At 47.0% G+C, this 70,883-nt stretch overlaps 2 protein-coding genes, 2 non-coding genes and 1 pseudogene across 5 annotated transcripts in view; 3 read left to right on the top strand and 2 right to left on the bottom strand.

Annotated features, from left to right (window-relative positions):
* The window catches only part of GPX6 (glutathione peroxidase 6), an 11,298-nt gene extending 649 nt beyond the window's left edge, over window positions 1-10,649 (bottom strand). Inside the window, exons 1-5 of the mRNA XM_047735203.1 lie at window positions 10,437-10,649; window positions 6,333-6,486; window positions 2,095-2,212; window positions 1,508-1,607; window positions 1-266 (exon numbers count right to left, since the gene is read on the bottom strand). The exon at window positions 1-266 is cut by the window's left edge and continues 649 nt beyond it. Coding sequence (XP_047591159.1) covers window positions 60-266; window positions 1,508-1,607; window positions 2,095-2,212; window positions 6,333-6,486; window positions 10,437-10,514 — 657 coding nt within the window. The 5' untranslated portion in view covers window positions 10,515-10,649 and the 3' untranslated portion in view covers window positions 1-59. The remainder of the gene's footprint in view (window positions 267-1,507; window positions 1,608-2,094; window positions 2,213-6,332; window positions 6,487-10,436) is intronic.
* Window positions 10,650-30,618: 19,969 nt separating this feature from the next.
* GPX5 (glutathione peroxidase 5) lies at window positions 30,619-39,167 on the top strand. 2 transcript variants are annotated; one of them, XM_047735201.1, is made up of 5 exons: window positions 30,619-30,743; window positions 33,568-33,721; window positions 36,286-36,403; window positions 36,842-36,941; window positions 38,222-39,167. In XM_047735201.1, exons 1-5 carry the CDS (start codon window positions 30,657-30,659, stop codon window positions 38,426-38,428), a joined length of 666 nt encoding a protein of 221 aa, XP_047591157.1. In that variant the 5' UTR covers window positions 30,619-30,656; the 3' UTR covers window positions 38,429-39,167. The 2 variants fall into 2 exon arrangements, with proteins under 2 accessions (XP_047591157.1, XP_047591158.1); XM_047735202.1 differs by lacking the exons at window positions 36,286-36,403; window positions 38,222-39,167 and having other exon boundaries at window positions 36,842-36,903.
* A 2,797-nt stretch (window positions 39,168-41,964) lies between these two features.
* Window positions 41,965-42,455, top strand: LOC125103267 (oligosaccharyltransferase complex subunit OSTC-like; annotated as a pseudogene).
* A 1,448-nt stretch (window positions 42,456-43,903) lies between these two features.
* On the top strand, window positions 43,904-43,996 carry TRNAI-UAU (transfer RNA isoleucine (anticodon UAU)). Its single transcript is given in 2 exon segments — window positions 43,904-43,941; window positions 43,961-43,996. It is a non-coding gene; the product is annotated as a tRNA-Ile (tRNA).
* Window positions 43,997-54,668: 10,672 nt separating this feature from the next.
* Window positions 54,669-54,741, bottom strand: TRNAR-UCG (transfer RNA arginine (anticodon UCG)). Its single transcript has one exon. It is a non-coding gene; the product is annotated as a tRNA-Arg (tRNA).
* Between the last annotated feature and the right edge of the window lie 16,142 nt (window positions 54,742-70,883).

The following is a 70,883-nucleotide window of genomic DNA, read 5'->3' as shown; positions in this document are numbered from 1 at the left end:
GTTGAGCACATCCTTCGGGTGGGAGGCAGGCGGCCTCTTCGGACGGTCTCTGGCCCTTTCTACTCGCTTTGGAACTGTTTCAGGTACTCCAGGATGTCTGCCTTGACCCTGCTGATGGGAGCCTTGTGGAACCAGCGCATGACAGGGACCCCGTCAGGCCCCACCAGGAACTTCTCAAAGTTCCAGCGGATGTCGTGGACCTTCATGGGCTCCCAGAAGAGCTGGTTTGATGAACCCAGAAGATCAGAGGTTGGAGGGCAGGAGTTCTGGAGCAGAGATAGGAAAAATAGAAGGGTTTTCCCCCTGCTTCTGTGTGGCCCAGGTTTATCCCCAACCCTGGAGAGTCTACTCACCATCCTGCATCTCCATATATTAACTACCTGACGTGCTCCCAGGAAGCACAGACACTTAGTGCAACATCGCCCACCCAGCAACCAGCAACCAGCCGCGCGGGCTAGAGAGTGTGACAGTAAACAGAAAATACTCCTCCTTTCCCTGTCCGCCCCTCCCAGGATTACATCATGGTGCTGCAGAAAAATACTATTTCCTGTCTTCTTTGATAAGTCATATCATTTCTAGAGCTTCAGTTTTCTTAGCTGGAAAAAAATGCTTTGGTTTAGAGTAGTGGTTTTCAGAGCTGGGGCTTCACAGTCTGGTAAAAGTTCAATAACTATTTCTTGGAGATTAGTATAGAATAACAAACATTTTATTAACATTTAGTTATATAGAATAACTAAATGGAATATTTAGAATAGAATAGAATAACTATATAGAATAACTAAACATCAAAAGTCAACTATAACTAAATTTTAAAATTAACAGATTTTTAAGTATTAGGCTGAAGAAAATAAAATCAGTCATATCACCATTTTTGGGCAACACAAATGGTAATTTGTATGATTTAACTCAACATTAATTTAGTATCAGAATAAATGATGGCCTTTTATATTCAATAAATTAGGCTTTGTGGAAAACTCCCCACACTGTGTTTTTTTTCCAGGTTGCCATGAATGGGTTAGAATTTTAACAGACCTGTCTGGCAGGCCAGCAGAGGGAACCAGTGGCCTAAGAGAACATCAGATGGTTCTGTGGTCTTCGTGGTTCTAACACTCAGCGGCTCCCCGGTCAGTTAGCACATGGGACCCTCCATTCTGTGCTCCATGTCTGTCTCCCCGACTGCACAGGGGTCTTCCAGGGAGGGGCTGGGCCCTGTTAGTAGGTTCGGGCTCCCTGTGTGGCATAGCTGCTCACACCTGGGACGGATGCCCTGACTGTCGGTCACATGAGCAAATCATTGCCGTTTGGGAGGGGGCGTCGGCCACATCAGAGCTGCCTTGTTCCGTTTCCTGTACTTGAGCTCAGGGCTCACAACAGATCTGGCCATGACTCCTGAACTTATCTGAGCATTTCTTTCCAAGGAGTCCAACCTCAACCCTAGAAATGAGCCCCATGCTTTCGGGGTATCTCTGCCTACCTGACCAGTTCACGCAGGTGGGTGGCCACTCACCTTCAGGAAGGTAAAGACCTTCTGCTCTTTTTCTCCATTCACATCCCCTTTCTCAAAGAGCTGAAAATTGGGAACAAAACCACCACCGGGACGCACATACCTGCAAGGAAGCAGAGTGTTCCCAAGAGGGTCCAAGTTAGGATAAGGAGGGGCGGTAATGGCCACAAGTCCATGAAAGGAAGTCAGAGATAAAGAGGAAGAGACGGTGGACAGGGAAGGTAAGGAAAGAGAGATGTCTGGGGGTCAGGACTTCACGCTTTATGGAGCCAGTAGACAATTCTAAGGAAACTGGAAGGGAGTGTTTGAAGGTCAGGATTCCTGACTTATTTCTATTTCCCACATTCCCTCCTCTGCCCTGAGCTGCTTTTCCCATAGATATTCCCCTAGTGTCCACGTCAAGAGCCCGAGGCGAGTGAAAGGTTGGGCGTTGCCAGCCACGCAAGCTTGCGCACAGAGCTTCACAATGACGTTCCTGAACCCCGTGATCCACCACCTGCCCCGGAAGCTTCCAGAGGAGGAGGCCTCCAGGCAGCATGAGGAAGGGAAAGGCTGACAGGGCCTAGGCAGGGACCCGAGCCGACACTCACTTGAGCCCAGAAAGGATCTCTGAGTTCTTTCCTGGTTCTTGTTTTCCAAACTGGTTGCAGGGAAAGCCCAGCACGATGACACCAAAAGGCTTCAGCTCCTCCTGTAGTGCATTCAGTTCTGCGGGGAGACAATGAGCAGCATGGGCAGCCCGGCAGGGAGCCCTGGAAGACGCTGGGATGTGTCCAAGTACAGTGACAAGTGTAGGGGGAAGGTTCGAGATTACAGAGACTGGGGAGGCAGGGCACACAGCTAGAACACAGGTTGACAGAAACACACCCAGACAGCCGCCATCTTTCTTGTGTTGGTTCCCTATGCGGCTGCACGGCACCCTCCAATGGGGGGGCCCCCAGAGAACACAGATGGGTTAGCCTGTGGGGTGGCGGGGGCACCTGCTGGATGCTGAAGGGAATTAAAATTTAAATGCCACGGCCAGCTTCCATAGTGGCAGATTGACTGACTGACCAAACATTTTGAAGGAAAAGGCAAACAAAATGGACCTGCTCCCTCTGCCCCCATCATGCCCCACAGGGACACACCTGACACCCCAGTCGTGCTCCCAAGAGCCCCCTTTGGCACTCTCACTGGGGAGCTGTGGAGGGAACCCAAATCTGAGCCCAGCTCCAGAACATGCTCTACCCTCTTGTCAACTCTAATGACCTAATGGGTGTCACTGCCCTGGGACATTCACTGGGATTCCAGGCTACAAACTCCAAACCACTCTTCAAGACTGCTGGGAGGGCTTCCAACATGTCTGTGTAGACCCGTACCAGTCCTTCTGCCTTCAGCCACTCTCGTCCCCACTGAGTCAGTCCCAGTGTCGCCCCACCCGACTCAGCTCCACGTGCTGCTGTCTCCCCGAAAACCCTGGGCTTCAATGGCAGTGCCTTCCTGTCCTTGTAGGTTTCTTCATAACAATCCCTACTCGCCGCCTTTCACCATCAATAATACATCCTTCCTATGGCAGAAACTGCAGCAGACCCTGCTGCTAGGCCTCGGGCAAAGGCCTTCAACTCTCGCCATTTCCCTGTCTGGAGTAAAATCTGAATGAGACAGTTTTTTAAAATCTCAGGTATTTAGTAAAATTCTCATGGTTAGTAAGTCATGTCATGGCAACAGAGTGGAAAACTGTGGCTTCAAATACATGAGGAAGCTCATTGCGTGTTGATACAGAAGAACATCTGTATCATGTGAAAAAACAAGGTGTGGAATCAGTTGTGTGTGTCTGCGTATATGAGAGAGATTTGCTTGTCTATACACTAAACATTTGTGACAATATACACCATAAACTGATAACCTTGCTTACTCAAAAAGACAAATGGTGGATATTCTCACTCTTTTCCCCCCCCAACATGGAGCCGGACACAGGGCTTGAACTCACAACCCTGAGATCGAGACTTCAGTTGAAAGGAAGAATCAGACACTCAGCCAACCGAGCCACCCACCCAGGGGCCCCCTAGAAGCTTTCTCTCCTAAACCCTTTTGCATCTTTTAAATTTTCAATGTGAATATATTCCCTATTCAACACAAATTTAAATTAAAACTAAATTGAAACAGATTTAAAAGCAGATTCACATTCCATGGAACTGCTATTTATATATCATGACTTTTTAAACTTACTATATATTTTTTCTCAAGTTTAACTTTTTGAAGGGAGGAAAACCCCTATTTGCTAAATGATACTAAACTGTTGCTAAATGATACTCGCCTTAGATTCTGAGGTTTTACACAAATTAAAGATTTAGTCTGTAGCTTTTCAAGTTCTCCCTAGGGTTGATTATACATAAAAATAACTATAAAGTGAGCCCAAAATTCTTTCAAATGTCAAATCTTCCTGTAATCTGCACTTTTGAAAGTATCTTTTTATGCACAATTTCATCATTAAAAAGTCTTTAGGTTCTCTTGGTGAATGTGAACCATTTGGTTTTTGTTGTTCTTTGAAGGAGGGGCTATTTCAATACAATTTTTGCCTAAGTCAAGCAGCTCCTTCTGTATTAGTCCTTTTAGGATGCTTTACCAAATACCATAGACCAGGGGGCTTGTGAACAATAAGAACTTATTTCTCAGAGTTCTGGAAGTCCAAAGTCATGGTGCTAATGTGGTGGGGTTCTAGCAAAGGCCCTCTACCAGGTTGCAGACTGCAGGCTTCTCACTGTGTCCTCCCATGGTACAAGGGCTCGGGGTGTGGGAGTTCTATGCTGTTTCTTCTTATAAAAGCACTAATCCCATTCATGGAGGTTCACCGTCATGACCTCAACATCTCCTGAAGGCCCTGTTGCCATCGTATTGGGGACTGGGATTTCAACATATAAATTTCAGGGGGGACACCTGCTGACTATTCAGACCATAGCACCTGCTGACTGTTCTTCTTTTTCTTTTTCTTCCTTTTAGAGAAACAGTGTGAGCAGGGTGGGGAAGGGCAGAGGGAGGGAGAGAGAGAATCTTAAGCAGGCTCCGTGCTGGCTTAGTCTCACGACTCTGAGATCACAGACTGAGACAAAATCAGGAGTCAGACGCTTAACCAACTAAGCCAGCCAAGTGCCTCTGAATTTTAATTTTAAAATATCAAAATTTAGTGAGCTGTGTATCTTAAAGGTGAAATTACAATACACTTAAATTTAAGTGGTGTTAAAAAAGAGAAAATTCGGGGCGCCTGGGTGGCTCAGTGGGTTAAGCCGCTGCCTTCGGCTCAGGTCATGATCTCGGGGTCCTGGGATCGAGCCCCGCATCGGGCTCTCTGCTTGGCAGGGAGCCTGCTTCCTCCTCTCTCTCTGCCTGCCTCTCTGCCTGCTTGTGATCTCTGTCAAATAAATAAATAAAATCTTTAAAAAAAAAAAAAGAGAAAATTCTTCAATATATTGTTATTGAAGTCCCATTAAGACAAATTGATGGGAAAAAAAAAAAGGAGAGAAAGAAAAGACAAATTGATGGGACTTTATATTTTTGATCATTTGAATAGATACCATAGTGTCAACATGTGGAAAATTTTTCTTAGAAACTGTTCACATATTATTTTTGCATATATGCATATGCATATGTTCACATATTAATTATTGCAAATAATCTTTAAAAAATTTTTTTTGAAAAGCAGAAAAACCAAGTTATGGCATGTCAGAAACTGCATTTATCTCTATTACAATCCATCTGAAACTTCAAATAACCTTTTCTGGATCAACAGGGAAATCAAACTCTTCCCCATGAGCACAAAGAAAATCCATCTCAGTCACCGTAGGAGGTCGGGCCAGGTTTGGAGAGATGGAGCGTCTTTCCAAAGAGCTGTCGCACCAAAGATTACCTGCAAGAAAGCTATATTTCCCTCTTGGAGCTGATGAAGAACCCAAGAGCACTTTCCAGAAGATCCTCTCTGCTGTCGTTCCCAGAAGTCACCAATAAGGATAAAAGTGGCCCCTTGAAAGCTAAACTCTGGCCTGGGGTCGTAGCTAGGGTTTCCTATTCTCCTGTTAAACAATTTCACAGGGGCGCCCTGGTGGCTCAGTGTTAAGCCTCTGCCTTCAGCTCAGGTCATGATCCCAGGGTCCTGGATTGAGCCTCTGCTCAGAAGGAAGCCTGCTTCCGCCTCCCCCTCTGCCGGCCTCTCTGCCTACCTGTGATCTCTCTCTCTCTCTGTCAAATAAATAAATAAAGTCTTTAAAACAACAACAATTTCACAGAACATCAATATCACACAACATCATGGTCACAGTGGTCACGATAAATCAAGACCTTGGCCTTGCTTTATTCCCCTGACCCCGTAGATAAGATTTATTAAGACATATCTGAGTCACAGTCACAGAATTCTCCCCACTCCCTCATTTCCTGACAGCATCCAATTTAGAGCAAAGCTTCAATTCCTTGAATCTTTCCCCAAAGCACCGAATACAAGCCCAGATTCTCAAATAAGTTCTTTCCAGCACTTTCTTATTGAGAAGCCCCATGGTTCCCTACAATATATGTTCTCCCTCACGGCATCAAGCAGCAAACCCCACTTGTTCAGTGATAGGTACGTTCCTGGTGGTTTTTGATGAAAACTTCAGGAGAATCTCATTCCTCCAATCTGGAGATAATTCTCCTGGCCTCCTAAGGAGTAGAGCAATGGCAGGATTTAGAGGGACGGACTCCCCTGATCACCTATTCCTTCCTCACCCCACTCCTCCCAACAACAAATTAGGAAAACCTCTGGAATTAGAATATGGGCATCTGACCAAGCTCATTCCGGAGGAATCGAAACCGGAGCTCTCACCAGGATACTGAGCCGTCAGGCCTCAGTAAGTGGCCACGTTGACAAAGAGGACATGCTTGCCCACGTAGCGCTGGAACTGCACGTACTCCTCGTCATTGAGGGTGAGGGCTCCGTACTCGTAGATGGTGCCCGTCACCCCCTTGTAGCAATCCAGCTGGAATGGAACAAAAACCACCATGCTATGACAATAAGGCAAATAATAACCCCTAACAGCTGTGGACTTCTGCAGAGCGCTCAGAGCTCTTTCGTGGAACACCTCGAGATTCTAAGAACCGAAGAGACCTCTGTCTGGTAGTATTCTTAGTTATGGCGAGACCACCACCAGAATGTGTGTCTTGTAAGTTAAAATCCTTTCTGTGTGGGAGTTGCCTGGCTGGCTCAGTCAGTGGAGCATGTGACTCTTGATCTTGGGGTTGTGAGTTCGAGCCCTAGGTTGGGTATAGAGATTACTCAAAAAATACTATCTTGGGGCGCCTGGGTGGCTCAGTGGGTTAAGCCTCTGCCTTCAGCTCGGGTCATGATCCCAGAGTCCTGGGATCGAGCCCCACATCGGGCTCTCTGCTCCACAGGGAGCCTGCTTCCCCTCCTCTCTCTGCCTGCCTCTCTGCCTCCTTGTGACCTCTGTCTGCCAAATAAATAAAAAAAAAATTTTTTTTAAATCTTAAAAAAAAAAAAAAAGCCTGTGTCTGTGTCTGTGTGTGTGGCATGGGGACAAGCACTTTGTGATGCTCCCAGCTTCTGTCTCTTACATAGGTATCGTCCTATGAGCTGGGATGTAGAATCCCAAGAAAACCGTGGACTGGAAGGGCTGAAACTTTCCAACTCTGACGTTAGTTCTGCTCCAGTCTGAAGGGACCTGATACTCAAAAATGCAGCCTTTTATTCACAAGATGGCTTTCTACAGCTGGAATTGCGCCCCAAGCAGGCAGTGGTGGCTGACGTAGGCCCGGATGCCCCCTCATAGGTTGCCTTTTTTAAATTTCAGAGAGGGGAGATGGTCTTACGAATGCTGGTCTTTGAGCATCTTATGTACATCATCTTACATGTCACAGGGACCCGATAACAGAGCACTCAGAGTGGTTTGAGGACCTGAACAAGACTGGGACATATTAGAAATGCAAGTGCCTGAGACACCTCTCCAAAGAAGACATCCAGATGGCCAACAGACACGTGACAAGATGCTCCACATCACTCGGCATCAGGGAAATACAAATCAAAACCACAGTGAGATCCCACCTCACACCAGTCAGAGTGGCTAAAATTAACAAGTCAGGAAATGACAGATGCTGGTGAGGATGTGGAGAAAGGGGAACCCTCCTACGCTGTTGGTGGGAATGCAAGCTGGTGCAACCACTCTGGAAAACAGTGTGGTTCCTCAAGATGTTAAAAATAGAGCTACCCTATGACCCAGCGATTGTATTACTGGGTATTTACCCCACAAATATACAGATTCAGAGGGGTACATGCATCCCAATGTTTATAGCAGCATTATCAACAATAGTCCAACTATGAGGAGAGCCCAGATATCCATCGACAGATGAGTGGATAAAGAAGATGTGGTATAGGGGCACCTGGGTGGCTCATCATTAAGGATTTGCCTTAGGCTCAGGTCTTGATCCCAGGGTGCTGGGATTGAGCCCCGCATTGCACTCCCTGCTAGGCAGGAAGCCTGCTTCTCCCTCTCTCACTCTCCCTGCTTGTGTCCCTGCTCTTACTCTGTCTCTGTGTCAAACAAATAAATAAAATCTTAAAAAAAGAAGAAGAAGAAAACATGGTATATATATATATATATATATATATATATATATATATACACACACAATGGAATATCACTCAGCCGTCAGAAAGAATGAAGTCTTGCCATTTGCAACAATGTGGATAGAACTAGAGATTATGCTAAGCAAAATAAGTCAGTCAAAGAAAGATAAAAATGTGATTTCACTCATGTGTGGAATTTAAGAAACAAAACAGATGAACATAGAGGAAGGGAAGGAAAAGATAAGATAAAAACAGAGAGGAGGGAAACAGGAAGACTCTATAGTTAAGTGAACAAATTGCAGATTGCTGGAGGGGCAGCGGGTGGGGCATGGGCTAGATGGGGGACGGGCACTAAGGAGGGCACCTGCTGTGATGAGCACTGGGTGTTCTGTGTAGGTGATGAATCACTAAATTTCACTCCTGAAACCAATACTTCACAATATGTTAACAAACTTGAGTTTAAAAGAAAAGAAAAGAAAAGAAATGCAAGTTCCTGGTTCTCCTGAGGCCTGCTGAATCAGAAACTTTGGGGTGGCGGTTGGAGAAAAGGAGCGAAGGCCGGACTTTGCTTCAGATCAGCTGGTAGTCTCCAGGCAGGGTTCCTGAGGCACACAGACCGTAACACCTGTACGGCTCCCTCAAGGATTTCCTTAACATTTTACCACTATAGCTTTGCTCTGGTTAATGCCACTTCACTTTGGTAACCATAAAACCAGCCATCCTCCAAGCACATGGCCCACCGATAGCCATCTTAAGGGTCTCATGACTAATGTTTCATTAGGCAGTAGTCAATAACTTTATCCTAACAGCAGCTAGCCCCTCAAGGTCCTGGAAGTCTTGCTTCCAAATTCCTTAGACATTTATGCTATCCCTAATCCCTACTAACTAGAAAGCTTAAAACCAGTCACTCCTCACAACCTCCGTGCAGCTCTTTCGGCCCACGGGTCCTGTTCCTGTGCTATAATAAAGCACTTTCCTGCACTGAAAATGTCTCAAGAATGCTTTCTTGACTCTTTGCTCAGCCGCCCACATCAGGTGGGACCCAGCACCTTGTGCTTTGACAAGTCAATGAATCTTGTCTGGGGATCACTGCCCTCAATCACAGGTATTCTCTTTCTTCTGGGGATGGGGGAGCCAGTAAGAGAAATGTAATTGGTTTTGGGGTTCCTGGGTGGCTCAGTGGGTTAAAACCTCTGCCTTCGGCTCAGGTCATGATCCCAGGGTTCTGGGGGATTGGGCTCTCTGCTCAGCAGGGAGCCTGCTTCCCCCTCTCTGCCTGCCTCTCTGCCTACTTGTGATCTCTGTTGAGTAAATGAATAGAATCTTCAAAAAAGAGAGAGAGAGAAATGTAATTGGTTTAAATCCACAAGTGAGACTGAGTTACTGAATTAATTCATCTGGTTTTAAAGTTAAAACCTGGGCACCTGTGTGGCTCAATGGGTCGGTCCTCTGCCTTTGGCTTGGGTCATGGTCTGGGGTTCTGGGATCGTGGTCCTGGAATAGAGCTTCACATTGGGATCTCTGCTCAGCGGGGTGGCCGTTTCCCCCCTCTCTCTCTGCCTGCTGTTCTGCCTACTTGTGATCTCTCTCTCTCTCTGTGTCAAATAAATAAAATCTCAAAAAAAAAAAAAAAAACCAACCTGCAGGTACCACGTCACCCACTTGAATCCCGACCCCGGCCTGAGGCATATCACACACCTCTGACAGGGTGGCTACTGACTGACCTCCAGTGCAGAGATTTTTTTTGCAAGGGCATCAGGAGATCAGGGCTCCACCAAGACCCAAGAGCAAATCCTCTTACTCTGGTCCACACTTTGTCCTCCCCCACTAGCTGCCGCTCACCACCCCACCTCCTCTAACATTAAAATTGGCCAACAGCTACCCTGGCCTTCTGTGTTTTATTGTCACCAGGAGAAAAGCTACTCTTCGCTGACCCTGACACCCCCAGAGCACACTCCGGCATCAGCCAGCGGCTCTTCCCCTGCCCGGGTCTGAGCTGCTCTGGGGAACGCGGGCAGCCACCCTCCCTCCCACCCCGTGCTCCTACGTGTCCCGTTTCCCGGACCCACAAGGCTACCCGGAGGTCAGAGCAGGGGCGGCGGCGGAGGGGCAGGCAGGACAGCAGCCTTGGCCCTCCGTCCACCTGCTCCACGAGCGCCCGGTGACCAACACGGTCCGCGGAGGGAGTCGGCTTGGCGGAGCCCCAGCCTCGGAGAGCGGCTGCCGGGGTCGGCCGAGCTCGGGAAGCGGGTCCCAGCCTCGGACGAGGGAGGACTCCTCGCATCCCTGGACACCAGGCCAGTCGACAGGGGCTGCAGTCTGCTGGGTCCCCAACGGGACACTCACCTTCATCTTCTGGGTCGGCTGGGCGAGGCCCACCAGGAATAGCGGGAAAAGCCCCGCAGCCCAGAGCTGAGGGAGCATGGCTCGCGCGCGCGCAGGGCCAGGCGGTCTGCGGTCCCCGGGCCACCTCGGTCCCTTTTGAGCCCCGGTGGGGTTCGGAGCCAAGACGCTCCCTCCAATCGCAGAGCAGCACACACACACACACACACACACACACACACACACACACACACACACACACAGACACGCGCGCAGGTCCCTGCCCTCCCCCCACTGTCCCTCCCCTCGATTCCGTCCTGCCCACCTCCCCCGCCCTCGAGGCCCCTCTGCCAGCCCCGCCGCACCCCTGCGCCTGTTGTGGCGGCGCACGTGTCCGGCAGGGCCGGAGGAGGCCTCTGTCCTTGGAACCGGGAGTGCTGTGTCCGCCCTCCCCGAGGGCCGAGGGCCTCCTGGGGTCGCTGTCCGCGGAATCAGAATCTGCTTTTTAAAAACGAGACCGTCACGTGATGCACATGCACAGTAAAGTTTGAGACTCGTGGTCGCGGGTGACAGTCATCCTCCGGCCTGTCGCAGCACACTGTCCTAGCGATGAAGCCGGGCCGCGGGGCCGCACGGTGTCAGACGCCCGCCGGGCCGCCCCTCCCCTGGCCAGCGGCTTGTTGCGCAGGCGGCCCCGTCGCGGGCACCGGCGCCCTGGGCAGCGGCGGGGCCAGAGCCCTGACCTGCGAGTCCGGACCGTCCCGGGCTGCCTCCGCGGCATCTTCTCCGTCCCCCACCCCCTCCCCGCAGTGGTGAGGCCCTCCTGCGAGCGGGCGGAAAGCTGTCGCAGGGGGAAGCGGCCGAGACGCGCAGAGCTGCTTCCCCCGCCCCCTCTGCCCGCAGCTCCCACGGTTCTCACGGCCGCTCCGCTGTGCCAAAGTCTCCTGTGACCCGGGGGAACAACCCCTTCCTTCCTCCTCAGCGCTAAGCCCTTCCCAGCCTGGCCGGGCCAGGGTCACACCCACCGCCCGCTCCGCTCCCGGAACTGAAGGCGCCTCGGGCTCAACTCCTGGGAACGCCTGGGAAGACGAGCTTTGTGCTGGCTCAGATTTCCGAGCTCTTCTCAAAGGCGTGCGAACCGGCCTGGTCGCTGGCGCCGATCCAGCCTCGCGGGTCCCCAGGGCGCCCTGCTCGGCACCACCTGGGCGCGCTGCGGGCCTCTTCAGCCTCTCCCCAGTGTCCGTTCACAGAAAGGGCTGAAGCTCACACTGTGAGGCGACAGAGAGGGTGCGCCGCGGACTGGCTCCTGGTCTCAGCAGGACTTCCCAGCTCTGGGCCCCACTGTTCCCATCTGCACCGTCAGGGGAGTCCTACAGTGGACCTGCTGGGGCTGCTGAGCCCTGATCATGACTCTGAAGGACTCAGCCCAGCACAGGGCACAGGTCAGCAACCACTCCCACCGTTGGCTTTGAACCCGGACAAATGAAAGCCAGCCCTGGATTCCCCACCACCACCCCTTGCTCTTCTCAGGTTGGGTCAAGTCTGCACAGATACGTGCAAGTTTGCTCATCTTGTAGTCACTGGGGCACGCCTCAGGACAGAGCTCATCACTAGGTCCGATGGCTGAAACTCCAACTCTCCAGTCCTGCTCCAACATTCCTGACAAACTTCTGGGCACCGTGGGTGCTGGCCTCCAGAGGCGAGAAGGGAAGGCGTGGAGTCTGCTCCAGGCAGCAGGAACGTGTCTCTGGTTAGCTGGAGGCTATCTCTGCGCTGCTGTCCCCTTCTGTCCTCCAGAGCCCACTTCCCTGACTTGCTCCCAGGAATCTTGCTTTAGGCCCTTTCGCTTGTCTCCTTCCTTCCCCACAGTCTGCCTCTGTTGCATGACTTGTTTTAAAGATTTCATTTATTTATTAGGGAGAGAGAGAGAGCACGAGGGAAGCACAGACGAGGAGGGAGAAGCAGACTCCCCGCTGAGCAGGGAGCCACAGGCCTGGGGCTCAATCCCACGACCTGAGCAGGATGCAGCCACTTCCCTGACTGAGCCCCTATGTTGTATGGTTTTCTAAAGATCAACTTCGTTGATGGCCCTCATGTTAAAAATGCTTTGGTTCCTCCCTAATTCTTACACCATTCATTTGAAATCCTCCCAGGGAGCACTCTGGATGTGACACTGTGTCCCCTCCCTCCATGAAAATGTCATGTTTCCGGCGGACGAACTGGCTCCATCACCCCACCTCCACCCACTGAGCTGTCAATTCTAGACATTTTAGGAAAAATCTGAGCCAATACTTTGGGAGACTTCCTGAAAGATTTCTTGACATATTAATGACCTATTATTCAAAATTCAAAATGATGGAACACAGTTTTATCAAACGAGACTTCCGAGGTGACTGCTGAGGCCTGAGTCACAGATCAGATCCTAAACAGCCTGACCAGGACTTGAATCGGACCCAAGCTCAGGCCGGCTGCCTTTCTTGAGGAGCCTAGGGCAGAAGAGGGTGAGACTCAGATCAGTTTGTCTCAGTCACCGTTTCTGTGGCCCAGTCAGGATGAAGCAGTTTTTAAAAGGGTGTAGGCAGGAGTCCAAAGGGAAGCATTGATCCGCACCAGGTTGTAGGATGGTACGGGCTGAATTATGTTCCCCCCACGAGGTGTACTGAAGTCCTAACTAACCCTCTGTACCTTGGAACGTGACCTTATTTGAAAAGAGTCTTGCTGCCACTGTGAGTAGTTAAGATGAGGTCATCCTACAGTAGCCTCTTTGTAAGAAGGGTGTCGAGTGAGGCTGTCCCGTGAAGATGGGGACAGAGACTGAAGTTACGCTGCCACGAGCTAAAGATGGTCTGGGGCCACCAGACATGGGGAGAGGCAGGAAAGTGTCCTTCCGTCCAGGTTGCAGAGGGAGCAGGGCCAAGGTGACAGCTTGGTCTCAGACTTCTAGCTGCCAGGACTCTGAGACAATACGCTGCCCCGTTCTCAGCCACTCAGTTGGTGGCTCTCTGCAGGGCCGCTCTTGGAAACACACAGTAAGCTTCATTCAGAGACAAGGACTCTGTTCTCTCCGGCTGCTTTCCGGTTTCTTCCGAACCCTTCTGTCTGTCCCCATGCTCCCCAAAGCGTTCCTTCATTCTCAATTTCCTTGATCAAAAAGGAAACAAATCTCCGTATGGCTTCCATAAGTGCCTTCATCCTGGTTCCAGAGCAAAACTACTTCCCTGTTTACCTGAATGCCGACTTAGAGATTCAGGCCTCTGCTTAATGCTACCTGGAAGATTGTTCGGGTTCAGTCCATCTTCCCAGGTGCACAGGGGCGCCCTCGCAGGACACAGGGATCTTCTCTGCCCCGCCAGGCAGAGACGCAGACGGCTGTTGCGGAGCCGCGTGTCCGGAGTGCCGTCCTGCTGTATTGCAAACCGCGTCTTTTCATTCACCGTCTTGTGTCGTCCTCCCCACCGGAGGACAGATGCGGTGGGAGAAGCAGCTCTCCTTCAGTGTACATACATGAGAGTACAATGTACAAATATGAAGTTATTTGACTTCAAATGTAACTTTTTGTCTGTTTTTTTAGTCTCCTTTGACTTCTTTAAATCCGTTAACCACATGTACTAGGAATTTGAGGAGAGTGATGATTTTGCCGTATTTTGTTGTTGTTGTTGCTGTCACATTTTTCAAAAAAAAGGTTAATTTACTTTAAAGAGACAGAGGGCACGGGTGGGAGGAGGGGCAGAGGGAGAGACTCTCGGGCAGACTTTCCGCGGAGCGGGGAGCCTGCTGCGGGGCTCAGTCTCATGAGAGATCATGACCTGAGCCAAAATCGAATCAAACGCTCAACCTGCTGAGCGCCCAGGCCCCCCTGCTGCTACAATTCTGTCCACGTCTCTGTGTACTATTGCCTTATCCTTGAGGACCCCTCAGACCTAGGCTGGCTGTGGCCCTAATCCAGAGCCTTTGCAAAGGCAGCGGGTCCTGAAACGACATCCCCCTAGAGGCCTTGCCCCCGCTGCCCACATTCCCACCCTAGTCTGCTGCACCCAGTAGCTCTAGTGTTTGGTGAGGCAAAGGGGACAGCATGTGCAGAAGACTGTGCTCTCCCCAGGGGGCGCCAGTGCCCCATCACCCCCACCTTTGTGCTCCAGAGAGGCGTCCTGGGTCCACACACAGCCGTGGGTGTCTGGGATGCCATCGGCACCCACAAGAGCTAAGCAACTTCTCTGCCATGGGACCAGCTGTCCCAGAGCTTCTGTGACCTGGGCCTTTCTCCTCCCGGGAGGAAGGAATCCGTCAGCTCATCAACACCGCAAGCCAAAAATCCATCTACTACCTGTGGCCCGCCTGGACTACAAGTGACCACCTTCTCTGCCCTTGACACTTCACAGCTCTTCCTACTTCCGTTTCTTTTAAGAGGTGCCGATCTCCTGGTGATTTAATCTGACCAACTTCCACCCTGAGAAGACTGGGAAGAGAAAGTGTTGACTGGGGAAAACTCCACAGTTTTAATGCCCGAATGTTTTCATTTCTTCAGTTCACATGTGGCCTTTCAGAGGCCCGGAAAGGGCAGTAAGGGGCCCGTCTGAACTCGGGTGGCCTTACCTAAAACACACGCGCTGCCCTCTGTCCCGCAGCCATCCAGTCGCGCCAGGGGCAACGACGTGCAGCCTGGAAGCGTCCCTTCCTCGTGTGGATTCTCACCCAGCGGCTCACACCGAGAGCTCCAGCCGGGAGGTCCCTGCCGCTCTCAGCCTGTCTTGGGGCAACCCGCCTGCCTCTCCCTGGAGCAGACCCGCAGGAGCAGAATCAGGAGGAACATGGGATACTGGAGGGACTGGGCACCCGAGCGAGATGGGGGGAGTTAGAGGAGAAATGGGAGTGATGAAAGGAGAGGGGAGATGAGGGAAGAAGGAGGGGAGGAAAGAACAAAGTACAAAGGACTAAAAGGGAGGAGAATCAGTCTGTATCAACTCCGGTTTAGTAATTCCTAAATTTAGGAATATTTAGATCGATTTTCTGAGTCCAGCATCACCAAAATAAGCATTAGGTTAATATTTTTCTCCATTTTATAAGTAAGGACGTAAAGACAGAGTAAAAACAAGTAGCTTCTCAGGTTATAGCATAATATGTCAGGCTGGGACTCACAAGCAAGTGTGTTCTGATCCCAAATCCAGACCCCTTGGTAGCCTGAATGCTAGCCCCGAAGGTATCAGGCGTTAATCCCTGGAACCCAGAGGTTATCATGTGTATGGCAAAGATTTTGCAGATGTGATTAAGTTGTGGATCTTGGGATAAAGGGATTATCCCGGATTATCTGGGTTGGCACTAAACACAATCACACTTATTATTCAGGGACCAGCCAGGGGAGATTTCACTAAGAAGACAGGAGGGACATGAGAGGGACAGCGGAAGCCGGCAGTTGGAGTGGTGCCAGAAAGGGTCAGGAGTCCTTCTTTCAGTTTTCCACATGTTCCTCCTTTCCTTCCCAGCCCTTCCCAGAAGCATCCTTTAATACCCATATTTCTGCAACAGTTAGCTCAAGGCATTCTAGTCTTTTTTTATCATGCACCTCAAGATTCTTCAAGTCTCTACACATTACCCATTTTCAAATCCACTTTGAGATATATATGAAACAGCTAGACATATAGCTATCTGTATCTATTTATTTATATCTGTATTTATCTCCTGATAAGGATACAGATAACTATATCAATATATCTGTATTTATGTGTATATACAGAGAGAGACAGAAACAGACACAGACACAGACACAGAGAGGTGTATTAGAAGGAATTGGCTCACCAGATTACGGAGGCTGAGAAGTTCCAAGATCTGCTACCAGCAAGCTGGGAACCCGGGACAGCTGATGTACTTCCTGTCTGAGTCCGAAGGCTTGAGAACCTGGGGAGCTGATGTTGTAAGTTCCACTCTGAGTCTGAAGGCAAAGGACTAATATTCCAGCTCAAAGACACAATTCTTTCTCTTTATATATTTAGGTAGGTAATATGCATCTCTGTTTGATTGCACCAGTAATACACCATATAATTATACAATTCAAGAGCATGGCTTTCGTGTCATAAAATTCTAACTTCTTAATATCGCCTAGAAAGAGGGGGAAAAGAGGCAAAATAGCTATTTATGACTAGAATCTGATATAACCCTTGTGCATTTTGTAATCTCAAAGAATGATCAAAGTATATATAACCACCAACCTTATGGGAGTGGGGGAGGGGGAGTAAACATATACCAAACTGTTCAAGAGAAAACAAGAAAGAAGGATATAGAACAGAAGGGACAAAATACACACCTAACACAGAGACATATATAATGCTTGAAAGTAAAAAGATGGGAGTTACTAAGCATAAATAAACCAAAATAAAATTAGCCATGTTGTTTTGAGACAAGGTAGATTTTAAGACAAAATGGATAACCAAGGATTTACAGAAAGTTTTTGTAATGATTAAGCATACAATTCACCAGGAAGATAACAGGTACTCTAAATTTGTAAGCACCTAATAACATAACTGATAAAAAAAATATATAAGTTAAAAATTGACAGAAATCTACAGAGAAATATGTTAAATCTGCACATCACAGTAGCAGACTTTGACATACGTCTTTTAGTAATCGATAGAAAAAGCAGGAGTGAGTAGCGATGGGTGAGATTTAATCGGCATGTCTACCAAATTAGACCTAGCAGACAGTTATAGAACATCCAACAACTGCAGGATGCAGAATATTTTAACGCAAACACAGAATGTTTATAAAAACCCACCATGTGCTGGGCTATCAGCCAACTACCTGCACATTTCAAGGTCTGAAATGATACAGACCATATTCTCTGACCACATGCAATTAAGCCATTATTCACCTAACGAATGACTAGACTATTCCTACATACTTGGAAACTGAAGACTATTATACCATAAAATAATGTATGTTTATAAGATGACATCAGAATGGAAATTACAAAATAATTTTTCCTGGGAAAAAAGTTTTATGTTTTGAAAATACATTTCACATTGGTTGGGCCATTCACTCTCTGCTTCAGAGTAAAGACCTCCAATGCTAATAGCTTTCCAACATGTCCTTGATTTCCTTCAAATAATGTATTTTTCTTCCTCTCCCACGTTCTTATGTCCTCCGTGGCCTGCTTCTGGACTCTAGGAAGTATTCTGAACTGAATGATAATAAAATTATGACGGCAAACATTCTGGGCTGCACGCATGGGAGGCATGGAGGAAATTAAAGAAAAGGGAAGGAAGGAACTGTAAGGGTAGAAGCGAGAACTAATGAGACAGAAATAAGAAATAAAAAGAGGCTGACTTAACCAAAAACGTTAAAAAGATTACTGTTACTGACAACTCTGTGGCAAAAGTGATCAAGAAAAATGGAGAGAAAGCACGAATAGCTCATATTAGAAGTGGAAAAGGAGAGGGCTTGCCTGGCTCAATTGGTAGAACATGAACTCTTGATCTTGAGGTTGTAAGTTCCAGCCCCACGTTGGGGGTAAAGTTTCCTTAATAATGATAAAAAAGAAATGGACAAGGAGACATCACTTGATATCCTACAGGGTTTAAGAACACATATATCATGAACAACTTAATGCTGATGAATATACGAGCCTAAGTGAAATAGGCAAATAAGAGGATATAACTATATCCTTTCTATATTTATTTCTGTAATAAGTACAACATATGAACAATAATTCAGTGCTTAAAGATACTTGATCTATTTTTAAAAATCTTTCACAAATAATTTTCCAAGTATAGATGACTCTACTAGTAAATTCTACCAAACATTTAAAGAAGAACTGATCATGAGCTCACAGAAAATCTTCCGGAGGATAGCAAAAGAAGAATCCTGAATCATGTTATGAGGATAGTGTAGCCATACTTCCAAAATGTGACAAGGACAAAAAAAATATGACAAGGAACACCTGGGTGGTCTGCCTGCAGCTCAGCTCATGATCCCAGGGTCCTGGGATCAAGTCCCACATCAGGCTCCCTGCTCAGTCAGGAGCCTGCTTCTCCCTCTGCCTGCTCTGCCTGCTGCTCCCCCTGCTTGTGCTCTCTCTCTCTGAGAAATAAATAAATAAAATATTTTAAAAAATATATGACAAGGACATTATGAGAAAGAAAAGCCATAGGCACAATCTTTTTCATGAACATAGTTGTAAAAATCCTATACAAAATCTTAGTAAACCAAATTAAGCAATATAAAGTTGGATTTCCACCCCCAGGAAAGCAAAAATGGTTTAACATTCAAAGTCAAGCAATGAATACACCAATTTAACAAAATAATGTCACAGGGTCATCTCAATATGTGCTTCAAGAAGCATGTGATAAAATTCGGCATTGAGGGGCACCTGGGTGGCCCAGTGGGTTAGGCCTCTGCCTTCGGCTCAGGTCATGATCTCTGGGTCCTGGGATCAAGCCCCGCATTGGGCTCTCTGCTCAGCAGGGAGACTGCTTCCCCCTTCTCTCTGCCTGCCTCTCTGCCTACGTGGGATCTCTCTCTCTGTCAAATAGATAAATAAAATCTTTAAAAAAAATCGGCATTGATTCATATTTTAAACTTACAGCAAGCTGAGGGAAAAAGAGACCTTTCCTACCTGATAGAGTATCTAACACATGTCTGCCACAAGTGTCACATTTCTTGGTGAAGTATTCCCTCTGAAATAATATTCAAGGAAAGGATGTCTCTGTTACTACCTCAATTCAGTATTGTGTTGGCAGAATTAGACAGTGAATTTAAGGCAAAAGGGAAATTTAAAAATTAGAAACAAATGAAACTGTCATTAGTATACCCTGTAAACATATAATTTAAAAAGAAACTAGCAATAAATTATTATAATTTTGTGACCTTAGCAAAGTTGTTAGATACAAATTAATACGAAATTCACTATATTTCTATATAGTTTTCATAAACTACAAATTTAAGCTTAATTTTTTAAAATAACATAACCAAATACTCAGCAGTGAAGTTAGCAAAAGACATCCTACATTGCTTTGATGAGAAATGTTAGTCTTAACTGGTACATGTTTGAAGAGTCCTAAATTAATCTTTAGTATACATGTTAATGAGTTAGAAAAGTCAATGATGTAAGAATGTCATTTCTTTTTTTTAATAATTAAAATAAGAAATATTTTAATACAATAGCTTCTCAAAGTCAAAATTAATGCAAAAAAATCCATGATGAACATTATTAAAGTTTTAAATAAGTACCAGTGTTCAGCTGAGCCATATTGGAACCTAAGGTAAAAAGAAAAATGTGGAGCGGTTCAGAAGGGGCCTCCGGGAACAGGCGGAGCTGCGTGGCAAAGAGGTGTTTGCAATGGCTGCTACTGTGAGCTTGGAACTTGATCCCATTTTTTTTTAAAGCACTAGGCTTCATACATTCAAAGAGTAAGGATTCTGCAGAAAAGCTAAAGGCACTACTTGAATCTTTGGCTCGGGGCATTGATTCAAGTTACCGTCCATCTCAGAAGCATGTAGAGCCACCCAAAATTTCAAGCACAAAACCTATTTCTGTTAAACAAGAGCCCAAAACATCATCCAGTCTTCTTTCCGGCAATAGTAATGGCAAGGCCCTCATAACTGAAAAAGTAAAGAAGCTGAAAAGAGACCAGCTGATAAAATGAAATCAGATGTCACAGAAGGAGGTGATATTCCAAAGAAACCTAGATTGGAGGGGCGCCTGGGTGGCTCAGTGGGTTAAGCCACTGCCTTCGGCTCAGGTCATGATTCCCAGGTCCTGGGTTCAAGCTCAGGTCATGATTCCCAGGTCCTGGGTTCAAGCCCCGCATCGGGCTCTCTGCTCAGCTGGGAGCTTGCTTCCCCCTCTCTCTCTGCCTGCCCCTCTGTCTGCTTGTGATCTCTCTCTCTGTCAAATGAATAAATAAAATCTTAAAAAAAAATCTTAAAAAAAAAAAAAGAAGATGTGGTGTCTCTCACTCTCTACACACACACACACACACACACACACACACACACACAGGAATATTACTCAGCCATTAAAAAGAATGCAGTCTTGCCATTTGGAACACCATGGATGGAGCTAGAGAGTATTATGCTAAGTGAAAAAGTCAGTCAGAGAAAGGTAAATACCATATTATCTCATTCATATGCAGAATTTAAGAAACAAAACAAATAAAGGAGAAAAAAAGAGACACATCAAGAAACAGACCCTTAACAAACCGATGGTCACCAGAGGGGAGGTTGGTGGGGGTTGGGGGAAATAGGTCATGGGGATTAAAGGACACTTACCACGACGAACACGGGGTAAGGTACAGAATTGCTGATTCACTATATTGTTCTCCTGAGACTAATATAACACTATGTTCACGATACTGGAATTAAAACTTAAAAACTTAAATATAAAAAAACCTGGAAAAAATTTATATATAAGTGCAAATGGTCAAAAATCGTCAAGACTTTTGAGGGATATAGGAGAACTTGCTTATAAAATATAATTGCTCATTAAAAGCTACATTAAACATTGCTATCTTAAGGATGAACAGAGGAATGGAAAGAAATAGAAACAGACATGTGCATATCACAACACTTGATTTACGACAAAGAACACTGCAAATAGAAAAAGAAAGGATTTTAAAAAAATAAATAGTGACGATTCAATTGGATATCCATCAGGAAAAAAATTAAAATGTTACCTCCACCTTATGTCATATACAAAATATGTCATATACAAGATCTCTGTCCATTCAAGTCTTCGGCCTCACTTCCACCAAAGCAAGAAATACTGAGGGAGAGAACCAGATGAATATCACTGACTGAGGAACCAATGAGGCAAACAGGACAACTGGACTTGTGTCTTCAAAGATGCCCTTAAAAAGCACTTTAGTGGGATTGTTCCAGATGTAAAGTAAAAGATGTGAAAAATACATTAGCAATCAATAACAAAACGTGAACCATGGGAGGCGCCTGGGTGGTTCAGTCAGTTGTACCTGCCTTCGGCTCAGGTCATGATCTCAGGGTCTTGGGATCGAGTCCCACATCGGTCTCTCTGCTTGGCGGGGAGTCTGCTGCTCTTGTGCACGCTCCCTCTCTCCCACTTGCCCCTCTACCCACTCATGCTCTCTCTTATTCTCTCTCAAATTAATAAATAAAATATTAAAAAAAGAACCTTGAGGGGCGCCTGGGTGGCTCAGTGGGTTAAAGCCTCTGCCTTTGGCTCAGGTCATGATCCCAGTGTCCTGGGATCGAGCCCCGCATGGGGCTCTCTGCTCAGTGGGGAGCCTGCTTTCTCCTCTCTCTCTGCCTGACTCTCTGCCTGCTTGTGATCTCTGTCTGTCACAGAAATAAATAAAACTTAAAAAAAAAAAAAGAACCTTGAATGAATCCCAGTTTGAACAAAAATTATAGTCAGTTTAGGAACTGTTGGATGATTTTGATTATGGAATGAATGTTAGAATTGTTGGAGTTTTTAATTGGTATCTGAGGAAGAATCAGATATCTTTAGGTAGAATACGTTGTTCTTAGGATCTAAGTTACTGATGTATCATGGTAACGTATCTGTATGTCTACAACATACTTTCAAATGATCCAACAAAACAAACAAGCAAACACACATAAGTGCACGTAAGTTAACAACATCAATACTGCTGAAAGCACAAGGTGGCTAATCCAGGGATCACGTTTCTTTTTTTAAAGCAGGCTCCATGCCCAGCGGCTGGGCTTGAACTCATGACCTGAGGTTGAGAGCCGCATGCTCCCACGACTCAGCCAGCCAGGGAGCCCCCCCACACTTGTATTTTTCCAGTGATCATGTTTCTGTTTTATAAGTGTATATTTTTTCATTTCCAGAATAAAAGCCTGTGAATAAATGAAATCTAGGAGTATTATAGATAAAAATGTGAAAGGCTAAACAATGAAGTTTGTAGATGATAAATATCTCTGTGACCTGGGGATTAAGAAAAATGTCTTGGATAATACACAAGAAATACTGATTATAAAGGGAATTTTTTTTTAAATGACTGAAGAAACATGTGAAATTCTGCTTACCCAGTACATCAGAGTGCAGGTGCCTTCAGTACGCTCACAGTATTTTGTTCGACTATCTAGCGACCGTGCAGAGAGGTTTTTCAAGATCATGAGTACGTAGATGTGTCAAAGGAGGAGGTAACACATTTAAAATGTGTGTATACTCTTCATGTAGTGAGAGAAAACAATTCAGCTGATTTTTTTTCCTTTCCTTCTTTTCGGGGAAGAGTGAGCTTTCCCATTAAGCTGGAGCACAATTTAGCCAAGACAAGAGGAACGGGATCAGCAGAGAAGCCGCCTGTGCTTTCCACTGACAGACCCCGCAGTTGCTCGAGTTTGCGGGGAAGGTGATTGAACTCCCGGGATCTGGAGCGAGGACACGCCGGGCACTTCGGCAAGTGCTGTCTGTCTGCTTCGGCATGCCGAGCCTTGTTCGGCTGGGTCGAGGAAGCCGGAGCGCGTGCCGAGATGAGCTTATGTGTTATACTCGTGTTGCCTGTACAAGGTCGTCGATCACAGAACCGTTCCGCCGCCACGCTTCAATGCACAGGCACAGAGTAGCACGGAGTGTTATTTAAGTGCTCTGATCCCGAGTTCAGGGGACGGATGTGGGTGCTGCCCCTTCAGCAGTACACACGGGGCCTGGACCCGCACAGCAGCAGTCCTACTCAAGGGCTGGGGTTTCTCAGAGCCCAAACCAGGAAAACCAATAGCCAGTGACGAGAGAGAAACTCGGAGCTCCCGGATATCTGTCTGTTTCAAAGGCTCTGAATACCTCTGAATACAAGGCTCCGGGGAAAGAAGCAAAGTCAATGTGAAGTAACATTGCTTCCTTGTCGTCAACGATTAACCTAGCATTTTCTTCAAGTTCTGCATTTATTTCTTCCTTGTTCCCTTTCTGCTATAATTTAGCGTGCAAACACACCCACACACACTCACAAGAAGTTAGTGGCAGAGCCAGTCACGAATGTACAGCAGGTCCTGAGTGCAGGTAGCAGGGGACAGGGACTGCAGAATTTGTGTTCCCTCCACAACAAGGTCCGCACACGGCACCCCAGGTTTAAATCATTCCTCACAAGAGTCAAGGCTGAGCAGGGCCACCCCCTTGTCGCCTGGAGATCTGGGAGTGGCTCTGGAAGGCCACCTCATCAACCCAGTCCCTGATGCGGAATGCACTGATCCCCATTCCTTCTCCTATTTTTCCCCCCATTTCTACACTTTATGCACTTCAGCAATTGTGTCTACAATTGCTCTCTCTTTTCCTCCCTCTCTGTTGTACACAGGGTAAAAAGTTTGGATTTAGGATTTAAACAGACCTGGCTTTGAGTTCTTTCTAGCTATACAATTTTGAGCAAGTTATGTAATTTTTTAAAAAAGATTTTATTTATTTATTTGACAGAGAGGGAGAGAGAGATCACAAGTAGGCAGAGAGGCAGGCAGAGGGGGAGGGGGAAGCAGGCTCCCTGCTGAGCAGAGAGCCCAATGCAGGGCTCCATCCCAGGACCCTGAGATCACGATAGAGCTGAAGGCAGAGGCTTAACCCCCTGAGCCACCCAGGTGCCCCAAGTTATGTAATTTTTATGTATTAGCTTTTTCTTTGTAAAAGAACACAATGATACTGACTTTTAAAATAAAGTTTAAGAAATTATACCTGAAAATGTCTGGCACGGAGTAAGGACTTAGTGAATGCTCACAGAAGTCCCACTGTTTCTTTGTCTTCTTCCTTCTGATGAGGGAGCAGAAGGCAAGCTGAGGGAAAAGCAGAAGCTGACACTCCACACCCCATGGATGTGTGTCGGAGACAGTCCTCGGGCACTTGGGCAGCCCTAAAGGAAGAACAAATAGTTAACTTGTAGAGATCACGATCCTGCAAGACTGGAGTCTCCCTCCGCTTACAAAAGCACTAGTGATTTACAAGGAAGGGGCTTTCTTACCAATAGCCTAACTTCCAGAGACCCAGAACTCCGTTCCTGAAGCCCGAACATCACTCTCCCCTCCATACAACTGAGGGAGGCTGAGGCAGAGGGAAATGTAAATAAAACTGAATTTCTTTTAAACCCGCAGCCCGTTGACAAGGACGTGGGATGGGAGGAATATAACGTTCCTCCCAACTGTTTTCTTCTTTTTTTTTTTTTTTCCAACTCTTTTCCTGTTAGTGCCTCATTAGAGGGAAAACGGCCTGGGCTTGTGGACAGCCAGGCCTCCAGTTTCCTGAGCATCCTCATCAGCATTCGGAACCTCCCTTTCCTCACCTCCCCAACCCCCTAGTATATAACCACCACTCACAACCCTGGGGCAGCCGCTCTTTCTGCCCACAGGTCCTATCTCCGCGCTTTAATAAAATCACAGGTTTGGGACGCCTGGGTGGCTCAGTTGGTTAAGCAGCTGCCTTCGGCTCAGGTCATGATCCCAGCATCCTGGGATCGAGTCCCACATCGGGCTCCTTGCTTGGTGGGGAGCCTGCTTCTCCCTCTGCCTCTGTCTGCCATTCTGTCTGCCTGTGCTCGCTCACTCTCCTCTCTCTCTGACAAATAAATAAAAAATCTTTAAAAAAAAAAAAAAAATCACAGGTTTGCACCAAAGATGTCTTAAGACTCTTTCTGGTCGTGGCTCTGAACCTCACTTACATTCTAAACCTTCATCACTTGCCTCCTTCCCCTTCTCTCCCACTTATCTCATTCACCCTCTGACCTGCTCTATTCCTTTTCTATCCATGAGTTTTACGAATTCTCCCACCCCGGGTGTCTTCATCGTGTTACTTTTAGTTAAAAGTTTATTACAGAACATTTCAAACATTACGAGGGGTAGAGAGGAGGGCACGGTTCCCCTCACGTAGCTGACGTCAGCGGCGACGAGCTCTGCTGCTGCTCATTTCCTCTGTCTGATCCACATGGCTCTCCCCACAGCCCCGGCCCTGCCCCAGACGCATTCTCACAGAATCATTTTGAGACAAATCCTGACCATCATACCACTTCCTCTATGAGTATTTCCTGCCTCTGGTGATCTTAGCCACAAAGAGCGCCCATCTCGTCTCTGGGCGTCCCTGGGACACTGCACGGAGGTTCGAGGTCAACTCCTGCCCTTTCACTGCCCCGACACCCTTCCTCTGGTGCCACAGGCCGGCAGGCTGTAGGATGGGGGAGGAGAAGCTAAGTGGTCTTGGTCTCGAATTTGTTGTTCCAAATCTCAACTCACTGCCACAGAGAAGGTGCGTAGAGGGTCTGTGTCTGTCTGGCCCTGGCACTGAACCTGGACAGGGCAAACTTTCCACCTTCCTGAGCATCTGGTTCTCATGTATACAGTTGTGGCCTGGAAACCTAGATGACTGTATGACACAGCAGAGCTTGAAATTCCTAAGATTTCTTAATTCTTACTCTTGTTTCTCAGTCACCTACAGGTAAAAAACTGATCAAATCAGGCTCAGAGGTGATCAGAATCTCTCAAAACCTGGGAAAATGAACTGAGGATGTCAGCCTTAGAAGGGACTTTGGTGATTCTGATTTATAAGTGGGTAAACTGAGGCCTAGGGAGGTGTTTTCCCAATGCCCCATGGTGCTGTTCGAATGGAGTCGCTGCTGATGGCTGCAGGGTGTGCTTGTAGATATCGGCATGTTTATTCCTGCAGGAGCAGCGAGGGCCGAAGGCACAGCCTGGAGACTTTGCGGGGGGTGGAGGGGAGGACGGGTGCGCTCAGGTTTTGAACAACATGGGCTCCTCAGCTTCCGGTGGTTGTGCATGGACAGGGAGCCCTCTCCCACGCCCTCCCCCAGCGCATTAGGACAGGAGTAACAGACAAGAACACTGCTAGGGGAGCACACAGCCTTCCTCTCACTGCCTCCCAGCCTAACCCCCAGGAAGCAGAGCTCTTCCAGCCTTCCTCCTCCCTGGAGGCCCGGGAGGAAGGCGGACATCAGGGACACACCCTTCGGAAAGTCGGAGTGAATCCTCAGGGCCATGGCCAGCCTCGCCCAGAGGAGAGCCCCGGACATCAGCATGTTCAGGGGAGGAAGTCAGAAAGTTAAGGAAACATGTGGATGAAAATTAAATGTGAAAGGACAGTGGTCTCTCTAGGACTTTCCTTCATTTCCAAACATATTTTATGAGGAATAGAGCCAAGTGTGGAGATACAGATGGATTTGAAATAAAAACCAAGTTTATGGTCTAGGTCTACACTATTCTGAGACTTTGCCCAAGTCACGTCCCCCTTCTGAACCTCACTTTTCCATCGCAAATTCGAACAAGGAATGCCTGTCCTCCCTACACAGGGGCTCAGTGGGAGGGCTAAGTGGGATCACTGATGTGAAGGCCATTTGTGAGCTACAAATCTTATAGAAATGTAAGCACTATTATTTTATAGTTGGAGATTTAGGAATAGGTCTCATGCCGCAAACTTGCACCTGGAGTAAGGAAAATCCTGGAGGTCTGTGTGGGGGTCCCAGATGCCCACAGAGATGATCAATTCAGGGAAAATATTTAAGTAAAATTGTCCCCAAGTAAATGGGGACAAAAGTCTCTAGGTCAGGTTTGGGTTGGGAGGCTGGGTTTGAATCTGGGAGGAAGAGGAGGACAACATCTTGGCAAAAGTTGAACTTGCTTCCTTTATGATCACAGGAACCAAACTTCTGTTACTTTTAGCTAAAACCCAAGAAACTTGGTATGGATTTTCAGGTAGGATGAAGTCGTTTTTAGGCTAGGAGGAAGTGTGAGGGCTTTATTTGAGTCTAAGTCACCACTCACTAGCTGCATGACCTTGGGTGAGAAAGTTTTCCTTATCAACATCCTAGCGCAAGGAGTCTGAGTGGGAAAAAGCAGGCAGTGGTTAAGATGTAGGTATTTTTGCCCTTCCATCTAGCGAAGATTATGGACTACTTGCAATCGTAGGATTTTTACAGTCAGAAAGTGACAAGCACGGCAGTTTAGATCCGGACAGGCTTTCCGCCTTAAAGCTGTGGCTCAGGTCACGAACACTTCCACTAGGGATCTTGTTTGATAAAACTGCATTCCAGGGGCGCCTGGCTGGCTCAGTGGGTTAAAGCCTCTGCCTTCAGCTCAGGTCATGATCCCAGGGTCCTGGGATCCAGCCCCACATCGGGCTCTCTGCTCAGCGGGGAGCCTGCTTCTCTCTCTCTCTCTGCCTGCCTCTCTGCCTACTTGTGATCTCTGTCAAATAAATAAAATCTTAAAAAAAAAAAAAAACTGCATTCCGCAGCCTCTTGGCGGGGGAATCCCAAGGTCCTCTGGATAATGACCTCCAAGATGAAGAATCTAAGTGCACACAAGTGTGCGTCAGGGAGTGTGTGCAGTTTGCCGCTGTGCAGAGAACACAGGAGGGAGTCCTGAGGGGGAGGGCACTATCTGGAGAGCCCCAGGACTTGCGTGTCCGGCTCTGATGCTCTCCTCACCTGGTCAGCCTGACCTTGCCAGTGGCGCGGGGTCAGCAGGCAGGTGTCCAGAGGCTCCAGCGGCTGCAGGAAGGGAAGAGCCTGGAAAAGAGAAGATGAGCTGGAGATGGTTTCCACGTTCCAGGAAGGAAACGGTGGGATTTGATTGTCGGCTCCAGCAGGAGGTCAAAGACGAGGCAGCAGCAGCTGCTAGGGGCAGGTGGACCCAGACAGGAAGTGCCCCTTGGCCTCCTGGGGAGATTTCCGCAGACTTCCCCAGACAGAGTTCTTGTCTCCCGGAAGCTACGGCAGTGGGACACAGGGACTGGGGGAGATTTTAGCCCCTCGATCTGACCCGTGATGCAGAGTTTATGATGCAAGTTTCTCTTCTCCTCTGGGAGTTCCTGTGCACCGAGCAGAGATTAAATGGCAAAGAGGCAAGGAATTTAAAACAGTGTGCGGGAGCAGGGCGTGCGCTCACATGACTTTGGGGAAACGGGTGTTTCTGTTTGCGCTCTGGTTTCTTCATCTGTTGAGTACACGCGGCACGCTTACCTTGGGGCCACGTCCAGGGCTTGGCATTGAAACGAATTATCTTTATTTTTTCGACTTACCCCTGTTGAGTTCATGTTATTCTCCCAATTTTACAAGTAAAAGCCAGAGGTGCAGAGGGTAAGTTGCCCCAAGTCCTGCAGCTTGGGCAGGAACAATTAAAACCGTGATTAGGGAAGCTGCAGCTTCCAACTCCAGCATTCTTGCATTCTTTGAGCAGAGAGAGGGGACAGGCAGGGGAGTCAGCAGGGGTGGCAGACACACCCCATGGGAAGCCAGCTCAGCTGCCTGGGCTCAGGGAGCTTTGGGGCCGAATCAGAGGTCATTGTTTTGGGCTCCCCTTCTCCCCTTCCCACCACTAGACTGGAGGCCTCTGAGAAGAGGTGAAGAATCTGGGAGAACAAAAAGCTTCTGTTTTCCAAGAAAGCTCAGGAATGTTCAACTCACAAAACGGAGCTGGAGCTGATTGGACATGAGTTTTTGGGAGGAGGAGGCAGCAGTGGCAGCTCTGTGTGTGGCCCTGGAGGGCCACTGGGGGGAGATGAACTTACAGCAGGGCAGGGGGAGTGACCTGAGCACCCTGGCTTGAAGACCCTCTGTGGGGGAGGGCTGTGGGAAGACGGGGGACAAGATGGGAGACGACCTCCTCAAGGAACCCAGAGTTCCCAGCATCTCCTTGTCACTCACCTTGGCCTGTGGAGCCCAGGGTGGGATTCCAGACTCTAGGGACAGCCAGCCCACAAACTTTCCCCCTTGTTTTACTCATTCGCCTCTTGTCATCAGGGCCCTCAGCCTTCCAGGATGCAGAGCTCTTTCCTCACCAATCCCCCCAACAGCTGGAAAAGTGGGAGTGGACTGGGGACAAAAAACAATTTTTAAAAAAATTAATATAATAAGGGGTGTCTGAGTGGCTCAGTGGGTTAAATGTCCGAGTCTTGATCTCAGCTCAGGTCCTGATGTCACGGTCATGAGTTCGAGCTTGGTGCGGCGACTACTTAAGAAATATATGTATATAATAAGACACTCATTGCACAGCCTAATGATGATAAAGTGCCACCAATTTAAGAGTTTGGTTAGCTCAACCCTTTGAATCTGACGTCCAAATGCGGGGGGAACCTAAATGATGTTTTAAGCGTCAAGGGACTAATAACCTGATGAGGGATGCCCACGTTTTTCAAGAACACAAACAATAGGAGTAGGGAGAACGGGATTGGAAGTTGAAGTCTGGGAACAATACACAAAACTAGAGAGGGGCCTTGCAAGGACAAATGGTCACGAATTCGGGACTGCAATGAACTGTGACCCCAGCACTTGGGGACCAAAAGTAGACTTCCTGGGAAGCGGGGGTTCAATACGTCATGTAAGTGGGAAATCCCCGAATTCCTAGACTCCAGTCCGTGTCCCCCATCCAGTCCCCATGTTAGCAGAACTGCAGCCCAACAACGGCGGCATTTTTCTTCTGGAGGAATTTGTGTCTCCTGTCCTTGTCCTTTTCTGGCCCTGGGGTTTCCCAAGATGAAGAGCACTTTCAAAACAACTGCCTACCCACTCCGAATGGCGGGTTATCCCCCAGAAGATTGGCAGCGGCCGGTCCCCCTCCCCGGTCTGGTGCCCAAGGGTCGCCTAGACCGGACCCATGCCCCCATGCCGGGTGCCTCCGCGCCTTTCAACGCTGGCCAATCTGATAAACGCGGAATGCATCTTTGATCATGGGTGAGGAGAACACCGTCTCCCAGCTCAGACGCTGAGGGATCGAGTACCTGCTGCCTCATCTGCAGGGCTGGCTGCTCTCCTGATGACTAGTTGGCCCTTGAGGGCAGTTGGTCATGAACGTAGAAAGGGGCTTCCTTCGCCCAGGTTGAAAGTATCTCTCCCTCCTCGGGCCCAGTTTCCTTCCAGCTCTCTTGGAGAGGTCCTAGGTGGTCCACACATCGAGTGATTAGGAATGGGATCTGGGCCGTCTCTGTCGGCTGTCTGCAGGGACCCCACTGAGAAGCTGGGGAGGCTTTGTCTGCATCCACCCTACTCCCCACGCAGGTAAAACACACAGTAATCTGCAAGGACCGTGGGTGCATGCCCTCACCTTTTCATAATTCTGCCAGAATTTATATGTCCCAGGTCCGCGCCGCACCGGTGAGCACCAAGTGCCCACGGGGTGTGTGTGGATGAGGGTGTGGTTTAAATTCTACGTCCCCACTCACGGCCCAGAAGTCCCTACTGCCTTGCGATTGGCCTGCACGGTCTTGGCTGGTATATCCGAAGGCCACCGGGGTGAGTGAGATCTCGGCCTAGAAGACGAGAGCCACAGACAGCATCCATGACCACGCAGCTGAGGGCCTCCCTCCTCGCACTGGTTTTGCTAGTCGGCTCTCTGCAGACCCACGCCAGGCCTGATAAGACGAGGGTGAGTGACCTCCAGACAGGCCGAGCGACTGCTGTGTCCTGCTCCAGTCCTTCTTGTAAGACTCTGACCTCTGCTTTCTTTCTTCTTGTGGTTTTCCATTAGCCTTTTTTCTCTTCTGGCCTCTTTTTGTACCCTAGAGACGGGTGCTCCTTGAGCTGCATACCGGGAGGGAAGTCTCCTTACTGTGGTCCTTGCTCTCCTGCATCTCTAGTCAGGGTGGCCACACCGGTACCTGCGTCAGCGCTGGGCCCGAGGTGCAGGAAGGCAGCGGGCATCATGGTGGGGGCAGGGTTTGGAGGAGAGGGTGGGCTATATCATCTGAGCTGCAGCTCAGTGGGACAGCTAGGACGAGGAGGAAAAAAACCAGTGTGGAAGTTTTATGGGTGGATAAAGTCATAGAGTTAATCAGAGAAACATAAAACGCAGGCAAAATAATTGGAGGTCTAGGGGCACATGGGTGGCTCAGTTGGTCAAACATCTGTCTCCTGATCAGGTCATGGTCTCAGGGTTCTGGGACTGAGCCGGGCGGGGAGTCTGCATCTCTCTGCCCCTCCCCCCTCCCACACGCATGTTCTCTCTCTCTCACTCTCGCTCTCCCTCTCAAACACATAAATTAATCAATCATTGGAGGCCCTCAAGCAACTGGATTTAGAATCAGGAGTCTTGGATTCTGGCCCCAGTCTAGTCCCAGTTCACGGCTCAGCCGCCTTACTGGTGAACCGCGGGGGCAGCTGTGGGGCGGGGGGCAGCCACCTTGTGTGTAGCTACGGGGTGGGGGGGGGTGCAGCCGTGGGAAGGGACGCAATGATCTGGGTGACCTGGAGGCAAAATGGAACCATGAAGGGAGAGGCCGGCAACCTTTCATCCAGGTAGTGCAGCCATCACTTCTGGTCTTGGACAAGTCCCTTTGCCTTGGTAGCCTCTGCTTTCTTTCTCATCTGAAATCTGTGGGCAACAGTATGTACCTCGTGGGCGGGTGAGCAGTCATCCTGACACATAGAATGCGTTCCGTAAAGGGCAGCGCCGGTAAGACCTTCCTACCTCTCTGAAATTGACGGGAGGACCTCCTGGCTGACCCTCTACTTTTGAGAATTTTTGTGGCTTTTCTGTACTCAGGGTTGCCTAACTGGGTATTAGACCCTGGGCCCTGGGCCGTCACATTTGCTTCATAAAAAGCTGAGTCTGGAGGCGTCGGAGAGGTATCAGACAGACTTAAATAGGCTTGAAGCAGCGATGAATGTCAGAGCCAGCTGGCCTGAGAAGGGGTCCCCAGGTCCCGAGTCTTTCTGAATCCCCACACCCTAGTTACCCAACATGATTTTCAGTAAATGCCACTGCAGTAGCAAAGGAAAAAAATAAGAGAAAAATTCTTAAAAATATTTAGGTTAGAACCAGCACCATGGAACGGATGGATGCTTTGACACAGTGTTCTCTCCGTGCCTATCTCAGTTCTGCTCCGGGGAACATGCGAAAGCCTGCATGGGGAAGGCACCTTTATGCCCAGGAGCAGGGAGAGAGTTTGAGAGCCTGGTGAGCTAGTGAAGAAGCAGTTGGCCTAGAAGGCTGGAGAAAGTCTGGTTTTGCTTGTGTTGCATCTGGACAGGTGGTGGTTGGCTAAAATCCTTTCCAGTCCATTGGATTTCCAGGGAGCCTGGCTTCCTCCTAGTTTAAGCCTGGACCTTCCTTAACAGATTATGACCTTCTTCCCTTTCTCAGATCAGTTCCTCAGCCTTTTTCTCACCATGTGGATTGGTGGTTTCCTTCTCACACTTTCTGTTTCATACTCCCTGTGCTCCATAAGCAACTGGCAGCAGCTTTCCCAATGTCGGAAAAGGGGTCCTGCATGGACCCTATGTGGCTAGTGTGGAGGAAGAATCGGGTGGGATCTGCGTTGGAGAGGGATTTAACCAAAGAACAGGCAGCGAGGACGTCCTGGACAATTCATTTCTGCATTACGGGATTTATTCGTGTTGGTGGAATTCTGCCCAGATGAGTTCAGGACACTTGGGGAGGAACAGGCCAGGTGGAGCCATGCTGAAGGCGAGGCTAGGACGGGCTGAGGGGCTCACACTGAGGCCCTGGGTGCAGCTGGACAGATTTCAGTGGCTTTAGCAGGTGGACCTGTGCCCTCCGCGTCCGCCAGGGGGAGCTACAGACGGTTTCAGAGTGGTGCCTTGGAAGACCATCACACTAGCAAGAGAGGGACAGGACGGAGGACACTATTCAAGGCATGACTAAGATCAGGTTCTAGAATGTTAAATGGGGAAGGCGCCCTGAGGACCTGATTGGAATCTAGATAATGTCTTCATTTTACCAGTGGGGAAACTGAAGGCCGAGCATGACTGCCCAGGTTCACAAGAGACCTCGACAGCAGAGTTGGCTTCTGACTCGCAGGCCAGAGTTCTCTCCACTACATACACAATCCTTCACTGGGGAATCCAGGCAGGACACCCTCAGCCCAGAGCCAACGAGTTGCCTCATTTGCACAGAGGCATGAAAGGCAGCAAGCCTTCCTCTCTGGCCTCACTTCCTTCTAGGGCTCCCATCCCAGCTCATGGGTCTCTGCTCTGTTCCTCTCACTCAGCGCATCTCCTGCTCTCCTGCCTCTCCCAGGGTAACAGGACAGGGAGATGGACTGTTGCTCAAAAACCAGTGGCTTCCAAGTCATGACACTAAGCCTCAATCCTGTCATACACCCGTAGACAATTCCTGTTTGTTTCCTGGTTTGCTTTCAGGTAACACAGGCACCACTCTGAGTGCTTTGACAGCATACACAGACGTTAGGAACTGTTGTTATTAATATCATCGTTTTTTTAACTCTCAGATGAATTGCTACAAAGACATGAAAGGCACCATCTACGACTATGAAGCCCTCACTCTGAACGGAAACGAGCTCATCCAGTTCAAGCAGTACGCGGGCAAGCTCGTTCTTTTTGTCAATGTGGCCACCTACTGTGGCCTGACGGCTCAGTATCCGGGTAAGACTTCAGAGCCGCATCTCCTTGGGACTGAATTTTCTAGCTCATTATATTCTAAATCATAATTAGAATGACAGTCTCATTACACATCAAAATCAGTCCTTGTGATCAAGTGACTTTCTTCCCTGATGTCAAGAGCCCACCGGCAAAGGCCCGCAGGCCCAGTCTGGCGGGCCTGCCTTTGGAAACAAAGTTTTATGGGAACACAGCCCTGCCCCTGCACTTACACACAGATTTCACGTCTCCAGGCAAGGGGAGTAGTTGGCGGTAGCGGTGATGGAGGCCACCTGCCCAGCCACGTCTAAGGTGTTCACTGTCTGGACCTTTACAGAAAGTTTGCTGACTCCTTCCCTATGTCCTGCCTCTGCTTTGCTCCTGAGCGTTCCAGGAGAATCGACATATCTCGGAGGGCTAGGAGCCCCTCCACAGATTCCAGAAGTCTCCTTGGTAAATACCAGAGACAGGATCCATGTTGGTGAGACTCTCCCAGGGTTATACAGGTCACCTACAAAGGGGGGGGGTGGTGCTGGGGTTTCATACGTGCAGCTGCATTTGCTGAGAGCTGGTAGAGCAAGTGGGGAAGGAGGCGGGTCTTCCTGCCCCAGCTCAGTGCCTCCTGGACAGAGATGCCCCCTGTCTGCCTTACCCAGGGAGGGATGTTATCTTTCTCATACCTCAGACCATGTCGTTTAGAAGATGATGAACAACAAGCAGGATGAAGGGTGCCTGAGTGGCTCAGTTGGTTAAATGTCCAACTGTTGATTTCAGCACAGGTCTTGATCTCAGGGTTGTGAGTTCAAGCCCTGCTACAGGCTCGGTGCTGGATGTGGAACCTACTTTAAAAAAAAATAATGAATAGGATGAATTTTACCAGAAATAGAGGGACTTATATTTAAACTAACAAGAACTTCATTTTTTGTTGTTTTTGATTATGTTTTTAATAGTTAATATATTCACAAGTCTCACAAGTTATAGGAATCAAAAATCTAGAGTGAGAAGTCTTTCTGCCTCCTTCTTCCTCCCTTTAGATGACTGGTATTATCATGTGTACAAAATACACAGATAGAATTTTTTTCCTGCACCCCCCAGCGGCATAATAATATAAATACTACTTGCCACTTTGCTTTTTGTTTTAATAAAAGTATTTTAGAGTTAAGACCATCTCCTCATTCTTTTTTAAGATTGAATAACATTGTTTTGGACCATAACTCATTTTACCAGTTTATAGTGACTTCAAAAGTCAATGTACTCAGTTCCCACTTTGTGCATAATAGACGAGGACACCAAAGAGTGGTTGCTTAAGGACTGGAAGACAGGATTCCCAATTTATTGTCTTTTTTCCCAGAAGGAAGTGATCATGTACAGTGACTAAAGATGGGGAAGGATGTAGGGAGAGGTACTGAGGAACTATATGGAATCAGGAAGGTGATCTCTAGCTTGTGAAAAAGCAGAAAAGAAAGAAAGGGAAGGGGAGGGAAGGAAAGGAAAGAAAAGGAAAGGAAAAGAAGGAAACGGAAGGGAAGAGAAAGGAAGGCAAGGCAAAGCAAAGAAGGAAAGGGAAGAGAAGGAAGGAAAGAGAAAGGAAGGGAGAAGGAGAAGGAGAAGAACAGGACCCGGGAAGTACCAGTTGACCAGTTGGCCGCGCAGAACCTGAGTGGGAATGGCTAGTGTTTGCCAGGGGACGGAAGTCATCTAGCCCAGAAAGTGCTGGCGATAAAAATTTAAGCAATTAAAGTGGAAAACAGCGAAAGAAGGCAGGTGCAATCTTGTGTTTTGCCATGTCGGTGAGGACCGTTAGGGAGAACGTATCTTTCACATCCTGAGGACTGTTAAAGAACACCAGGAAGCTGGGCCTGGAATTTCTCTGGTTCTCTTTGCACCTGTCAGGTTTATCTGTTCCACCCAGGGCACCCAGTCTGTACGGAGGAAAGAAGCCCATTCTCATCAGTGTCTTTTCCTTTAAAAAGGAAAGCTTCAGTCTAGCAACTAATCCACTAGGGAAGGCAAGCTCTTGTGTGTGTGCGGTTAACAAAAGATAGGACACAAAATTGACAATTTTAGCCATTCCTGTTACTGGTCAGTAGTGTTAAGTGTTTTCACATTCTTAAGAAACGGATCTGCAGAACACTTCCATCTTGTCGAGCTGAAACTGTACCTGTTAATGACACCTCCGTTCACTTTCCACGAGCACTTGCACCTCTTACGTCAACAGGAACCTGGGGAGGTTCCGAATAGTAACAATGACTGGGGGCCGCCTCAGAAGAAGGGACTCAGAGAATTCTTTGGGATGGGACCTGGTCATCCCTAGTTTTCAGGAAGGGCCCTCAGCTGGTTCTGATATGCCAGACACTTGGGAAATATAATAGGGCTCCTATGATAAAGGGCTTTCGAAGGCGTGTCAGGAGCTCCAGCAACTAACTTCCGCCCCGCCGCTAGGAGTCTTTCCAATCCAGAGATTTTCCCTTCCCGAGGCCTCTCTTTCCCTGAAAATGGGCCCAGATCGTTCTCTCCGCAAGACAGAGGCTCCAGCCCGGCCTCCTTACTGCCCCTTCTCTAACCCACAGAGCTGAATGCACTTCAGGAGGAGCTGAAGCCCGTGGGCCTGGTTGTGCTGGGCTTTCCCTGCAACCAATTCGGAAAGCAGGAACCGGGAGACAACTCGGAGATCCTTCCGGGGCTGAAGTAAGTGCCTGCTTATGACCCCAGAGGAGGCCTCCGTCAAGCTTTCTTCTGTCTCCAGCCTCCAGCGCCTCTCTTACTGGGGATTCCCGGGAGGGTGGGGATTAGGCGTACCTGCAAACGGACATCAGCTTTGTCCAACCCTGATGTGAGTCTGGTGGCATCCAGAGACCTCCTTCTCCCTGGGAGCAAGATCTGGAGGACCAGAGAGGTGCAGGAACACGGACACAGCTGGAACAGAAGCAGCACGGGGGGCCCAGCAGAACAGAGGAAAATTATGGGAACCAGGGGGCCCAAAGTCCAAAATGGCCTTATTCTCCCTTCCCAGCCCTGTTTTCCACATCCGCCCTTCTCCCTGTCCCTCCCGTGGCCCCATGGTGCCCCCCTTAGCTTGCTCGCGTATGTGCTGGAGCTTCCTGGGAACGTTGTGCCTCGTTGCAGGCACGTCCGTCCAGGGAGAGGATACGTACCTAATTTCCAGCTTTTTGAGAAGGGGGATGTGAATGGTGAGAAAGAACAGAAGGTCTTCACCTTCTTGAAGGTGAGTGAATTACTGACCCAAACCTCTTCTTCCCTAGCATTCCTAGCACAGAGCTGGTGCGGTGGAAATGGACCCAAGGCTCATGCCTGGAAGTGGCTTTGAGTTCTTGGCAAGAGGGTTCCATGTTAGCATAGAGATTGGGGTTTAATTTGTCAGTATGTCTGAAACTCCGGCTTTCGTGATGGAGGGGGCTGTGGAGAGTGGTCGTGTTTCCGAGGACCACCCTCGTTTGCTCACTGACATTCATTCATTCAAGGTACATTTGTTGAGTATGAGGCAGTTTGTTATGGATATAAAGTATGGATATAAAGAAGGGGGGGTGCCTGGGTGGCTCAGTCATTGAGTGCCTGCCTTCGGCTCGGGTCATGATCCCAGGGTCCTGGGATCGAGCCCCCGCATTGCACTCCCTGCTCAGTGGGAAGCCTGCTTCTCCCTCTCCTGCTCCCCCTGTATGAGTTCCCTCTCTCATTTTCTCTCTGTCAAATAAATTAAGTCTAAAAAAAAAAGAAGAAGAAGAAGGATAAGACACAGTCTCTGGTCCTTGATGGGTTCCTACTGGAGAGGGAGAAGTAGAAATCAACAGGTTAACACCATGTCAAAAGTGCCTTTTATGAATCACTGACTTTTAGATCCAGAGAGCGGAAGGCTGAGAGGGTCCCTAACCACCAGCTGTTAAGTGTTCCTAAATGCTGGATGGCAAGCTAGCGCTGGCCCAGATAGAGATGTTTACACACCCTCAGCAAACTGAAGGAAACAGCAATGTGTAAGGAGGTTTCATAAACTCAACTGACTCATAGGGCTTCCCTTTAAGATTCGGACCTATATGCAATGTATTCTTACAATGTTCTTTTTTTTTAAAAATTAAACGATGAAGTGATGCTGTTTCTCTAAAGTTTTGTTATTGGACAAAACAAAATGTTGGAACTCCATGTTGGTCCCAGAGATATTTTTCGGATGCTACTGGCCCAGGAGCCCTAAGAGCTGGGAAACTGCGTTCTAACCTAAACCATTGGCTTCGCAGAAAAGGAAACTGACAGTCACAGAGGTGACGCGTTTTACGGTGGTGTGGCTTTGTGATCACAGGGGCCACAGGGGTACAGCGGAGGGAACAGGCTTTTGCTATTACATCCAGAACCATCTGGATAGCTGGCACGGTGGCAATCCGGAGGATTTGTTAAGCATCACGGGAAATCAGAACGTCTAGGCATGGGAGGGAGCAGACTCCCTCTGGGTGAAAATAGCAGAAATGACGCTGTTTGTCTGTTCCGTCTCTGCTCCAGCTCTCCTGCCCTCACCCCTCGGAGCTTCTGGGCTCTTTGAGACACATATCCTGGGATCCCGTAAAGGTCCACGACATCCGCTGGAACTTTGAGAAGTTCCTGGTGGGGCCTGACGGGGTCCCTGTCATGCGCTGGTCCCACGGGACTCCCGTCGGCGCGCTCAAGGCAGACATCCTGGAGTACCTGAAACAGACCGACAGTAAATAGGGAGGCCGACGGCGGGGAGGAGCCGCCCTGCTTCTTCCCGGAAGACCTTCTAAAGAATGCCGCGTCTCACTACCCTCCTCCTACACGGCCTCCCCTTGCCCAAATCACTCCATACCACCAGCGTCCCCACTCTCTACCGAGCAGAGTCATGCAGAGGGCGACCGCTATTCCTCCCTGGGAGAGTACCCATGTGGGAGAAGAAGGAAACAACGGAAACCCCAGATCCTCAGAGCTCTGTTACACATTCAATCACTCCTCCCCATCCAAGGAAAACCAGCCTTCCGGAGGATGGTTCAGTCTGCCGGCCCGGCCTGAAGAAGAATGTTCCTAGACGGAATGTTCCCCCTTCTCTGTCCACCCTGAAGGTGCAGAGGCGACAGGGGGCGGGCGGCTATGCAGCCTCAGCTCCACCTCCTAGCACTCGCCCTCCCCGAGGACAGAGCGTACTGTCAGTTTCCAAGTCCCTTCAGATCAGTGCGCGACACGCCCCCTCCCACACGCAAGCTGACTGGTCATTCTGGTGTAGGAGCGTAAGGAGGAATGGGAGCAGGAGACGGCCTTGCATGGAGAGAAGGGCATGTCCATGGCAGTGGGACCCAGAGCCTCTCTCTAATTTAGATCCTACAGAAACTTCCCTATTGTCTGACCTTCCAGCGCACTCAGGTTAAGACACCTGGGCAAGGCATCCTTTGAAGGATGGGCTCTCCCCACCCCCCGTGGATTCCTCAGCCCTGCACTGTCCCTAATAAAATGTCTTCGGCAGCATCTGGCATGACTGTGGTGGTTTTTGTACCCTAGCCTTGCTCAGACTTGTCTCATGTCTCTCGTCTTCCTCACTGTGACGATGACAGATGGTGTGTTTCCCAGACTACCTGAACCCCTCGGATAGAAGGAATTATCCTCCCAGATCTTTGCAAGGTTGTCACCTGGAGGCTCTCAACTGTTAGCCCTTGTCAGGAATGACAGGTTGGGTCGAGGTCATGTCCCCTCCAGATGACTGAAGGCCGAGGGTGCTCTCTGACCAGTTAAAGGCTAACTGTGGAAGCCAGAGTGCCCCGGTGGGAGGAGGTAAAGAACCTTTCATCTCCTGCAACCCAAGGGCACAAGAGGCTGTGCTTTAGGTCCAAGATTTAATCATAGGAATAGCAGATCTCTAAAGAAGGTTAAATTCACCAACTAAATTGTGCCTAGGTCATGGCCTTGATTGGGAAAGAAGAGAACTTGAGGCACTGGGTAGAGATATCTGGTTGGTTGCATTAGAACACCTAAACCCCAGACTTTCCAAGACCCCCAGTTCTCCTTATTAAGGGTAAGCACGTCCTTCTTGCTTGATGACAATGCAGATGCTTCTGTTCTGCCAAACATTATGGGCTCTGCCCCCGACCCAACATCTGTCCAGTAAAGAACTAGATTCTAAGAGTTCTGGATCAAGGGGCATGGGACACAAAGTCAGCCACAGGAGGGTTCACTGGTATCGGAGCATTTTCCCAAAGCGCAGAAATTTCACACATTGGCAAGAAACCAACACACTGTTTGGATTTTCCAGACTGGAAAAAGAAACGGCTCTCACTAAATGCAGTAGAAATGCCAGGACTGTCATAGCTGATGGCAGAAAGGAGGGATCAAGAGCTGAGAGGCATGTCTGCACTAGAGTGGATTTACCATGTGATGCTGGAAACCCACTGATGACGATGTTGTGGGAATTTGAGAAGATAAAAAGAAAAGTGTAGGATTACGGAGAAGTTATGTGGCAAGTGTCCTCGAAAGGCCTGGGCTCAAAGGAGATTCTGCTGAAGTAATCTCGCTGTTAGCAATGTGGATTATAGGATCCCAAAACGGTTCAGGCCAGAGACGGCAGCACTCATCCATCAGAGTGTGAGAGTATGTGGGGGCGGGCAGTCCACTCTCTAGAGTGCTGGAGATGACGCATAGAACACAGCTTCCCTAGAGCAAGGTAGATGAACAGCCGGCACAGGTTACCACTGTCCAGTCAGCAGAAACCAAGAATGGATCACCGGAGCCTGAGGGCGGCAGCCCCAGCTACACATAAAATCACAAAACCTTGTTCAGCTTCCGATCCTGAACTGGTTTTCAGACCCAGAATCGCTGAGTAAAAGAGAGGCCAAGTCCCGAGAAGGTAGAACCTGCACCACCACCACAAATACATAGAAAGTAACTTCCCCATTCCTTTTCTAAAGGGACTTCTGACCATTCACTCAGCAACCCTAAAACCGAGAAGGGGAAATACCATTATAGCTCAAGAACTGCTGGACGTAATAAGATCCAGGCGGCCGATGATATCGGAGGGCCCGACGTGTCGCCACGGCCCCCGTGAGAACAGAGGCTATGGGGACCAAGCAGCTGGAGTCCGGGCCCAGGTCCAGTTCACGGTGCATCCACTGAGGCCAAGGATGCATCTGGTAGAAATTTCTCTTGTCCCCACCGTACAGTTAGAATGACACACGTGGTAGTGGGCAAAGCTGCTGTACCAGCGTCTTCGCATGTGGCGTATGAGCTGTCACAGCAGAGAAGGCCAAGTGGAAGGCCTGACGCTGACGCCCAGACCCGCCGCCAGGGCAGCAAATGCAGCTGTCCTCCCAGGCAGAGTGACCGAAGGGCCAAAAGGACCAACGAGACACATGACCGTCTCTCTGTGTAACACACCAGTTTGTTCCTACAAAGAGGAAAAGGAAGGTCCTGGGAAATGACGGTGACCACCTGCCTCGACGAAACCAGGGAACAGCCCGGATTGACGCTGCTGCCCCTGATGTGGGGTCTTTGTCAGAAAAGATTAATTTACATCCTTGGAGTCTTTAAAGAAATAAGTGGAAAATAAGATTACGTGTAACACTTTTGGGACCATTAGTTCAAAAAAAAACTCACCTGAACACCATCATAAAGTCTTCCCCTGACTCATCATACTCTCTAGACACCCCAACATTGCCACCTCAGACCCTTACCTCCGGCTCACAGAGCACCTGTGTCTGCTCAGAAAGTGTGGAGGACACTGACCCTCTGGGAATGTCGTCCTGTCAGAGACTGACTTCTCAGCTAGGAGGGCCACATTCCTACTCAGAAGACAATATTTGTGGCTTTGGGGTCAGAGACAAGAGAGGACTGATGGGCTGGTCAGACCTCTGGCTCCTCCCCGGGACCAAGAACTGAGCTCGCTCGTTAGCTCGGGCTGGGAAATTCCTGGGAAGAGAAGACACAGGATCAGAAAGACAGCCCCTGCTCCAGGGCACGGGCCCTCAACCTCAACCTCCGTACGGAATGTCTTCTCTATCAGAAGACAGTTCAAAGGCATCGGGTTAAGTTGGGATAGATCTGTGGGTGGCTTGAACACAGTCTCTTACGAATAATCTAAGGATGTGGAATAACGAGTCATTACGCGTTCAGTCCTCAGAACAGGTGCAGCCCGACAGCAAGGGCTATCTAAGTGTTTCCTCTAGCTTGACCGTCATGGGGCATAGTTTATGTTACAGGGTTCAATAAAAATAAAATAATACAGGGGGTCAAGAGCTGCCCCTGCAGCCACCAACATGGAGACACTGAACCGAGTCCTGTTCTCAGGGCTCGCGTGTCCCAACCTGAAGCTGAAGGACCCATCCTGGGTGCACCTGTGGCTGTGACTGTGTCTGCACTGCTGGTGTCAAATCTCCTCCTTATCACCAAAAGAGTCACTGACGATGTTACTATTGGCACCTCCGAGTGCGGGCTCTATGGCCGAAGAACATGGGCATCAGAGACAGCAGCTCGCTTGGACGCTATCTTATGGAAGGACTCGCACCCAGCGTCCTGTTTACAACTTAGGGCTCACAATCCCGGGTGGGTCGAATGCACCAAACGTTCCAAAACTCAGTAGATTTCTTCTTCTGTTTGTTGGATTTGCCTGTGTCCTACTGAGTTTTGTCATGGCCAGAGTATTCAGGAGAGTGGAACGGCCAGGCTATCTGAGGAGTTAAAATGCCTTTTGAGAAGAAATCAGTGGATATTGAATTTGCTCTTCTTCATGAAGTTTTAAAGGCTGTACCAATCCTCTGATGTAAAATATGGAAAAGAATGAAAAGCAGCCGAAGATGAGTACTTCACCTAGTGAAAACACAGGAAGGCATTAAAGCTTGAAGGAGAATGTCTTCTTGGTATCAGAGAGGCAGGCTCATCTCAGTATTTTCCCTGCTGGCCTATACTGATGTGCCAACAACGGTAAGTGGGATTTACCATTAACTTCTTGGTTTTTCATTTCTCAAAGAAACTACACTCCAGGGACACCTGGGTGGCACGGTCGGTTAAGCCACCACTCTGCATGGCTCCGGTCTGTAATCTGGGGGAACTGGATCGAGTCCCGTGTGGGGACACAGCAGGGAGTCTACTTCTCTCCCTCTGCCCATGACTCCGCCACCTCCTCTCTCTCTCTCCCTCTCTCTCTCAAATAAAGAAACACATATTTTTTTTAAAAGGGAAGACATGAAGAAAGTTTGGGGCACACCAATGAAAAATTAAAACCTTAAAAAATATATACTCCATTTCTACAACTATAATATTTAATAAAGTGATCATTTTCTCAGATCCTTTAACAATTCTCGCACATGACATTTCTGACTTTCAAATATTAATGTAGAAGTCAGGAAGCGAGACCCCATAAGCTGCGGACTCTGGACAGACAGTCCGCTGCGCCCGTGGAGACTCGCCCTTACACACAGTGTGTGACCACACGTTATCTCAGATATGTGTGTGAGACTGTCTCCTGCACAATAAGACATATTAAAGGAGCAGAAATTAAATTTTTTTCTAATTAAAAATAATACATAAACGCACATGTGTTACATAGTGCGAGTGTGCACTCCAAAACTACTCCAGCGAAAACCTTCATCGACCGGAGTGTGAAATGACCCACAGCACAAGTAAACAGAAGATCTGAGCCCAAGACCTTAGAAAATGTTCAAGTAATTTTCACGTCGTTTCCTGCATTCCCTTGGCTGGTTTTGCAGCTCGTATTTTCAAAACAGTGCTGCTTCCGAAGGCAATACCCGCCCTCGGAAGGCTTCAGGGCACTACCGGATTTTGCCATTCTGAGGCTAGAAGCCGGCCGCGAAGGGTCAGGCGGTAGGTGGCCCGCGGGGGAGGAAGGCCCGCGGGGACCCCGGCTGGGGACTCACTGCGCCCGGCAGGTGGCATCCCTCCCCTGGGTGGGACCCTGGGACCCTCCCGCCAGGGCACCCACAGGCCCGGCCGTTCTCAAGGAGCCGTTTGGACCCGTGCGACCTTCCTTCCTCCCATTTCCAGTCTGAGGGAGGAGAGGCGCGGGGGTCGGAGCGCACCCGCGACCCTGCGCCTCCAGCGGCCCCGGCGGCGGGGAAGAGCGCGCGGGAGCCGCGGACGCAGGGGCTCATGGAAGGCTGGGTCTGCTGCACCGACCGGCCCGCGCGGTGTCCGCCCGGGATCACGCACGCCTCCGCGGCCCACAGCCGCGCGGCTCCAGTGGCGCAATCGGTTAGCGCGCGGTACTTATAGGACAGTAGCTGCTGGGCGATGCCGAGGTTGTGAGTTCGAGCCTCACCTGGAGCAGCTTTTACCAGCCATTCCCCCCCACACCCCCCGCACCCCGCCGGCCGAGTCGAGTCGGCACCGGCTGCCACGACGACTGTTCACCGCCCCGAGTTCAGCGCGGAAAAGACCGTCAGACAGAGACTCGGGCCCAGAGTCACTAAAAATCATAAAAATGGCCGAAAAATACTCCTCCGCCTGATTTGTTCACTCCACGAAATCTGGGCAGTCTTGGTTTTTAGTAAGTCTTTCCGTGGAAGGTCTCCTGTCCGCCACCTGCCTTCCCTGCCTTGGTTTCTCCGCGCCTCCGGGCCGCGCGGGCACCGGCACCCGCACCGTCCGCTCCGCGAGGCCTGCAGTGACGGCGGAGACGGGGGTGTCAGACGCACAAAACCGCTGACCGTTACCACCTCCGACTGGAGCGGGGAGACTTGCGTCTGAACAGCCCCTTGCGGGAGGCCTCCCGCAGACACGGAGGGAGACGGGAATTCGTCCGCGGGCGGCGCTCCGCACCCTCAGGCCTGCTCCTGATGCGGCTCCCCTCCCCGAGCTGCCCACCAGGCCCTGCAGGCTTGAAACAAGGCGCACGGACCGGCCAGGGGAACGCTTGGTAAAGAAGTGACAGGGAACACTTTACTCACCCAGATGTACAGTGGACGAATGCGTAGAGGTTATTCAAGGAGTGAATTATCTCACTTACAAAGGAGATAATAAATGATCAGTTAATTAACGGCCACAAATTCCTCCCATCTCTCCGCATGTCCCCTTGCAAGGGGATTTTGCAGGATCTTCCATCAAGAGCTGGGGTCTACTTCTCCGCCTCTTGGACGTGACAAGATCTTGTGATTGTCAAAGTACAATGCGGTGGAGGTGATTTTGCAGGAGATCCAAGATGAGGCCTGGAGAGCCCTTCCAACTGCCCCTCTTGCTCTCTTGGGCCGCTGAGACCCACCCCATGAAGAAACCGCATCTAGCCTCCTAGAGAATGGAGGAACAGAGGGAGAAAGAGATGCCGCCCTCCTGGCCATCCCAGGCTTGTGGGCCGACACCCCAGACATGTCAGACTGACAGGTGACTGCAATCACGTGAATGACCACAGGCAAAACCAGCCAAAGAACTGCCACACTGAGTGCAGCCCAAATTGTTAACCTGCAGAATCTTAAACAAAAGAAACAGTGTTGAGCAGCTCAGTTGGGGTGAGGTTTGTTACAAAGATACACATGACTGCTAAATGCATTTAGCGTGGAATAAGAGGAGGCAAGTTAGCAGAGTACTACTTTGGGGATCTTCTCATGGTCCTACGCATTGGGTCCTCTCTGTTCTTGCCACAGCATAGAGCCTCCAAATCAAGGGGACCTTGGGCTATTTACATTTATTCCAGGAATAAACTGTCTCCTTGGGTCCTTGCACCAAGCCCAGAGCTGAAAGGCCCAGAATTTGCAAATCTCTATGCTGGTAGAGGTGTGAATGAGTAGGCAGTGTCTACATTCCTTGCCCGCTTTTCCAAGCAGACCAGGCTGTGGGATCCTTAAACCCTTCTAGGTGCATCTTGCCACTGCTGGCTGTCCAATTACCGAATGTCCTGGTTTGCCTTGTCGCCCATGACAAGGAGACCAGAGCTGAATCCACATGGAGAAATATTTGCATATTGAAGTAATTTAGAGATACCACGTACTCACATCTGGTAGCTTGTTGCCTAATATTTTTTCAAGGAAATCCTATAATGGAAATTCGCACTTGCGGTCATGGTGGCTGGAAGTTACATGCACAGTTCTTTTTTCAACTAGGTCTCCGGGACCTTCCTGTGGGGTTACCCACAAGATACTACATGTAGGCCAGACTTGTTTGCTTATACAAAAAAGCAATTATAGAAAAGAATATATGCATAATGTAATATATTTGCCAATAACAACACAGAGAAAACAGAAAGTAAAACAGCAGATATAAATACCACTGTATCAAAAATAACCTAAGTTGTGAATGAATCAAACCGGCAATCAAATGGCAGAGACTGTCATTCTGGATTCAAACAAAAAGATACAACTGTATGTGGTCTATAGGAGATACACTTTAGATTCAAAGATAGGATAGTTGAAAATAAAAGAATCATAAAAAGATACATCATATGCACAGCAACCACGAGAATGCAGAAATGTCTATGTCCAACATTACACAAAATAGACTAAAACAAACAAAAAGGTTCTAGAGATAAAGAAAAACATTTCACAATGATGAAAGGATCAATCCATCAGAAATATATAACAATTGTAAATACATATGCATCCAATGAAAGAGCACCAAAATTCACGAAGCAAAAACTTTAAGAAGTAAAGACTATTCAACAATAATGGTTGGAGATTTCAGAATCTTACTTTTTTTTTTTTAAGATTTTGTTTACTTATTTGACAGAGAAAGACACAGCGAGAGAGGAAACACGAGCATGAGCAGGAGGAGTGGGAGAGGAAGCAACAGACTCCGCACTGAGCAGGGAGCTGGACACTGGTCTCGATCCCAGGACCCCAGGACCCTGGGATAACCTAAGCTGACAGCAGACACTTAACTGAACCACCCAGGCACCCCAGAATCTTACTTTCAATAATAGATGGAACTAGACAAAAGATCAACAAAAAAATTAAAAATTTGAACCCTATTATAAACCAGACCTAACAGACATCTATAGAACATTCCACCAACAACAAATAAACATTCATCTCGAGTGCACATGGTACATTTTCAAGGATAAACCATATAGTCAGCCACAAAACAAACCTTGATACATCTAAAAGGATCAAAATAATACAAAATATATTCACCAATCACAATGTATGAAATTAGAAATTGATAACCAAGAACTTGATAGAACTTACAATTATGTGAAAATCAAGCAATGTACTCTTAAATAACAAATGGGTTAATGAAAAAAAACAAAAGAACAGGAAATACTTTAAGATAAATGAAAACGAAAGCTTAACATACAAAATCTTACATGATGCAGCTAACACATGGCTTAGAAAAACACACACAGCTATAAATTCTTATGTTAAAAAAGAAAACAGATCTCCAATAAATGATGTAACCTTAAGGCACCAGAAAAAAACAGCAAACTAAATCTAAGCAAGCAGAAGTAAGGAAATAAATATTAGAGTGGAAATTAGTGAAACAGAGAACAGAAAACAATTGAGAAAATCAATGAAACCGAGAGCTGGCTTTTTGAAAAGATCAACAAGACTGACAAACCTTCAGCTGATTGACTAAGGATAAAAGAGGGTGGACTGAAACTCCTAGAACTAGAAGTGAAGGAAGGGAGCATCACTACTGACCTTACAGATATAAAAAGGCTTATCAAGGGATACTGTGAATAACAGTACTCCAACACATTAGATTACTCAGATGAAGTGGACACAGTTTCAGAAGAGTACAAACTACTGAAACAACTCAAGAAGATTAGACAATATAAACAGATCTATAATACACAAAGAGATTGAATTAGTAACCAAAAACTACCCACAGAGAAAAGACCATTCCCAGGCATCTTGACTGCTGAATTCTACCAAACGTTCAAAGAAGAATCAATATCAATTCTTTACAAACTCTTTTATTTTTTTAAAGATTTTATTTATTTTTTACAAGATTTTATTTATTTGCTAGAGAGAGAGCATAAGGAGGGGGAGTGACAGGCAGAGGGAGCCCAACATGGGGCTCAATCCCAGGACCCTGGGATCATGACATGAGCCAAAGGCAGATGCTTAACTGACTGAGCCACCCAGGCGCTCTCACAAATTCTTTTATCAGCACCACACTCTAACCAACTGAGCTAACTGGCCCATACAAATTCTTTTTAAAAATAGAAGGGAAGGAAAGACTTCCTAATTGATTTATGAGGCCATTATTACCCTGATGCCAAAACCAGACAAAAATATCACAAGAGAACTACAAACCAATGTTTCTTATGAACATGGACACAAATCCTCAGCAAAATACTAACAAACTCCAGCAACACATAAAAGGAATTATATACCATGACCAAGTGGGATTTATCCCAGGAAAGCAAAGTGAGCTTAACATGTAAAAATCAGCTATTGTAGTATACCACATCAATAGAATAAAAACCAAAAACCACGTGATCACTTCAATAGATGCAGAAAAACACTTGACAAAATTCAACACCCTTTCCTGATGAAAAATCTCAACAAACTGAGAACAGAAAGATACCTCTCCAGCCCGACAAAGAACATCTGTGGAAAAAACCCAGTCAAACTATAAATGCCATTTTTCTTTCATTATAGTGTCGGTGGGTGAACTAACTTAAAAAGTTTTAATGCTGTCAAGCTGGTCAATCTTTTTCCTTACTGCTGTCATGTTGTTCATATTTATGAAATTCTTCCTTATCCCAAGCTTACAAATACATTCTTCTTTATAATTTTCTAAAATTTGTATATATTTGTCTTTTACATGTAAGTCTTTAACTCAAACAGACTTTTTTTTTCTCTATGATGAAGTACTGGTCAATACACTTATGCTCATTTTTTTCTAGAACTATTTACCTAAAAATTCGCTCCCTCCCATCTGTAGTGCATCCTCTCTTCTCTGTCAGGCGTCCACACTAGCATAAACTCTCTGTTATGTTTGATGTCTCTGTTTACCTATCCTGGCCAATGCCATGCTTATTTTAATTACTGTTGAGACTTTGAGTCTTTTTTTTTAATTTTTTAAAAGATTTTTATTTATTTATTTGACATAGAGAGATCACAACTAGGCAGAGAGGCAGGCAGAGAGAAAGGGGGGAACAGGCTCCCTGCTGAGCAGACAGCCTGGGACCCGGGGATCATGACCCAAGCTGAAGGCAGAGGCTTTAACCCACTGAGCCATGTAGGCACCTTGAGTCTTTTTTTTTTCTAAAGATTTGTTTATTTAAGAGAGAGAGTAAGCACATGAGTGAGTGTGGGATGAGGGGCTGAGGACAGGGAGAGAGAGAGAATCTTAAGCAGACTCCATACTGGGCTCAGAGCCCAAGGCTGCGCTTGTTTGACCTCTCAACCCTGAGATCATGACCCGAGCCAAAATCAAGAGTCAGATGCTTAATGGCTGAGCCACCCAGGCACCCCTCTTTTTCCACTTTAAATACTATTTTTCGGAGGTGCCTGGCTGTCTCAGTTGGTAGAACATGTGACTCTTGACCTTGAGGTTGTCAGTTTGAACCCCATTGTTGGGCATAAAGATTATTTAAAAATTTTTTTTAAAATTGTGTGATGATGAAATGAGTTAATATTTTTAAAGAATAAGTATTATTTTTCCTTGTTGGAAAAGACAGAAGCAAATGGGTGTTAAATGGCATTGCTTTCTTCTGCCAAAGGTAATACTGCACCATTTTCCTGCTATGGTGGCTTTATCTCTTCCTCGTCCCTTTCTGCTATAAGCTTTTTAAAAGCATGTGGGGCACCTGGGGGGCTCGGACTGTTAAGTGGCTGCCTTTGGCTCTGGTTGTGATCTCGGTGTCCTGGGATCAGGCCCTTTGTCAGCTTCCCTACTCCCTCCCCATGCTCATGCTCTGTCTCTCACTCTCAAATAGCTAAGTAAAACCTTAAAAGAAGAACGCATCTGCACACCAAATAGCATGGAGAGTGTGGGGGACAGTCAGGGAAATCGTAGCTGCAAGACAGTTCTGTTTATTGACACGACTGAAATTAAGCCTCTCAAGGCAGAGACCATTGAAGTTGTTCATTTTTGTCCCAAGTAACAGGAGGTGTGTATGGACTTTAAAATACATCAACATTTGTTTAATTAATAAGTGATTTATTCCTAGAAGAGGCTGAGGTCTACATTAGCCTTCACTCAGCAGCCATTTCATCATGAATTCATGTCGTGATGGGTTCTGAACACCTCATGACTTCCCAGTGCTTTGCTCCTGAATTCCCTGCATTTCCTTTCTTCCTGCCTTTCTCCTGAAGGTCGCCTGTATGTTCTGCCCTCACTCATTACTCTCTTCATGTCTTCCGTAAGTCTTTATCATTGAATAGTGAAAATAAATTGTGTTTTGGAGCTCTTGGGATTATTAGGAAAACAAAGAGCGTATTGTTTATTTTCTCTCTGTGTTGACTTCCGAATTGACATCACAGGCACACTAACAGCCACCTGCTCGTTAGCGAGAACCGGATGTGATGTGTGCGAAGATGGCTGTCACGTGGTAGGTGGCTTGTGAACGTCACTATTCTTTTCTTCTCTTCCTGCTTGCTTCTCTCTTACCTTCCTCCCCCTCCCCACCACCTTCCTTTTCCTCTTATTCCCCGGTTTCTTTGCCTTTTCTGCTTCTCATCTTCCAGCCCTAGACTCCCAAAACACCTTCGGTCCCCATTGGCTCTGTCTTGACCAGGATGTGAGCCAGAGAACTATGCGATCTCACATGTCACTATCAGCCTTGATGTCTTCCGGTGGCAACCTTCTGGCCCCGGGAAGGTAAGGACCCCAGGGGTAGCAAAGCTCTTCTGGCCTCTAGTTTTCACTTTTAGCCTGGTTGCAGGATACATGTGTCAGGCTTTCAGGAGGGAGTTCTGAAATAAGCCTGCCATGTTTTCTTTTGGGTCTAGATCGTTTGTTCTTCTCATGCTGGAGGGGTGCTCCAAAGCTACTCCAGAGTTTATCAGAACCTCTTGAAGCTCAGACATCTGGGAAAGCAGAGTCTTAGTCTAAGGCTACTTGGATCTGATCTGTGAGATGGGACCATAAAGAAAAAGTTTCCTTACCACACAAGAGCCCGTTACTACAGGTGAGCAAAGGTTAACAGTCACAGATGGTTAGGAATTAGTAACACCGTGTGAGGGGTGGGATGACGTCACAGACTGAGCCCTAACTAGGTAGGAATATCGGAATTGGATTCCTTCTGTCTCTATTAACCACATGATATGGTATATCACTCCCCCTCCGCGAGCTACAAATATGTAATGTAAATGACAAGTACAATTTACTGTGCGCAGGCCAAATGTCATGCCTCGTACACAGTGCTTTTTGGGTATATTTTAATCATATTTTTTATTTTCTGTATTTCCTGAAGCTTTGACATCTTGGGGCCTTGCCAACCCTAGAGAAAGACTGTCCCTGTCCCCGAGGGCTAACCAATTCCCAGAGGCAGTAAACAACCCCCTGTGACTGTGCCTTTTCCATGCAAACCAGCCAGTCCAGAGTTCCTGCTCCAGACGGTTTCCCTATCAAGTTCCTGTGCTCTAGGCCACTGTTCTCCTGCCCTAGTCATCCCAGGGCCAGGTACCAGATCACTCCGGACAGCCGTGAACCATTTAAACCTCCCAGTCCTAAGCCTGTTTGCCCGGCCTCACTCATTCCTCCCACAAAAACCACAGCGAAGGCTCTTGCCCAGCTGCCCCCACCCCCCGCCTCCTGCCTGACCCTGGTACTTCCTCATATGCCACGGCTTTTGTTTCTGGGGAATCTGTGAGTACAAAAACTTCTTTCATGATAGTCAAATCCAGTGTGTTTTACCACATCCGATTAAAACAAACCAAGGGCATATTCCAAAACAATATGTTAACCTTTAATCTCATGAGGCGGGTACCCAGTAGTGTGGGACTGAATGCTGTCATGTCTACAGTGATGGCAGAGGAGTTCTGCATGACTGCCCTCAAGGGCTTTGGGGTTTTGAGGCAAAATTCAGTGTCCTTGTGCTACTATTCTCATTTAGAAGCCCCAAGAAGTGCTTAGAGGTCTAGAGAAAGAAATGATTTCTATCTTCAAAAAAAGCTTTCAAAGTCTCATAATCCACCAGCCCTGGCTCAGGCCAGAAACCAACTCTACCTGGAGTTCAGTTCCAGAAAGGACCTGGAGGAGGCAGGGGGATGGAGGGGGCAGAGTCAGACAGGCAGGCAGAGCAGGAGAATTTCAGCCAAGTACAGCCCCTTTTGGTTTGGATTGTATGACATGCTCTCAGAGCTCCTCAATGAAGACCACTGATGACCGATTAAAATAAGAAACGAAAACTGTGTAATAAATAAAGTTTTTCTATCAGATTCTTGGGCTTCTGTTGGAGTAAAAAAGAAAGGGGCTTCTTGGATGGAAGCTTAGCAGAGGTGTACTCCCCAGTCCTCTCATTTTCCCGCTGTGGGTAACACATCCTCCACAGCTCATATTTTCATTCACCGAGGCCGTTATGATATGTTACCATCTATTTGCTCTTATAAGCTATTACGTTGTAATACATCTATATAATCTAATAACTTACCTTTGTATGTAATATCATCTGAGAATAAGGACAGTCTTCTTTCTTCCTCTCTAGTCATGTGACCTTGTACTCCCTTTTTTGCTCATGACTGAGAAAGGCAAGGAAAGACGCACACAGAAATCCATAATCTTGAATAGAAGTGATAAGAGTTAGTGTCCCTGATTTGTCACCTCTCAAACAGAATGTTTTTATTATTCTGCATACATTCAATATTTCACATTAAAGATTGATGTTGGTGACAATTTTTCAAAGATGCCAGGTTAAAGAAATTACCTTCTACGGTTAGGTTGCTTGGAGTTTTGATGGTGACGGAATGCGGAGTTTTAGCAAAACCTTTTTCTGTCTCTACTGAGGTGATCATGTGGTTTATTTCCTTCTTAATGTGCAAAGTGGAATGATTTATTTTCTAATGGTAAACCAGCTTTGCAATCCTGCTATAAACTCAAGACCCAAATGACTTACAATTCATTTTACATGTGACTGCGTTCATTTTCTTAACTTTCAGGATAATTCGTGTCCGTGTTCCAGAGTGAGTCTGACCTGTGATCTTCCTTTCTCATAATGTCCCTATCCGGTTAGGTATGCAGGTAATACCAGCCTCAGTTTGGTAGTTTCTTCTTAAAAATTGAATATAAACCCACCATATGGCCCAGCCATTCCACTGGTACATATTTACCCAAGAGAAATGAAAGAATATATCCCCACAGGACTATACACAAACGTTCATGGCAGCTTTATTTATAACTGGAGGTAATATAAGTATTCATCGATGGGCAAATGGGTAAACAAATTGTGGTATATCCATGCAACAGAATACTATCTAGCAATAAAAAGAAGTGAATTACTGATTCAAGCATCATGGGTGAATCTCAAAATAATAATGTGGGTGAACGTATAAAGAGAGCCCGTATGTAGGATTTTATAAAAGGACAAACATAATGACAAGAGGCAGTGGTTGCGGGAGGGGGGTGGTCTGTGTTCATTATTTCTATTGTAGTGACGGCTTGATGAGTTTATACCTGTGTCAAACTCATACATATGTTTAAATATATGTAATTTACTCTAAGAAAACTGCCTCAACAAATCCATTTAAAAGGTACATTAACTGGTTAAAAAAAAAAAAAAATCTCACGATGGCACTCTGCAAAACCTGATTGTGTATCTTGTCTTTCTCCCTCTTACTTTCCTACGCTGTGGAGGTGTGACCTCCCTGGGCCCGGGCTGGCCACCCTGGAAACGGACCGGAGGCCTGTGGGGCGATTCAGAAAAGCCTTCACCGGGGCTCCTGCCCCCGCACAACCGCGGCGCGGACGGGAGAGAACCCCGGGGGCTCCCCGGGGCAGATCAGGGGGCGTCTTCTCCAGAGCTTAGGTGGGACCGGGCTCGGGTCGGCGGCGAGAGCACCCGCGCACCGCAGGGTCGTGCTGCTTCCGGGGCCGCACGTCCCCCACCCCGTTCCATCCCCAGCCGGGGGTGACCGTCCCTGCTCTTGGAGCGCGAGCCCGTGGGAGTTCAGGCCGGGTCCGACCGGTGCAGACTGGTTTGGTCCGGCGCGCGCCAGACGGGGCTCCCGGCCCGCCAATCCCTGCGATGCGATGCGCTGCTCCAGGGGCGCAGCCTTCTGGTTGGTTCCGGCGGGGACAGTCACCGAGCGCGGGGTTCCGTGGCCGGGGTGGGGGACCCGAGGCGGTCCCCGCTCTGAGTTACCTCCGATCAGATCGATTGCTTTGGAAGTTTTAGAGAAGCCTCCGGGAAGCAACGGATTTTCGCCGCGGGAAGACCTTGAGAACTGAAAATATGTCACAGTTTAAGACTCTTCGTAACGGATCCTCCTCCTTGAATCTCACTTGCCGCGCCGTCTTGCTCCGTCGCTTCGTCCACTTCGTCTCCATCTCCGCGTGCTCCGCCGTGTTCTCTTCTCTCGCCTCCCCGGGAGGCTGTAGGCTCGGGGCGGGGTCTCAGGCCCGCGGACAGGGGCCCGGCTGAGCCGAGGCGCGGGGTCGGCAGGTGGTCCCGCGGCCTTGGGGGAGGGGGCGTGAGCCCGGGTCAGCGGGAGTCACGCCTCTGCTCTGGCTGCCCGCGTGCGGGAGCGGACTCCCCTCCGGAGCGGCGGGGTCCACACCGGCTCAAAAACAGCGGGTTTTCCGTGCGTCTGCTGTGAAATACTCGCGCGCGGCCGCGGGGCGCCGGGAGCGGGAGGAGGTCATCGCTGGCCCAAGTGACCGAGAGGGACCCGCGCTGCAAGGGCGGAGAGGGCAGAGGCTTTGCGCCGCACGCGGCTGCCCCTGCCCCCCCCCCCCCCCCGCGCGTTTCCTGCAAAGGGCGGGTGCGAGCGCCACCGCCTCCTGCACGGGTCCCCGCTGCCTCCCGGGCCGCAGTGCCCCATTTCCTTTGGGAGACGGGAATCGGGGTTCTGAGGGTCGAGACACACAGGACTGGGGAAGAGCAGCGTGAAAAAGGGAGCTGCAACCACGAAGGGATTCGAACCCTCAATCTTCTGATCCGAAGTCAGACGCCTTATCCATTAGGCCACGTGGTCCAACCACTTCAATCTTGCAAAAAATACGTCAAGTGTTGAGAATCGGCCTCTCCGGATTATTTGCGGATTGCTGGCGGATTGCCCGCGGATTGCCCTTTGCAGCCCAACAAAGTCACGTTACTTCTCCGTTAATCCCACTTCAGAGAACGTGGCTACCGCTCGCCAAAGCCAAATCACTTCACAGGGTCACAGACGAAAGCACAGCGGGATTCTGACTTCCTCCACACTCCCCCCTTTAACCTACTCCACGTGTCCTTTTTGAACGAAAGTGCGTACTTGTGCGGCGCCCCGGCTCTGCCGGCCTCATTCAGGTGCAAAGACGGGAGGAAAAGACCAGCCATCCTTCTGTGATCAGGGCCAGACTCCCAGGTCACCTTTAGGAGGACAAAGTCAGAACAGAGACCCCTGGGAGTAAAGGAAAATCACCACGAGGCGTACAGTAAGCTTGGCGCAATGCTGCTGGGACAGTGTCAGGTAGGGCCGGATCCAGGGCACCTCCGAGGCCTTGGTCCTCCTGGAAATCGCCCAGAATGGAGCCGCCAGTGCCTTCCAGGAAACTTTGTAAGAAGGCGCAGAAGGTCCGAGAAAGGGCCATCCTCTTGGGCAGCCACACATACAGATAGCCCCAAATCATTCAATAAATTGAATAAATAGTCAATTTTTTTTTTCCCACAGAGAGAATGCCAAGCTCCGCTATCTGGAAGATCCGCAAAATATTCCAAGGAGAAAAATTTCAAGTGGACAAAAACGCCTCCAAATATAGTGACAGAGGGAAGTCTTTGCATCTCATTTTATAAGCCTGACTTTGTCCTAAGGTCAAAACCAGACAAAGACAATGTGAGAAAGGAAAATCACAGACAAGGAAATTTCTTTAACCAGATTTTTAAAATAAAAAAAACCATATGCAGAAAACAGTACTTAAAGGTAAAAAATTCAAAACATTCTGTTTGAGACTGGGGACACCTGGAGTAGACCAGGAATTGCCATTTCTATTCCCTACCAGACAAAAGGGGAAAAAAAAAAAGGTATAATGACTAGAAAGGAAGAAACAGAGCTGTCTTTAAAAAACAAACAAACAAAAAACCAGACTGTATGCTTGTGTACAAAGATCAACTAAATAAACAAAAATAAACTATTATAATTAGTAGAAGAGTTTTAACACATTTTCCTGACAGCTGTAACAATTTACAAAAGCAATTACATGCAATAAAGAAAAATCTAGAAACCACACAAAATAAGATAGTAACATGATATGTCAATAACAAGAAAATCTCTCAAAACAAAGATAGCATGGTTTCATTTATAGAAACTACAAACCAAGTATACTAAATAATCTATTTTTTATGGATACATCATAATATTTAAAAGAAAGAGAATGATTACCGTAAGTATTGTTAGACTGGTTATCTCAGAGTGAGAGAGACATGTAACAGGGAAATGTTCTCTTTCTTAATTGGTGGGTTTTTCTTTTTTTAATTGAAATGTAACAAACATCCAGGGAAGTATTGAAACATACATATATACATATGACTATTTGCAAAGAGAACGTATCTGTGAACATTCACCCAGACCTTTTGTTCCACTTTATTGCCACTGTTTCCATCAAATGAGAACCAGAACTAAGTTTGTCACTTGAGCTATGTCAGGAAATAGAATATCACTGGCTAGTCTCATAGCAGAAGGTGTCCTCACGCACCTTGCAATCACTTTCTTCATAAGGTAACCACTCTCTTGACTTCTGACACCACTTACTGATTTTGCGCGTTTACTAACTTAGAGAAATAGAGTTAGACAAAATGTACCTCTATGCCCGGCTTCTCTCAAGTAGCAACAGGTGGGAGTCACCCATGCTGCATTTAACAATGCTCTTTTTGGGGCACCTGGGTGGCTCAGTGGGTTAAAGCCTCTGCCTTCGTCTCGGGTCATGATCCCAGGGTCCTGGGATCCAGCCCCACATCGGGCTCCCTGCTCGGCGGGGAGCCTGCTTCCTCCTCTCTCTCTGCCTGTCTCTCTGCCTGCTTGTGATCTCTGTCTGTCAAATAAATAAAATCTTTTTTTTTTTAAATGCTCTTTTTTGTTGAATTGTATGAATATGTCTCAACGCACTTATCCATTCTGCTCATGATGGACATTTGGGTTGTTTCCAGGTTGGGGAGATCAAGAATTTGGCTATTAAGAATGCCCGTGCAGGGTGACTGGGTGGCTAAGTCAGTTAAGCACCTGATTCTTGATTTTGGCTCAGGTCATGATTTAGGGTTGTGAGATCAAAACCTGTGTCACCTGCTCAAGATTCTCTCTCCCCCTCTCCTCCTGCCCCTCCCCTGTGCTCTCTCTCTCCCCTCTCTAAAAACAAACAAACAAACAAACAAACAAAACCCACCACTCTTGTAAATCTCTTTTGTGTGTGTGGACTTGCGCACAAATTTTGGGGGTATAGTGATTAAGAGGCTGACTACTACTGATGTTTGCTGATAGCTTCCAAGACTCATCCCTCCACACACGGCTGAGCCAGCTCCTGAGAAAGAGCACAAGCTCCCTCTCTTGGCACCAGTGGGAAGGTTGAACTGCACAATCCTGGTTCAGACTCAGGAACCTTCACCCAGCCCCACCCTCCAGCCACAGTAACAGCCAAAGCTACTCACCCATCCTTGCTCTCTCAAACCATTTTTGGACCTCTTTGGGAGCCTTGTCTAATCTCCCCAGAAAGCCTCATTATATAAGAAACATTTTCATATCCTCCTGGTGCACATGTAGCATTATCAGTCCTGTGATTTAAACCAAATGGGGGTGGGGCACTTACTTTCGGCCAAATGATTACAGGACAGATGTGTACTGAGGACTGGAATTGCTGAATCATGGCAAGAATGTTTAACTCTCCTACGAACACAGTTGCAAGCAGCCTATGTGATTTCCATATATCTGTAATTACATAGAAAAGAAATGGACAAGCTGAAAACACCCAAGAATGAAATATAACAAACTAGAGAGGCATCTTGGTAGCTCAGTCGTTAAGCATCTGCCTTTAGCTCAGGTCATGATTCTCTGGTGTGGTATCAAGACCCGCATCTGGCTCCCTGCTGTGCGGGAAGCCTGCTTCTCCCTCTCCCACTCCCCCTGTTTGTGTTCCCTTTCCAGCTGTCTGTCTCTCTCTCTCTGTGTCAAATAAATAAATAAAATCTTTTTTTAAAAAATACGACAAACTAGATAAAAGGTAGATGAGAAACAACTTCCCAACAAACTCCACTGTTAAACACAAGACCTTATTTCAATGCCAGTACCACAGAAGCCAGTGGATTCCTACTCACTTGCTCAAGGACTGATTTTCTTGTAATAGGATGATTGTTCCTTTGTAAGACCAGTTCTTTCCACTGTGGTGTCTGAACACAGGCAACACGGGTAACAAAGCTCACAGCAACAATCTGAAGCAGAAGCCAGGCCCATAATCAGTTGAGAAATCTCTTTCTGTGGCAGCTGATTTAGAAGGATGGGAAAGTGATCTTTCATTGGTAGGAATTGTGTGGACAGTCCAAATGCATATTCCAATTAATTGTCCCAGTTTGGAAGAACTGAAGCCTCTGGCCAGTGTCTATCTTAGAGAAAGGGGGTGGGGGGTATCGGCTGTCAACTCTGCATTCATACAAAATACATCCTTGCATCTTTTAAAAAGTAAAACTACTTGCATACATTTCTCCAACATGGTAGAAAGCCAAAAGACCCACATCTCTGAATTACACTCCAGTCTCTCTAAGGACGTCGGTTTCCATCCTACTGCTGCCAAGACTCTTGGGCATTTTGTGCAATTAAAGCAATTACTTTCTCAGATAAAAACTGGTCTTTCAAAAAGACAGAAGGGAATTCAATTTGAAGTAATTGGCTTGGTGGTACAGTGTTCTTAAGTAATGTAGTTAAGTAGATGAGCATTTAAAAAATGATTTTACTTATTTGTCAGAGGGAGAGAGAGAAGCAGGTTTCCTGCTTAGCAAGAGCCCAGTGGGGGACTCAATCCCGGGACACTGAGATCATGACCTGAGCTGAAGTCAGATGCTTAACCAACTGAGCTACCCAGGTGCCCCTCAAAATATGGATCTGATAAAGAACCAATATCCAAAATTTACAAAGAACTCTTAAAATTGAAAAACTCTTAAAATTGAAAAAAGCAAACCCTCAATTTAAAATATGTCAAAGATCTTAAAAGACATGTCACTAAAGAGATATACAGATGGCAAACAAGCATATGAAAAGATGCTTCACATCATATGTCATTGGGTAAATGCAAATGAAAGCAACAATAAGACACTACTGCATACCAGTTAGCATGGCCGAAATCCAGAACACTGACAACACCAAATACTGGCAAGGATGTGGAGCAACAGGAACTCTCCTCCATTCTCGTGGGAGTGCAAAAGGGTGCAGCCACTTTTGAAGACAAAACTAAGCATGCTCTTACCATGTGATCTAGCAATCACATTCATTGTTATTTACCCTAAGGAGTTGAAAACTTATGTCCATCCAAAAGCTACACACAGGTGTTGATGGCAGCTTTACTCATAATTTCCCAAACTTGGAAGCAATCAAGATGTCCTTCAGTAGGTGACGGGGTAAAAAATCTGTGCTACATCCAGACAATGTTATCCAGAGATAAAAGGAAATGAGCAATCAAGCCAGGAAAAGATATTGAGGAACCTTAAATGCATATTAGCAAGCGAAAGAAGCCTGTCTTAAAGTCTGCACACGCTACAATTTCTATATGTCAGTCTGGAAAAGGCGAAACTATGGGGACAGTAAAGAGTTCAACGTCCGCCAGGCTTTCTCCGCAGAGTGGCGGGTGAACACGTGAGTCAGTGCCTCAGAGCGCGCCTGTCCGGAGATGAAAGGATTACGCGGAGCCCAATAGCCTGGAGCAAAGAGAGGCTGGAGGGCCGAGCCCAGGCCCAGCAAGAGGAGCAGGCTCGAGCCGGATCCCCAGTCTGGGTGGATTCTCAGTTTTGTTATCGTGGGAGGTAACGTATGCGGAAGCAAGGAGCGATAAGGAACTCAAGAAGCCGATGCAGGAGGGGCAGCCAGAACCGTGTGGCTGTTAGCACTGATCCCACTGAGGTATTAACCAGGGCGGTGCGGGGGTGGGAGGACTGACCTCAGCAGGCCTCGCTCTCTTACCCACCATCATCACGGTTTTCTGCACCGAATGATAGGGAGTAAGGGGCTTTCCCACAGGCATAGAGCTGTTGCCCTTTGTGCGGGTTCCTGAGGTCCTGTTCTCCCACAGAGCACCAGGAATTTTTAGGGCAGTGAAAGTACTCTGTATGATACCGTAATGATGAGTACTTGTTACATTTGTCCAAACCCATAGAATGGACAGAAAGAGTGAATTGCAGTGTAAACTATGAACTTTGGGTAATAACGAACGTGTGAATGTAGGTTAATTCAAACCTCGCTCAGGTTCAGGATGTTGACCACTGGGGAGCCTATGCATGGCTAGGGGCAGGAACTTTATGGGAAATCTCTACATCTTCCCCTCCATTTTCCTGTGAACCTAAAACTCTTCCCCCACCAAAAAAGTCTTAATTTTAAAAAGAGTACTTTTTCACATTTTTTTCTGATGCATTTTTTTCTATATGCAAGTCATTTGTTCTTCATGAAGTGTTTTCAGAGTGCTCTGAGAACTGACCGCCCAGGAATCACAGTGACTTGCAAAAGCAAAGATGCATTTCCAGCTCAAGCTATTTGTCCATCGTGATCCGGCCCAGGGCGGTGGGGCCCTCGCCACCCAGAACACGGATGGTCCCTTGACAGGGGACAGAAAAAGAGACAGCAAATCAAGGACTGCAAAATGTCAATTCTGCTCACATTACACTGTCCAGGGTGAAGTGAATACCCTTCAGAGGCAAATCTGACCCCAGGAAATAAAAATCTTACCCCTGGGAGTAATAATCTGGACCCAGGAAGAGGCAGCAAATACTTGTGAATAATAATCATCTAGCATGGGCACCTGGGTGGCTCAGTGGGTTAAAGCCTCTACCTTTGGCTCAGGTCATGGTCTCAGGCGCCCGAAAATGTTGTTTTGAGGCTTTTAAGCTTTATTCTCTTTTACTGAATAATAGTTATCTTTATATAAAAGAGAAGCTCTGAAGTTTTTTTTTGGGGGGGGGGGGGCGCTTAAACCAACACCCAGGATGTGTTCTACTCCCCTTCAGTGAAGATCTGTGTAGGGTAATTATGTGACAAGTTGTGGCTGTTTAACTGAAGGGGAGATCACTGGAGGCTTTTGGGAAAGACTTTTCCTTACTGATGAAAGAGAGTTTTGAGAAAAGTTTCTTTCCTACTTAGCTGCTGTTCTGTGAATGACACTGGGAAAGCCAGCTGTGACCTCTGATGTCATACCTCAGAACAAAGACCAACAGACAGAGTAAAGGTTAGAACACGAAAAACCTGGGTACTTAACAACGTTTCTGGGCTACTGTTTAAAAAAAGATTAATTTGGGATGCCTGGGTGGCTCAGCGGGTTAAAGCCTCTGCCTTCAGCTCAGGTCATGATCCCAGGGTCCTGGGATCAAGCCCCACATTGGGCTCTCTGCTCTACAGGGAGCCTGCTTCCTTTCCTCTCTCTCTCTGACTGCCTCTCTGCCTACTTGTGATCTCTGTCAAATAAGTAAATAAAATCTTTAAAAAAAAAAAAGATTAATTTATTTTAGAGAGAGAAAGACAATGGCAGGGGAGGGGCAGAGAGAGAATCTCAAGCAGACTCCCCAAGGATCAGAGCCCAATGCGGCGCTTGATCTCATGACCCTGAGATCATGACCTCAAGATCACGACCTGAGCTAAAACCAAGAGTCAGTTGTGTAACTGACTGGCACTCAGGCAGCCATCTGGGCTGTTGAAATAATCTTGAGACCACTTTATCTTGTATTTTTTTTTTAAATGTGTTTATGATTTTAAAGACTTTTAGTTGAATATTCTGGGCTTTTTGTTTATGTTTTTTGCCTTTGCTGTCTTCCCTAAAGCTGAGATAGACTTTCCTAATCCACTGACACTGGGTTTAGCAACAGGGCTTGATCGGACCAGCAGAGTGTGGGCAGGTGGGCGAGTGTGGGGCTGTGAGCAGAGCCGAAGTTCTCCAGCCCCCCTGCACCCACCACCCACCCACCTGCACGGAGCATGCCAGGTGGCTGCTGGTCAGGAATGAGAAGACATATGGAGACACACAGAGAACATAACAAAAGCCTGGACAGTCCCCGCTGAGCCCAGCAGAAGCTAACTAGACAAGAGACCTGTGAGAAGTAAATGTCACCTGAGGCCCTAGAATCCCAGACCCATCTCTTTCCTTTTATGCCATTCAACTCTTTTCTTATTTATTGGAAAGATCAGCATCAAACATACAAAAATAACAGACCAAATGTATTCTAAACACTTTCCCAGTTACCAATTTTATTTTTATATATACTAATAGCTTGTTTCAATATAGAATTGTAAGTTTTCAACGGGGTTAAATCCAATACTTGCTTCTTTATGGTAGCTTTCCTGGGAATCATTCTTTGATTACTTTCCCTCCCACTATTTATATAATTTTCATCTAAATTTACCTTAACAGTTGAAAAATACACTTAAACAATAATATATCCAGGATTTATTTTGGTGAAAGTAGTGAAATAAAGACCTTAATTTGTTCCAAAGAGTTAGCTTCCTGTCCCAGAGGAAATTTCTACTCCCTCTTTTGAAATATCATTTTATGATACAATCTTCCCTTGACTTATGAAGGCAATTTGTGCATGAAAAATATATGGCAAATTATCATAAGTGGAATTAATATCACCATTTGTTACAATGAAAAATATTAATATAATCCTGAGTCTCCAAATTGACATGTTTGTCCATTTATTCTCCAAACATATATTGAACATTACCATATGCTAGGTGTTTTTCTAAAAGGTTACAGGGATACAGCAATAATAAACAAACAGATTAAAAACCCATCATCTTGTAAGAAGCCCCAGAAGGCCTTCCATATTCCAGGGGGAAAACAAAAATGTATAAGGTAGGTCAATGGGGAAAATAAAATAAGGTAGGGAAGAAGAATAAGAAACCAGGGCAGAGAGGGATGTATAGGATAAGGTCCCGAGCTACTCTAAGGTTTGCAGTTTACTTGGAAAGAGAGGGGAAGCTGCTGGAGGCTTTTGAGCAGTAACATAGTTTATTCTGCATTTTAGGAGCACCCTCCTGGCTGTTGAGAACAGACTGAAGGGGAGTGAGTGCACAGTCAGGGAGGATGGTAGGAGTTTTTATAATGACACAGAAATCGTAGGAAGAAAAGATGAGGGGTATTTGGGGTCTTTTCCAGGACCATACACATTTTAGGATTATTTGTTCTAGCTCTGTGAAAAATGTCAATGGTATTTTGATGGGGATTGCACGAAAGTGTAGATTGCTCTGGGTAGCATAGACATTTTAATAATATTTGTTCTTCCAATCCATGAGTATGGAATGTTTTCCCATTTCTTTTGTGTCTGCCTCAGTTTCTTTCGTAAATGTTCTATAGTTTTCTGAGTACAGACCCTTTGCCTCTTTGGTTAGCTTTATTCCTAGGTATCTTGTGGTTTTGGCTGAATAGCCAAAGGAATGTTGAAAAAGAAAACCCAAACTGATAGCATCACAATTCCAGACTTCAAGCTGTATTACAAAGCTGTCATCATCAAGACAGTATGGTATTGGCACAAAAACAGACACACAGATCAATGGAACAGAATAGAGAGCCCAGAAATAGACCCTCAGCTCTATGGTCAACTAATCTTCGATAAAGCAGGAAAGAATGTCCAATGGAAAAGGGACAGGCTCTTCAACAAATGGTGTGGGGAAAATTGGATAGCCACATGCAGAAGAATGAAACTGGACCATTTCCTTACACCACACACAAAAAAAGACTCAAAATGGATGAAAGACCTCAATGTGAGACTAGAATCCATCAAAATCCTAAAGAACATAGGCAGCAACCTCTTCGACCTCAGCCACAACAACTTCTTGCTAGACACGTCTCCAAAGACAAGGGAAGCAAAGGCAAAATGAACTACTGGGACTTCATCAAGGTAAGAAGCTTTTGCACAGTGAAGGAGCAGTTGACAAAACCAAAAGACAACTGACAGAATGGGAGAAGATATTTGCAAATGACATAGATAAAGGGCTAGTATCCAAAATCGTTAAAGAACCTCTCAAACTCAACACCCAAAGAACAAAGAATCCAATCAAGAAATGGGCAAAAGACATGAACAGACACTTCTCCAAAGAAGACAACCAAATGGCCAACAGACAACATGAAAAAATGCTCAACATCACTTGGCATCAGGGAAATACAAATCAAAACCACAATGAGATCCCACCTCACACCAGTCAGAATGGCTCAAATTAACAAATTGCCACAGACGTTGGCGAGGATGCGGAGAAAGGGGAACCCCCCCTACACTGTTGGTGGGAATGCAAGCTAGTACAGCCACTCTGGAAAACAGTATGTAGGTTCCTGAAGACATTAAAAAATAGAGCTACCCTGCAACCCAGCAATTGCACTACTATGGATTTACCCCAAAGATACAAATGTAGTGATCTGAAGGGACACACGCACCCAAATGTTTAGAGCAGCAATGTCCACAATAGCCAAACTATGGAAAGAACTTAGATGTCCATCAACAGATGAATGGATAAAGCAGGTGTGGTATAAATATACATATACATATATGTGTATATACATATATACACACACACATACGTATATACACACATACATACACACAATGGAACACTATGCAATGATGTGGATGGAACTAGAGGGCATTATGCTAAGCGAAATAAGTCAATCAGAGAAAGACAATTACCATATGATCTCACTCATACGTGGAATTTAAGAAACAAAACAGAGGATCATGGGGGAAGGGAGGAAGAAATAAAACAAGATAAAACCAGAGAGGGAGATAAACCGTAAGAGACTCTTAATCATAGGAAACCAACTGAGGGTTGCTGGCGGGGCAGGGGTGGGGTAGAGGGATGGAGTCACTGGGTGATGGACATAGGGAGAGTATGTGATGTAATGAGCACTGGGTATTGTATAAGATTGATGAATCACAGACCTGTACCTCTGAAACCAATAATGCTTTATATGTTAATTAACTGAATTTAAACAAAAATGTTTAAACAAAAGATGAGGGTTGACTCAGTCCTCTTGATCATAAAAAGTCACTCTTCTTTGTTGTGAAGAAAGATTGGGATATATTAATGCACCAATTACAACATAGGTATGAAAAGCTCTTACCAGATGGGTTAAAGCCGGATTAGGTTAGGTTAGATATATGCCTACTCTGCATCTTGTCATCATGACTTTGAATTTCTGTCTAGTTCCTTTGCTCAGATGAGCAAGAAGCTCTCCTATCAAATTCAAAGACATTCATAGTAATTGCCATTAGGACTTTCTTTTTTTTTTTTTTTTTTTTAAAGATTTTATTTATTTATTTGACAGAGAGAAATCACAAGTAAGCAGAGAGGCAGGCAGAGAGAGAGGAGGAAGCAGGCTCCCTGCTGAGCAGAAAGCCCGATGTGGGGCTCGAACCCAGGACCTGGGATCATGACCTGAGCCAAAGGCAGCGGCTTAACCCACTGAGCCACCCAGGCGCCCCCATTAGGACTTTCAATGAAATATCTTGTCACTAATAATCGCATTTGTTGTATATAAGAAAATTGGGTTTGTTCCTTATAGTTTAAATTTAAAGTTCTTATCACCCTGCTCTGCCCAACTTACTTGTTGTTTAGTGTTTTAAGTTCCCTCCTGGTGTTTTAAGCCCAATAATCACACAGTATTAGTAACATTATTTCACCACAAATGTTTTTCTAGATTTCCCAGGTGTTTATTACTTTCTTTGCTTATCATTCCTGTTGAGCTTAGTTTTTCCTTCATACTTTCATTCTTTCTTTTTTTTTTTAATATTTTATTTATTTGACAGACAGAGATCACAAGTAGTCAGAGGAGCAGGCAGAGAGAGAGGAAGGGAAGCAGGCTCCCTGCTGAGCAGAGAGCCCATAGTCTCTCATGGTTCACCTCCCCTTCCAATTTCCCTCAACTCTCTTCTCCTCTCCATCTCCCCTTGTCCTCCATGCTATTTGTTATGCTCCACAAATAAGTGAAACCATATGATAATTGACTCTCTCTGCTTGACTTATTTCACTCAGCATAATCTCTTCCAGTCCCGTCCATGTTGCTACAAAACTTGGGGATTCATCCTTTCTTTTTTCTTTTTTTACAGCTTTATAAACATATATTTTTATCCCCAGGGGTACAGGTCTGCGAATCGCCAGGTTTACACACTTCACAGCACTCACCATAGCACATACCCTCCCCAATATCCATAACCCCACCCCCCTCTCCCAACCCCCTCCCCCCATCAACCCTCAGTTTGTTTTGTGAGATTAAGAGTCACTTATGGTTTGTCTCCCTCCCATCTTGTTTCATTTGCTCTTCTCCTACCCCCTCAACCCCCCATGTTGCATCTCCTCTCCCTCATATCAGGGAGATCATATGATAGTTGTCTTTCTCCGATTGACTTATTTCGCTAAGCATGATACCCTCTAGTTCCATCCACGTCGTCGCAAATGGCAAGATTTCATTTCTTTTGATGGCTGCATAGTATTCCATTGTGTATATATACCACATCTTCTTTATCCATTCGTCTGTTGAAGGGCATCTAGGTTCTTTCCATAGTTTGGCTATTGTAGACATTGCTGCTATAAACATTCGGGTGCACGTGCCCCTTCGGATCACTACGTTTGTATCTTTAGGGTAAATACCCAGCAGTGCAATTGCAGGGTCATAGGATAGTTCTATTTTCAACATTTTGAGGAACCTCCATGCTGTTTTCCAGAGTGGCTGCACCAGCTTGCATTCCCACCAACAGTGTAGGAGGGTTCCCCTTTCTCCACATCCTCGCCAACATCTGTGATTTCCTGACTTGTTAATTGTACCATTCTGACTGGTGTGAGGTGGTATCTTCATCGTGCTTTTGATTTGTATTTCCCTGATGTTGAGTGATGTGGAGCACTTTTTCATGTGTCTGTTGGCCATCTGGATGTCTTCTTTGGAGAAATGTCTATTCATGTCTTCTGCCCATTTCTTGATTGGATTCTTTGTTCTTTGAGTTTGAGAATTTGAGTTTGAGAAGTTCTTTATAGATTTTGGATACTAGCCCTTTATCTGATATGTCGTTTGCAAATATCTTCTCCCATTCTGTCAGTTGTCTTTTGGTTTTGTTAACTGTTTCCTTTGCTGTGCAGAAGCTTTTGATCTTGATGAAGTCCCAATAGTTCACTTTTGCCCTTGCTTCCCTTGCCTTCGGCAATGTTTTTAGGAAGAAGTTGCTGCGGCTGAGGTTGAAGAGGTTGCTGCCTGTGTTCAGCATCACTTTTTTCAGATTTATATTCTATTAACTAATTGTTTTGTACCTTGACCTTTGAAAAGATATCAAAGAATATTTATAACATGTGTACAAGGCATTAAAACAAAAATCCCCCATAAGTTGAACAGCAGTGTCCTCACCACATGTGTTAAGAACCAACTATGACCAGAGTGCCCTCCCAAAGTCACGCCCTCCGTCCTTCCCTGACCTGACGCAGGGGACCTCTATCTGGAGTTCTGTTTTCACATTCTGTGGTGTTCTCCTTCTTCATACTTGTACCACATCATATTTCTCACTTGTGCTGTTTAGGTTTTCAGACTTTCAAAACTCTTCATGAAGCTTCTGATATGGATTGAGCAAGACTTCAGTATTGCCGGGCAACGTTGCTTTCTCCTTCGATACTGTACCCTTGAATTAAGCCCATGTTGACGTAACTACAGGTCACCCATTGTTTTTTAAGATTTTATTTATTTATTTGACAGAGAGAGAGATCACAAGTAGGCAGAGAGGCAGGCAGAGAGAGAGAAGGAAGCAGGCTCCCTGCTGAGCAGAGAGCCCAATGTGGGGCTCGATCCCAGGACCCTGAGATCATGACCTGAGCCAAAGGCAGAGGCTTAACCCACTGAGCCACCCAGGCGCCCCAGGTCACCCGTTTTTAAAGCAAATTTTATTGAGGTACAGTGTACATACAACGAAACACACCCATCTTAATCACATAATTTGATGAGCTTTGACAAATACATATATATTCCATCAACCCCCCCAATTCTCAGCGGTGATTCAACGTTGCTACTGTATCTCGTTGTTGAGTAGGTACGTTTTACTCTGTGAATGGACGTCTGGGCTCTCGTTAGCATTGGTGTCATGAGTGCTGGAGGCCCGGCTCCTGCAGCTGCCGGACACATAGCCAACAGTGGACCATCTTCAACTTCACTGGGTCATAGCTTACAAAAAAGTTCTATAGCTTTGCATTTCACATTCACATCTTTAATATATTTAGAATTTAGGGATCCAATTTTATTTTCTCCCAAATGGATAATCAATTTTTTCTTTTCTCTGTTGAGCAGGAATAGCCTTGTCGTATCATGCTTCCATAGATCAATGGGATTGCTTGTGGTATCTCTCTTCTCCCCGGTGGTTTATTTGTCATTCTCTGTTCTCACACCACCCTGTCTTTCATTATGGCTTCATGATAAGTTCCAGTGTTTGAGGTCCATAAGCAAGTTTCCTCATCTTTTTTTTTTTAATGTTCCTGGCAAGTCAGACCCCCTGCATATATACACATATATACGTGTGTATGTATAAGTGTGTATATATATATATGTATAGATCATTGTTCTTAGGCATGAAACCTCTATTGGGAAATTCAGTAGGACTGGAAACTGGCACCCTTACAATACTGAGCCTCTCAAATATGTCCCTTTTCTTTCATCCTGACAGCCATGCCCCAACCACACCATGACCACCAATCTAGCCCGTGACAGGACATGGCTTTCTTGTCTCTAGCATTCTGGGTCACCGGCCAGGCTGTGGGCAGAGAAATCCTGCTAACACATAACTCCAGTCACCTTCTATCTATCATCCATTTAGTGCTTCCCCGGGTCTTCAGGATGAAGGCTACACTCCTTACCTGGGTCTGTCCTCGTGAACCATCTCCAGCCATGTTTCCCACCTACAGTGCCCTGCGTTCCTTCATACTCCAGTCACTCTGAGTTCACTTCTGGTTCCTTACATTAACTATGAGAGAAGATTTTTCAGATTGGAAAATGGCAATTTGGAAAATTTGCCCTCCTAAAGATGCAAAGGAGATTTCAGTCAAAAATAGTGTTTACTAAGGTAAAGCACATTATAATTATAATCACACTCTTTAAAGTCATACAGTCCGGGGTGCCGGGTGGCTCAGAGGGTTGAGCCTCTGCCTTCGGCTTGGGTCATGATCTTGGGGTCCTGGGATTTAGCACCGCATTGGGCTCTCTGCTCACTGGGGAGCCTGCTTCCCCGTCTCTCTCTGCCTGCCGCTCTGCTTACTTGTGATCTGTCAAATAAATAAATAAAATCTTTAAAAAAAGTCATATAGTCCATAATGGCCTGAGGCTCTTTCCCTTTTATATTTTTTAATGAACCCAAGGCTTAATTAACTAAAACCATAATTGTATCAATCAATAATAACCAACAATAATATAAACTGATAGTAAATTCAACTTAAGTATATGAGAATACAAAGCACATACTATGTTCTTTGAACCAGCAAATAGGTTTTTATTTCATCGTCATAATTTCTAATGTAGGGGTGTCTGGGTGGCTCATTTGGTTGAGCGTCTGACTCTTGGTTCTGGCTCAGGTCATGACCTCAGGGTCGTGAGGTTGAGCCCTGCATCCGGCTCTGCCCTTGGCTGACTCTGCTTAGGACTCTCCCTCCCCACCCTGCCCGGCCCCGCTGCTGATCTCTCTCAAGCAAATAAACAAAAAACAAAGTTCTTATTGTAGTAAGGCCTATAATTAAAAATATGTATTACCTAGCTCCATAGTTTTTGAACGTTCAGAATACTCTATCTTGGTAAACACCAGGAAAGACATCCTGCAAGCTATTACTCAGGAGAGACCTGCAGGCATGCAGTTGAGCTGTCACTGCACATCCCTCTTCTAACCTGCTTTCCCCAAACTCAGCCCTGCTCATGACAACAAAGCCCACGACAAGGCCAGGGTTCGGCTGAAGGTGTCAGCGTGAACACACGCGTGCACACACAAAGTGTAAATTCGTAACATGATTAAACCCTGGAATTCTAGCTTTCTTATGGGGAACGTGTGAGACTTTCTCAGGACGTCTGTGGGGGCTTTGCCCACAAATGTGTGTCTAGAAGATAATTTACCTTCAGCTTCCCCTCCTTCATGTCCTTCACGTCCCAGCGGCTATAAACGTCAGCAGCCTTTGCTGGCGGGCTCTCCTGGCTGGAGGACCGTCTTCCTGGCTGGAACACTAGCTGAGGACTCAGACCTACATTCCTTGATGTCACCTGACCCATCTTTGTGCCAAACTGTGGGACCGTGGGCCAATCTCCTGCAGGTCGAAACACCTCTCTCCAGCTTCTTCTTCCTGCTCGCACGGTCACAGAGCCGGTGAGCACATCCCCTAGCTAGACTAGCACCCAGTCTGGAAGTGAAATGCAAGTGCCCTCTTCCTGAAGGCGTCACTTACAAGTGGCTTCTGACACTGGGAGGTGTGTCTGTGTGCTCTGCTGCGTGAAAGGCAGGAGGCTTCTGGGTCAAAGCATGCCAACCGTTCTTTGGAATAGGGGGTACTCGGAATCTCCTTGACCCATCTCTGGCCCCTCTCATTGCCATCTTTTGCGAAAGAGGAAAAGTAAACACGACATCCTGCTACATATCAATAACTATAAATACAATTTTAGAACAACACGCCCGTCCTGATAAATGGGACAAACACCGAAGTCACACGTGCGCATGGGAATACGCACACACATGTCCATGGTATGGGAACTCACTGCTGAACCAGCAGACAACGGGCAGAAAAATGTCTCACATCTGACTTACAGCATCACCAGTCGTCAAATTCACGTTTTCATGTAAACTATAGCTCAGTGAAGACACTGAAGAAAAAAATGTACAGTAAGACAATTAGACACGCGGAGGAAGAAACGGAGGAAGGTCAAATATTCCTAAAAAATGAAAGGTAGAGGGAAAGCAATTCCGCTTTCTGAG

This window comes from Lutra lutra, chromosome 6 (genome assembly GCF_902655055.1).
Source record: "Lutra lutra chromosome 6, mLutLut1.2, whole genome shotgun sequence".
NCBI classification, from domain to species: domain Eukaryota; kingdom Metazoa; phylum Chordata; class Mammalia; order Carnivora; family Mustelidae; genus Lutra; species Lutra lutra.
The sequence above is the reverse complement of the archived record's forward strand: the minus strand, read 5'-3'. Positions and strand labels throughout refer to the sequence as shown.

Bases quoted from the DNA above. Each gene is read 5' to 3' on its own strand.
- GPX5 (XM_047735201.1), top strand. From the start codon at position 30,657: ATGACCACGCAGCTGAGGGCCTCCCTCCTCGCACTGGTTTTGCTAGTC. The intron at 30,744-33,567 runs GTGAGTGACCTC...TTTAACTCTCAG, and splicing joins CCAGGCCTGATAAGACGAGG to ATGAATTGCTACAAAGACAT. The intron at 36,404-36,841 runs GTAAGTGCCTGC...GCCTCGTTGCAG, and splicing joins GAGATCCTTCCGGGGCTGAA to GCACGTCCGTCCAGGGAGAG.